This window comes from Coptis chinensis, chromosome 4, assembly GCF_015680905.1.
Source record: "Coptis chinensis isolate HL-2020 chromosome 4, ASM1568090v1, whole genome shotgun sequence".
Lineage (NCBI taxonomy): Eukaryota > Viridiplantae > Streptophyta > Magnoliopsida > Ranunculales > Ranunculaceae > Coptis > Coptis chinensis.
Genome location: NC_141459.1, coordinates 3,652,788 through 3,724,876, shown reverse-complemented (window position 1 = coordinate 3,724,876; position 72,089 = coordinate 3,652,788). Strand labels below are relative to the sequence as shown.

General features: G+C 38.2%; 1 protein-coding gene, 2 long non-coding RNA genes and 1 other non-coding gene across 4 annotated transcripts; 3 read left to right on the top strand and 1 right to left on the bottom strand.

The window, feature by feature from the left end:
- Positions 1 to 25,965: 25,965 nt before the first annotated feature.
- On the top strand, positions 25,966 to 28,677 carry LOC147501276 (uncharacterized). The gene is made up of 3 exons (XR_015220019.1): positions 25,966 to 26,141; positions 28,308 to 28,349; positions 28,496 to 28,677. It is a non-coding gene; the product is annotated as an uncharacterized LOC147501276 (long non-coding RNA).
- A 26,907-nt stretch (positions 28,678 to 55,584) lies between these two features.
- LOC147501275 (succinate dehydrogenase [ubiquinone] flavoprotein subunit, mitochondrial) lies at positions 55,585 to 60,992 on the top strand. Its single transcript, XM_086606312.1, has 16 exons — positions 55,585 to 55,756; positions 55,842 to 56,003; positions 56,076 to 56,163; positions 56,940 to 57,086; positions 57,181 to 57,321; positions 57,619 to 57,704; positions 57,786 to 57,878; positions 57,983 to 58,046; positions 58,299 to 58,442; positions 58,640 to 58,827; positions 58,918 to 59,092; positions 59,182 to 59,352; positions 59,613 to 59,682; positions 59,775 to 59,895; positions 59,987 to 60,024; positions 60,592 to 60,992. Exons 1-16 carry the CDS (start codon positions 55,673 to 55,675, stop codon positions 60,692 to 60,694), a joined length of 1,875 nt encoding a protein of 624 aa, XP_086462438.1. The 5' UTR covers positions 55,585 to 55,672; the 3' UTR covers positions 60,695 to 60,992.
- A 1,204-nt stretch (positions 60,993 to 62,196) lies between these two features.
- TRNAE-UUC (transfer RNA glutamic acid (anticodon UUC)) lies at positions 62,197 to 62,270 on the bottom strand. Its single transcript has one exon. It is a non-coding gene; the product is annotated as a tRNA-Glu (tRNA).
- Positions 62,271 to 62,452: 182 nt separating this feature from the next.
- Positions 62,453 to 64,055, top strand: LOC147501273 (uncharacterized). Its single transcript, XR_015219795.1, has 2 exons — positions 62,453 to 62,685; positions 63,758 to 64,055. It is a non-coding gene; the product is annotated as an uncharacterized LOC147501273 (long non-coding RNA).
- The last annotated feature ends 8,034 nt before the right edge of the window (positions 64,056 to 72,089 follow it).

The following is a 72,089-nucleotide window of genomic DNA, read 5'->3' as shown; positions in this document are numbered from 1 at the left end:
AAGGTTATTAGTCATGAAACAGGAGATATGTTACTTAGACATGATTTTGGCCCCACACCAAAGTAAAGACGTAACAATTCTAGACATCTCTTTTTCTTGCTATCCACCACTTGATCTTAGTGAACTTAACGGATCATTACCCGTGGCCTCACGACAAAGAAAATGCCATGAAAAATAAAAGATATATCTGCTTAAGTGCTTGAAAAAAGGCGTATGGTACTTTTTCCCACTAGTCATATTCTTATAAACAAAGATAGCAATTCCAAATCCCATAAGAGACACACCAACAATTCTTCCATATTCATGTCTTTCATGTAACAAAGGCTTCAGAGTATGCAATCGACCACAAAAACTCAACCTCATCAAAAATAGAAACGACAAACACAAAATCAGCATTCATCATTGTAGCAGCAACACAAATCGATCCACATTCTTCCTACTTAACAAGAACCACACAATTAAAACTCCACCTACACTTTTATAGATTAATATCCTATATCCTATATACCACATTCTTTTTTTTTATCTTAGGTATCTGTCATTAGTATTAACTTTAAAATAAAGCATGTGGGGGTCCTCAAAATGATAGTATACATTCATAGAGTATGATTTACTCTATCCATAATACATAATCACATGTGATTAAATAAATTTAAAAAAAAACTAATATGGTAGCTAGTAACCAAATTGGTCAAGAATAAGTTAAGCATAGTTGTTACCAACACTTACAAAGCATAGCTTAACAAAATTCTATATTAGTTGAATATGCTAAAGAATTACCTAAATATGCATGGAATAGCAATTATCTTCCGATCAAGGCGAAGATTCAAAAGTATATACCTTTCGAAACGTCCACTTTCATAAACATGGAGTTTGCTTTGCATGGTAGCTTCCAAACGAAGTTGCTCCTGTGTTATCATAATATATCTCCATCAGTCAATTGATAATATTAAAAAATCTAAATGGACAAAAGCTTTCACTCACCAACAGTTTGTAGTAATCTTTCCAGTTCTCCTCATTCAACCCAAAGTTGAAAAGGTTAGATAAATCAAGACCTTTGGGATCGGACAGAATACATAAACTAAAATTTCTATCTTTGGTAGTGTAATCAATAAAATAGTTTCTCATCCATATGTAGTTCTCAATGTGACTAGCATCACTATTAACCCTTTCCTGCAAGTAAACCCAGTTCCAATGCACCAACAAACATTTCAGGATTGACTCACTATACTCACTGGTCTGCATGGATTTGAAGCTGTAAAATAAAGTTCTAAAGCAGCTACACAAAAGTATTAATTGAACGGAAAAGGAAATACTTACTTTAGCGTACAATGCAAAAAAGATAACAGCTCCAACTTTGAACTTTGAATGATGATTGCCACAAAAAAATCCCATATAAGCAATTAATAAGACACTAGTAAATCCACCAGTATTTGCATCTAGTTCATACATTACATTAGATATGATTGCACATACCAAAAGTGAGATACAAACTAGGATGACAGTAGACGAATGTGATTCAACCCAACTACTAACTGCATAAACTCCAACACCAAAAAGTCACTAGTATTTGCATCTAGTTCAGACATTACATTAGATATGATTGCACATACCAAAAGTGAGATACAAACTAGGATGACAGTAGACGAATGTGATTCAACCCAACTACTAACTGCATAAACTCCAACACCAAAAAGTCATGTATGATGACGATGATTGTGCACATACACAAAGCTTAACAGTCCTAACAGTTCTCTTAGTATGTCCCCCGAAAATATGCCAATAGAATTCCAACTAGGTGTACGAACAAACCCCCATCAGCCTTAGTATGTCTCTTAGTATTAGTTACATAGACTATTTCACAAAAATAAAAATAAAAACCCCTCAGCATTCAAACCTCCATGGCTCCACCCAACCAAACAAATTTCAATTCAAACAAGGAACGTAAAGAATTGTGTTAATTAAAGTACATGCAATGGACTTTCAGAATACATTCGGTTAATACTTCACAAATAGCTTACTACAAGTCAGGTGGCTAGAAGGTAATAATCAAGACCGGCAATATATACACCATTATTCTCACTTCAATAGGTCAATAGCACTATCAGCAAATCTTGTAATAACTAATAAGTAAAGAGGCATGCATCCCCCCCAAATCATGTATAACATCATACTAAACTAAACTAACATTCAAAATGTGTTGCAACCAAATATTTGTACCAATCTAGCCATTGATTGCAACAATAATACACACAAAAATAACATACTTCAAAGATAGAAAATTTTTTATATCACAAACAACACGGAACACCAGAAAAGCTTGGAACCTAGTACAATTGTCAACAAATTAATACCCGAGCACAGATCCATAATTACTTTCCCAAGTGTTCAATACATAAGCAACAAAATTGGATCATTCATTTCATCTGAAAATACAAAAAACAAAAAAATTATACCATCACCGAGAGTGCTGGTTCCTACAACCAGTAGTCCATTATGTTCACTTGCAAATCCCATTATGTTTTGAGATCTCAAATTTGCGCCTAACAATTATAAACTAAAGTTAGGAAACCATAATATACCAATTACAAAGTACAAGAAAATAAGAACTGGAAGAAAACAATTCATTTGGAAAAAGGAAAAGAAAGTTGGTTACTTAGCACATTATGTAACCAACACTAGCCTCGACACGTACAAACACAAAAACACAAGCTAAAAATAGACATAGAAACTAGGGTCAACATGACTGTACACAAAGGCAACTAAATTTGAACTCAAACAAAATACACATCCCTATCTACTTGACTAGCAACAGTTAAATGTGGAATGGAACAAAAGACCCACGGATATTAATGCTTGGTAGATTAAGAACATTGTCAACATTGTATTCCCCTCCCACCCCCAATCACCCACAAAATCAACTTTGAAGTTTCTGTCCATGCCCATATGATAGTGGCCAACCAGTTCTAAGACCTTAGGTAAAACTCCATTGGATTTAACTAGTGGGGAGGTTGTTGTCAAGGTGCAATGAACATTATATTCGATGTCACTTTACCAACAACAATTAAGTTCTATAAATTACAGCAAAAGAACAAGGGAAAAAAAAGACCACAATAAAACAATTCACGACAAAATCTTTTTAAACAAGCTTTTCGAGAAACCAAAGAGGGCTTCCCGGTCTTTTTAGCATTAATAGTACCTTAAATGTCTACGCTAAATTGGTTCATATAACTGTCACTCATTTTATTCATATAATCAAACAGCGAAAAAAGTGAATCAATTGTTAAAACTTATAAACATGAAAGGGTTTTCAATTAAGTAATTGATTGATTATGATGTACCAACACAATTTCAGGGATTCCATGCCAACCCTAAACCCGACATAACTAACCCAACAAGAAACTCATTTTCTCAACACGCCTCTCAAACCCATAGTTGGCAAACCCTAACCCCAAATCCGACATCAAAATGATTTCTTGAAAAACCAAGCGAGAGAATTGTAAAAGGAAAATGAGAAACCCATACCTTGGAGTCTCGAGGGTAAGCAGACGCAGCCCACCTCCACACAAGTGATGGAGGAGAGAGGAAGAGAATAAACGGAAATTATTTGGTGGAGCGGATTTGTGTTGAGTACTTCCGTTGACGTATTAAGGGGTCGGTCCTTTTTTCAGTAAGACTAGGGTTTGTGGAGTGGAGGAAGAAGGCGAGTTCCCACTTTAAAAAAATGAAAAAAAAAATGTTTGGAGAAAAGTGTGCGATGGCTAAAGAGGGATTTTTTCGGTATCTAATAAGCAACACGATGGGCTTTTCTCAATTGGGACTAAGAAGCTTGAAGACGACCAAATCCTATCTCAAGACCCCTTCCTTTTTTGACAATTCTGGTGTAGTGAGTTTGAAGGAAGCTTACGAAGCGTGTTTTTTATTTATTTTTTTTTTTCTGGTTTCTGTATTATGAGAGTTTGAAGGAAGCGAGAGACCGAGGGAGGTGAGAGTGAACGTGGGTGTGTTGTGTTTCGATTTAGTTGTTTTTTAGTGGAGTTGTGGGCGTGCTGGACCAAAAACTAGTTGGGTCAAATAATGGGTCAAATGGTCACTTAATGGTCGGATAGTATGTAACTATTTTAGTGAAATAGTCACAAATAGTTCTCCACACATATACACCTTCTTTGGAAAAAACCATTTGTGACCGTTTTGAAAATGCACGTCACCAAAACTTTTAAAAAACAGTCACAAAACTCTTTTTCGTCATTTGTATTTGTTTTCAATGTAACATTCATAAATAACATTTTAAAACAGTCACAAAAGCCTTTTTTTGTACTAGTGAAAACTACCATTGAACTGTACACATAAACAATTATTATATAGTCAACGGTAACAGAAACATTATTTTGAAATTGATTGTGGAAAACGAAAAGCACAATGTTTAACCTTAACTCATACCTCCTGTAGAGCCCTCTCCTTTTCCCTCCACATTGTTTTGTAACTCAACTCAACATGCTTAGAATTCTTAACCACCTAAATAAGGTGGTTCACCTTCAGCGTCCTGTCGTCCCTAAGAATATCAATTACAACCTCCACAGCAAAACCACTCGAAGCCTCCCGATTGAATTCCCCAACACACCTACCACATTTGTGGACTTTCAGAACACTCCTCACAGTCCAATCATATGAACATTTATTAGTGCTGCAGTACACATGAAAATGACAAATTTATCTTGAACTTGTATCAAACCATTTACATCCGTATTGGACCCTCTGCCAGTCATTCTTCGCCTTCAAAAGTTTGAAATTAGAAATTATTGCATAATTCTTCATGTGAATAACAAAAAAATTGCGATGGGGAAACACCATACCCACAGTTAGTAGTGCGTAGTCATAGGGTTTAAATTCTGTGTTAGGTGCATGTTGGCGGTGATCGATATGCTCTGAGTCTTTATCAAATCGTTCCGCCCCATCCCCCCTTTCCGATGCCTCTTCGTTCCCCTCCCCACTTCGGATATTCTACCGGTACTCCCCACACCAATACTTTGATCTCCAACCTCCCTTACGTTCACAACTTCATCTATCCTCCCAATACTTTGTTCTGGAATCTGCATTACATTGCCAACTTCTGCTATCCTCCCAATACTCTATTCTGGAACCTGCCTTATGTTGCCAACTTATGCTATATTTCCAATAATACTTTCTTCTCCAATCTCACTTCCATTCTCAACTTCTGCTATGGCACAACTCCCTGCACGTATATGTTGTTCTCCCACCTGAGTTACAATGCCAACTTCTACCTTTCCACTGACTGTTAATTCCAGTCTCCCACATATTTCTCTTTTATCTTTTGTTTGTAAGTTATGACCACTATAAACAAAGGATGATCCTTCAAATGTAGCAGATGTCTCAGGCATGCAAAATGAACTCGAAACAAAGTTTCCAGGTATTGTAACAGCAGTTGAATTGCTCCCAATTACAGTACCACCTATAACAGTGTTAGTCTTATTTGCCTAATGTATTCCATCACCATCAATCCCGGCCTCAGTACAGTCCACATCAAATCCATCACTCTGGGTTTTGTCCACATTTGTACCATTTTTGGAATCACCACCACCGCAAATTCCAAACAAGGGATCTGTGTCTTCACGCATGCTATCACTGTCGTGCACCTCATCCCAATTAGTATCCTTCCAATTGTTCGCACTATTTATGTAATCACAGGGCTCATTCCGGCCCTCGGTACAATCACCATTACCATCAGTCCAGTCCTCAGTGCAATCACCATGACTTCCCTCCACACTTGTTTCTTTTAAGGAAACACTACTACTATTGGTCATGTCCTCACTGCAATCACCACCAGTTCCCTCCATACTTGTATCTTCTTCGTTAACATTCTTAATCATTGACTCCCTATTATGAATTTCACTCTTGTTGCGAATAACCTAATCATGTAACTCCTGTGAATATCCTTCCACTGCCACTCCAGTCAGCCACCCCAGTCCCCTCCATCCTCCCTAAACATAACTCCGCTTTGTTCCATTAGTATCATCAGTTCTCCAAAACTTGGTATACATAATTCACTTCTCCTAACTTGTACTTCATCTTTCTCAGGTATATACACATCATCCTCCCCTTCCCCCTGACTGTGAATTTCCATAGGAACAATTTCACTTCCCAACCCAGTAACAATTACTTTCTCAGTTGATATTTTAGGAATAACAAGACTGAAGATACTGGGTTCTGCCTCCACGTCAGCTACGCCAGCTGTCCTAAATTCTAATTCATGTTTCTCAGGTATATACACATTATCCTCCTCCCGCCTCCTTTGTGAATTTCCATGGGAATAGTTTGAGTTCCCATCCTAGTAACTACTACTTTCTCAGTACCTATGTTGGGAATAACAAGACTGAAGATACTCGGTTCTGCCTCGACCCGGATGGTGCCTGGGCTACAACCAACCACTTCTACATCATTAGTATCAGGCACAAGCTTGATATCGCCATTGGAGGTGTGATGCACATCTGAAGCTTCTTCAGCACCTTTATGAATAGTTATTTGGCTCAGCACATACTAATATATTAGTTAAACAATAACAGGTCTGCCACAATGTGAACATACCAGTGCCTACATCCTCATCATCTTCAGCCACATAATAAAGTTCACCCAATTCGATTTCAGGGACCACAGAGGGAAATAAATTGTCCCCTCCCATAAAATCTGATCCTTCATTACTACCTGAAAAACACACATTGTACGGTTGTTTCTGCCCACTACAAAACTATGTTCTTAATGCAATATGGTACAACCAAACTTACTGACAATAAATACTTCATCTACATCACGCTCGGGTACAAAAAATAGATCGCATTCGTCGGTTATGTTTTCTACTCCGGATGGTACAGGGTTAGCTGCAACATAATAATTCGTTACATAAAAACAACAAAAACTTCAAATTATCTTTGCACACATAGCTTCTTCCAAAATTTACTTCTGAATCATTGCAACAATGTGTTTGTATCCACCTTTCCTTCTTTACATGTTAATTTATGAGACAAATCGACAATGTATAGAAGCATTGCGACGAAGTAATTTCAATTTGATCAGGTTGCCAAATCGACAATGTACGAACAGATGCCGACAAAGTAATTGCAATTTGATCTGGCTGATAAATCGACTGTCTAAAACTCAATTTGAAGCGATATACATAGATCAATTGTGTTCATATTCACGATGAACATATCAATTTACGTCCTATCAATTTATCATATAAAAAATTCTTAAAGATTTTCAGCTACTTACCACTAGCACCTACATCATCCGACAGCAAAACACAGGATGCACCAACGTCTCCTTTACTCCCACTCAATGGTCCAACACTGCAAAAACAAATTCAAATTGGTTTCACTAACTGCCTAATTTCCGTTTTATTTATTCAATAAAAACATCCCTACTAACATTCTCAAAAAGATTACCTTGCAAAGGGCTAAAAAAGGGTGCACAAATTTCTTTGAACAAACAACTTACCACCGGGGGTGTCGTTCCCAATATCTACTCTGTCTTTTTCAATAAACTCCCCTATAACCACTTCAGTGGGCTGCCAAAACACTTTTTAAATTAATTCACCGCAAATAAAGACAAACTAAAATGGAATAAGGGGGAGGGGCGAGCTCAATACCATCTCTCATTTTATTCATGTACACAAGGGAAGCACATGAATGTACGACATCATCATCCTCATCCATCAAATCACTTCTTTCTATTCTAGAAATTAGAATCCGTAAATCTCCCATCTTTTTACACCTCATCGACTCAATAAATCCCTTGTAGTCATCCACATCTTCAACAGTGCATGGATGACCGTAAACCAAACAACAGAACTTCAGTGGTTTAATTTTGCTTATTTTCTCAAGAAGTATAATGAAATCGTCCAATGGACAGTTAACATAACAACTTCGAAGCTTCGTTACCCCCACCGGAGTACCTACCACCACCACCAGTATCATATGCTTCGAATTTTCCATCATAACTGCATAAGAATTGAAAACTTTCCTTCGTCGCCATTTCGACCTATCCTATGAAAAAAATTCCGTTTCAACTAATAGGATAAAGAACCTCGACCTGAGACATAAAATGAAATTAAATAATGAAATAACGTTGAAATAAAGACTCAGACTGTACTAATCTACATAACTGTAATTGGACGCCAACAATAACAACTTAATTGAGTACTGAACTTAATAATTCACCTATAGAATCACTCAAACTTTGACCTACAATTCACTGAAACTTTTAGACGACAAATTAAATGCATGGACGAATAGCTAAAAGTTAAATGCAATAACGGCTTTGTATAACCTACCTAGTACACAGAAGATTTTCAGTAATGGCTGTTCAGAAATTGAAGAAGAAGCTTCCCTTCTTCAATGAACTCTCTAACTTATTTTTCCTCTGAGGACTAGTGTGTGGTAAGAGAGTACAATTTTCGGAAAACGTGTATTTATTTTTTTTTCAATATTTTTCAATTGTTTGCTTCCGTTTAGGAGAGAGAGAGAAACTTTACATGCATTAAATGCATGGAAATGATGCAACCCGGTGAAGGGTATGTTTTGTAAATAAAATGTTTTTCGAGGTTACTTATTTAAGGAGTATTATTTGTAAATTTGAAAACCACTTGGTCAACGAGGCCAAAACCACGGTCAATGACGTCCGGTATTTGAATAAATGGTCTGGTGGTTATGGCAATAATAAATAGTCAACGTCCAGTTATTTAAAAGACCCAAAGAACAATGAACGTGACAAGCCCGGATACTAGAAAAATATTTGGGCCTTACAGGCTTGTTATGGTCTTGTGGACTTCTTCCACAAATCAAACTCTAACTAATTATCAAGCCGAAGGAGTTCTGTTATGTGTATCCAGCCGATGTGAGACTGCAATGTTTACACTCTATAGCTAACTATATGCTCGGGGATCGGGCCTCAGCCCATAGTTCCACAAAGGCGCATCAACATTTGTTGGCTAGATTAGTGTTGTGGAGAATAAATGGACCAATATCTAAGGTGGTTGGATCATGGATGTGGCAATATTGTTGTAGGGGAGTTTTCGAGTATCCCCTGATCTTCCTCTGTGCCTTGTGATCCAGAAACTTTGACTGAGTAGAGAAGGGATGAGATGATTGTGAGTTCAGGGTTGAACCGCCTAGTGGTTGCCTACGTATCTCCTATTTTATTTAGGAGAATCAAACCCTATTTTGCATAGTTCCTAAGAGTAAATCCCTATGGTTTATATAGGAAGAGCTACGAGAGTCTTAGGGTTAGGACTATTCTCACCGCTTGTGAGTTCCCTTCCATCTTTGGACTCTGCCTTTCTATTAGGATTCCTCTTCTTATGGAAGTCTGAATCTAGACCATATCTTATGAGAGGTAAGTTTCCTTGTTGATCATAATGTCCCATCGTGTATGAAAAGATTATATCTAAAAGGTAACTTCTAAGATATGTCATCACGATTCCTTCCTTATCATGAGAGATCGCCATCTTCAGTTTTTTTCTGTTCAGGAACCGTCTATATCAGTTCCTAATGACTTGGAGAACTGTCATACTTAGAGGTATGGTCACCACGCGTGCCTAGCACATGTCTACTAAATACTTGTGCTAAGCACGAGATCACTTATTCACAAAACTGATCTGATGGTCCTTGTCTCATTCTGGACATCTATAGTCTTAGGTTATTTCCCATACACATGTCATATGTTCAATGACGAGAAATCCCCCTACAGATGCCCCCTTTCGTGCCATCTTGCACGTGGGCGCTTAAAGCAACACTGCTTTTGGTGCGAGAATCTTTTTCCAAAACTATTACTGGAACTGCTGATGTATCCAACTAATTAAGGCTCTGAAAAGACAGCTCGAACAGACATGCCGTTTCCCGAAAAAGGTAATGATGGCAGTTCCATCCCGAAAAGACGCGATGCTTGGGCTAATCGTAATTATCCATCTCATCTGTATATAAAAAGATATGGTGAGAGAACTCTCATTATCTCTTCTGCTACTTTTTTCTACATACTGAACCTTTTGATCTCCCGTTAGGGTTTAACCAAAACTTGAAACTTTCTCTCTTTTCCGATCATGAATCCCAACTGGTCACTTATAAACTTCGGAGATCTTTCCTCCCTGGAATTGATTCGAGAGAAATTTCACATCCCTGAGAATATCGGCCTGGAGTGGAGGAGGTTATCTGATGAGTTGGCCTATAAGAAAGTGGCGCTCATCACCATTGGTCAGCTTAGGGCCGGACTCACTCTTCCTCTTCACCCATTGCTAAGAGAGTGTCTGATTCACTTCAATCTTGCTCTTGGTCAGGCAGCACCCCTGTTTTACATAACTATCATGTATTCTGCCCTTCTTGCCAAGAGACATGGATTTGCTTTGAATCGTTGGGTGTTTGGTTACTTTTATGAGGTCCGACGTATTCGAGACCAATCATACTATTATCTCATGACCAGAGATAAGAACTCTCCGATCGTCTTTTTTGAGGGGAAGCAGAGTGACGAAGGCTGGGCTGATCACCACCTTCGTGTGTTGGGTGATGCGTGGGACATTTATCCTTCTTATGCTAATGGTGAGCCAATGGGAATTCTGTTCCCCAGAAAAACACACCCATGCTCCAACCAAGAAGTTTTCTTACTCATAAATTTTATAATTTGATATAAGAGTCTTTCGCCTGAATTTCCAACCATCATAAGCTGAAGAGACCTGATCCTGCTTCTGCTTCTAATGTTGCCCCATCTGGTAAGAAAATAAAGTTTTGCCCTCTCTCTGTTAGTGAAGAAACACTTTTTAAGGTTCCTGTGACTATTCCCCGTTCTAGTTTTGATAAAGTAGTTGTACCCCTACCAGTTCCAGATCCTCCCACAGGTTCTGAACAAACTGGTGACAATGTCCCTGTGGCTGTTGGCCCTTCCCTCCCTGACAATCGCGAGGGGAAGGGAATTGCTAAAACAACTGCTGTAACTGTCGCTCTCCCTCCTCCTCAATTTAGTGATAGGAGGGAGGCGAGTGATGACATTCCCTTCTCGCCAAGATCTCCAGATTCCCTTGAAAGGGAGATGATTATGGAGATGAGGCATTGGGGACAAACTGATGAACTACCTGTTACCAACAAACACTCTATTAATGATGTTGATATCACACTCAGAGTTCTGGAAGCTGCGTGACTTTCTGTTGATAAGGCAGCAGCCAACATGGCTGGGAGCCTGGACCTGTCCTATCACTGATATGCTGTTCACCTTGCCAAGGTAAGACTTTCTTCTTTGTTCAATGTTCGGTTTCTCTCATTGTGTTACTTACACATCCTATATTCTTTTCCAGTTAGTGAATAACTCTTTGGCCATGAAAGAACCCATCTTTGCGGCCTCTGCCGATACATCCACTGATGTCATGGCTACTGGTGAGATGATTTGGGCAAAAGAGGCTACTGAGAAGAGAACTGAAGAGCTACAGATCCAAGTTGACTAGCTCTTGGCGAAAGAGAAGAAATCTGATATTTACTTCAAGAATATGAGTGATACTATCTCCAACTTTCGAAGCTCTCTAGAGAAAGCCCAAAAAGGAGCTACTGACTTTGCCACTTGGAAAGTGAAGTTCTTGGAATTACGTGCCCACTTTACCATCCTGCAAGCAAAATATGACTAGGTCCAAGGGGAACTTCACCGTAGGAACACCGAGATGAGGACCTTTGGCCAAGCCATTTCCCATGCAAATGAGGTCATGTTAAGCTATGAAAGGGCTCTAAAAGAGAAACGTCTGCGCTCTGATAAGAAGGTTGGTGACCTCTGAGTTATATTCTCAAGTGGTGAAGGAGATGAAGAAGAGGTTAGCTGAAAATGCCATTCGCTTTGCTCTGAGAGTGCTTGATGTTTCTGAAGAGTCATTCGACGCAGCCAAACAAGTTAAGTTTGAGGAGGCGATTGAGGCTACTGGATATGTCTCACAGTTGGATGATCAAGGGCGAGTGACCAACCCTTTCATCTTGTTTCCTGATCTAGACACCAGTATCTCAGCTATCCAGGAAAAACTTATGCCTGATGCCTCCTCATCTTCTGAAGAAGACACCGATGATGACATGCCTCCCGTTCAACTTCCTTTTTTGCCAGTTCCAGCTTCAGGTCAGTGTTTTGTTCAGCCTTCATCCATTCCAGCTTATCCAACCACACAGTCTGTTCTTGAAAGTGAAACAAAAGTTCTTGACGATGGTGCAGTAGCAAGCACTGATGCTGATCCAAAGTTTGATTCTACCCCTGCTTCATAAGCCTCTCAGTTGATGATTGATGATTCACATAAACAATTATTCAATGGGTCTGTAATATTGAGCTATGTAGCTCACATACTTTTTTACATACTGAGCTCTGTAGCTCTTCTAGTTTATGCATGCATATTATTTACTTACTGAACTATGCAAGCTCTTCTAGTTTATGCATACATTTATAACATTTTATGTTTATATGACATATGTTACTATGCATACTCTAGCCCTGATGCCCCCAAAGTTTATTTAGAATAACAATAGGTGACCCTCGTAGGCTAAATAGATAACGACGCATAATTAGAATCTAATCAGGATGTCATGGAAGCCATTCAAGTTAACTGTAAGTAAGAGTTCGACTGCAATAAAGACAAATGTCTTTGCGAAAGTAACTTGGTGCTATGAGCACGACACTGTGTTATAACGATAGGTCCTATTTATTTAAAAAATGAATAGATTATCGTCCGAACAGCAATGGGGGAGTCCTCCTCGGCGCCCATCATGCCGATATATTTCCAGGCTAATGATTGTGTGCTAGGATCTAGATCCAACCTAGATCTTCCCAGCAACCCTTATGTTTGATGTATTGAGAGCTCTAGGAATTGGTATACAGTTCAGGCCCTGAAGAACATTATCTCTTGTTCCAAGTCAAATTGGCATACAGTTTACTGAACAGTTAGTGTGGTCTGATTCCCTAAAGGCTTAACCCATCGAGGATAATTGCAGTTTGAAAGAACTGGCGTACAGTTCTAGCTGCGGGGGGATGTGAAAGGAACTAGCATACAGTTCAACTTTCCCATACTCAGTATCACAGGTTCGAAAGCAAATTGGCATGCAATATTCTTGAACAAATAGTAAGAAGATAATTTCCTAAAGGCTTAGTCCAGTGTGGATCATAAATTAAAAACTGATGCAAGGAAGAAATTTGATGGCAATTTGGAGAACTTTTTTGATGAAATGGAGGGGAGTAAACAATGCATAAAGAAGCATTAATAACAATTTACTGATAGTACTTGCGAAGGTGTTGTGCGTTTCATGGTTTGACAAGAACGTCTCCTTCAACAGTGCGTATGTAGTAAAAACCAATTCGACCAACCTTGTCGATGATGTATGGTCCTTCCCAGTTGAGCTCAAGCTTGCCGTTGGGCTCTGGGATCTCGCGCAGAACCAGATCACCATATTTGAAAGACCGAATCCATACTTTCTTGTCGTATGATCTTTTCAGGATTTGCTGATTAGCAGATAAGCGCAGTGCGACATTTTCTCTCTTTTCATATAAGAGATCCATTTCTCTGCATAATAATTTATCATTGTCTAGGGTGTGCACAACGTCAGATTTCTAAGTGGGAGCTACAAGTTCAGGAGGTATGACAGCTTCAATTTCGTGGGTCAGTGAAAATGGGGACTCACCAGTTGACCGTCTGGGTGTAGTTCAGTATGCCCATAAGACCTTAGGTAGTTCCTCAACCCATAAACCTTTGGCGTCATCTAGTTTACATTTCATGTTATCCAAAATAACCCTATTAGAGGCTTCAGCCTGGCCATTGCCTTGTGGATATCTTGGAGTTGAAAACAGATGGGTAATGTGAAACTCCTCACAGAGTTCAGCGACCAATCCCCCAGCGAACTGTTGCCCATTATCTGAGATGATAATTTTGGGTATGCCAAACTTGCAGACAATGTTGTTCCAAATGAACTTTCTGTCATCCTGTTCTTGAATGAAGACCAGGGGCACTGCTTCTATCCACTTGGTGAAGTAATCCGTTGCGACTAGAAAGAATTTGACATTGCCGAGAGCCGGTGGTAGAGGTCCTACAATATCAATTCCCCACTGTGTAAATGGCCATGGCTGGCCAATAGGTGTAGTTCCGTTGCTGGAACATGGATAAGCAGAGCATATCGTTGATATTTTTCACATTTGTGGGCAAAAACCTATGCATCCTTTTGCATGTAAAGCCAAAAGTATCCTTGTGTTAGGATCTTCAGAGCTAGTGTTCTGCCCCCAGCGTGGTTGCCACAAATTCCTTCTTGAACCTCTCGTATAACCTGTTCAGCGAGGTCTGGGGAAAGATATCTGAGATGAGGTCCCATAAAGGACTTCTTGTACAGATCATCTTCAATGAGGGTGAATCTTTGTATCTTTACAAGTAGGCGCCTTGCTACATTATTATCCTCAGGGAGTGTCCCATCTTTGAGGTAGGATTTGTATGGATCCATCCAATTTGGAGTGACGGCTGGAATAACACAAACTGTTGTAACTGTAAGTGCTTGGATGCTGGGTTTCTCTTGGAACTCTATCGGGATAGAATGAGACTCGCTATTGCCCAACATCGAGGCAACATATGCCAAAGCATCTGCGTGTCAATTTTCTGATCGAGGTAGCTGATAGAATTAAATGTTCTCAAACTTGCCTTGTAAACCCCTTACTAGTTCCAAGTATTTGGCCATTCGCTCGTCTCTGGCCTCATATCCTCTACCAACTTGGAACACAACCAGTTGTGAGTCACTAAACACTGTGAGGTGTGTCAGGTCCAGGTCGAGAGCCATTGTGAGGCCAGCAAGTGTCGCCTCCTATTCTGCCTCGTTGTTGGAGGCATTCCAGCCCAACCGGATGGATTTCTCCAGTCGCATGTTGTTAGGAGTAACTAATACAACTCCTACTCTTGCACCTCTGTCATTTGAAGACCCATCCACAAACAGTCGCCATCTGGAGCTCGACTCCCATGGATCTGGATGGGTGTTTGGAGGTTCAGGTAGGATGCCTTCATCTGAACTGGGGGTTGTTGAGTCGTACCCAGTGTAGGTCATTGGGAAATCTCCCAAGAATTCTGCTAGTGCTTGACCTTTCTCTGAGATTTGTGGAACATATATAATATCATATTTTGATAGTTGCACGGACCACTTAGCTAACCTCCCTAATCTGTTCAGCCTTTCCAAAATTGATTGTAACTGGTATTCGGTGATTACTTTAATAGTGTAGGACTGGAAGTACGGTCGTAACTTCTCTGCTGCAAAAACAAGAGCTAAAGCAACTCTTTCGAGTTTAGGATATCTTGTTTCTACTAGTAGGAGCGTTCGGCTAAAAAAATAGACAGGTTTTTCAACCTTTTTTTCATCCATGTGTATCAGTACATAACTAATACCGTAGTCAAATGAACAGAGATAAAGACCCAAAACTTCTATCTCAATTGGCTTAGAGAGGATTGGTGGTGCCCCCAGGTAAGTTTTGAGCTGATTGAATGCTTTTTGGCAGTTTTTCGTCTATGCAAAGGAGGTATTTTTTCTGAGTAACTAAAACAGAGGTTTACACTTATCTAAACTCTTGGAGATGAACTTGTTCGAAGCTGCTAATCTGCCTGTAACCTTTTGAACCTCTTTCATATTCTTGGGTGAAGGCATTTCTATGAGTGCCCGGATCTGATCTGGGTTTGCCTCTATTCCTCGCTTCGTAACCAGATATCCTAAAAACTTCCCTAACGATACGGTGAACGCACATTTTGCAAGGTTGAGTTTCATGCGATACTCTCGGAGAACCTCAAATGCACGCTTTAAGTGGGAGAGATGATATCCCCGTTTCATACTTTTGATCAGGAGATCGTCTACATGCACCTCCACAATGTTTCCCATTAGATTTTCAAATATTTTGTTCACCAAGGCTGGTACGTGGCACCTGCATTTTTCAGTCCGAATGGCATGACCTGATAACAGTACATGCCATCCTCGGTTGTGAAACTTGCATACTTGTGGTCTTCCTCATGCAATGGGATCTGGTTATAGCCAGATGACCCATCTGTGAAGGATAACAGTTCATGTCCAACCGTCGTATCTACTAATTTGTCAATCCGCGGTAGAGGGTAGCTATCTTTTGGACATGCACGGTTTAGATCCGTGAAGTTAATACATATTCTCCATGACCCATTCTTCCTACGTACTGGGACAATATTAGAGATCCAGGTAGGGAAATTGATCTCCCTGATAAAATTAGCTGCCTTTAGTTTTGTAACCTTGGCTTTTACCACTTTGGACCTGTCAGCACTTATCCTTCTTGGTTTCTGCTTGACTACTACTGCATCATTGCGGACATTGAGCCAGTGGCATGCCACGTGGGGGTCAATTCGTGGCATTTCTTTGAATGACCAAGCAAACACGTCTGTGTGTTCTTGGAGGAACTGTATTAGAGCCTGACGCTCTCCATAACTCAACAAGGTGCTGATGAAAGTGGTTTTTGGCGAGCTGCCTCCCACAATTTCCACTTCCTCTAACGGTTCCAAAATGAGAGGGGCAGATCTGGGAGAGGGGGATCCAACTGTAATTGCTATTTGGCAGGTTGCCCCACCTCCATTGGTTCAAAAAGGAGTGGGGACTGCTTCATTGCCATAGCGCAGCATACCTTGGCAGCCACCTAATCCTCTCTGATTGTCTCAATTTTTTCGTTGTGCGGGAATTTCAAACATTAGTGATAGGTGCTTGGGACAGCTCGGAGTTTATGTAGCCAGGTCCTGCCTAAGATCATGTGATAGGGTGTATTAGCTTTTACCACAACAAAGTTTATGATGAGAGTTACCGGACCAGTAGCTACAGGTAGTTGGATTTCCCCAACCGTAAGAGCTTTGTCCCCATTGAATCCATATAGGTTAGAGTTGGTGGCAACCATCTCTTTAATCAGGAATTTGTAGCTTCTTGAATCGCGTCAGAAGATATCACATCCGCCGAGCTGCCTCGATCAACCAACCAATATAATGATGCAAATCATAATCTCCAAAAGGAGTGTCTTAACAAGTGCATCTTCATGGGCATCGATGCTACAACAAATGGGCTGAAAAGGATAATCTGGATCTTTATAGTGGTACCGCTACCGGGACCTGCACCCAGAATCGTATAGTCGCTCACGATCCTCATTTGTTTGGCAATGTAGTCCATTTTGAATATCCATTTCCTTCCTTCTTAAAACCATCTCCTAATCCTCAAACACCTAATAAAGACCCTAGCTCAATTAGGAATAAAGTTAGTGTGATAGTAAGTGGCGATGTGTTTGATCGACAGAGCTTCCTTGTGTGTCATTCAGATTGTAAGGTAAAGTGTGCCCACTCAAGACTAGAGTATGGCAATAAACTTGAGTGGAAAAATCGAGTGTTGATCTTGACTATTATTGTGAGAACCTACTTAAGGACGCTTATTCCAAGTTTTAAACGGACCCTATTGCATTTCATAGTAGTACTCATCAGATATATGTTTATTATAGATGATTGATTATTATGCATATATTAGCTTAGGTTTTGACTTGGTTATTCTTGTTCATAGCTAGTGAGATGTATAGATAATTTGGAGCATGAATAAAGGAAACAATAGTTTTCTTTCTTAGTCATTGTAGTATAGATGAAGTTTGTGAGTACCTTCAATGGAAAACTCTCATGAGGCTATAACTTCGTCCACTAGGGAATTCCTAGTGGTTTAAGGTCTTGTTGCAGATATGGTCAATGCAATCCTTTTCAGTAAACGCGAGTAGATAAAACTCCATTCTTGGTCACTTATTCTAATTTCTCATCTTTGCTTGAGGACAAGCAAAATCTTTGTTTGGGGTGGTTTGATAAGAGCCCAAAACCGCAGTTTTAACCCTTTAACAATCGTATTTTTAGACCAATTATGTGAATAATAAGTAAGAGTTAATACCGACACGTGTTTTTTTATGCATTTAGGGCTTCAAAGTCCATTATCTTGTGAAATGTGCCACTTTATTTGGCAATTTGCTTTGCGGGATGGTAAAAGTGGGCGCGTAATTCCAAGAACTTCACTTTCAAGTGGCAAAAGTCAATAGCTCTTTTTTGGGCTTTCTCTGAGAGAGCTTGAGAAAGTTGGAGATAGTATCACTCATATTCTTGAAGTAAATATCAGATTTCTTCTCTTTAAGAGCTAGTCAACTTGGATCTGTAGCTCTTCAGTTCTCTTCTCAGCAGCCTCTTTTGCCCAAATCATCTCACCAGTAGCCATGACATCAGTGGATGTATCGGCAGAGGCCGCAAAGATGGGTTCTTTCATGGCCAAAGAGTTATTCACTAACTGGAAAAGAATATAGGATGTGTAAGTAACACAATGAGAGAAACCGAACATTGAACAAAGAAGAAAGTCTTAATTACCTTGGCAAGGGTGAGCGGATAGATCGATTGATAGGGCCAGTCGGGCTCGGCCATGTTTGGCTGCCTTATCAACAGAAAGTCACGCAGCTTCCAGAACTCTGAGCGTGATATCAACATCATTAATAGAGTGTTTGTTGGTAATAGGTAGTTCATCAGTTTGTCCCCAATGCCTCATCTCCATAAGCATCTCCCTTTCAAGGGAATCTGGAGATCTTGGCGAGAAGGGAATGACGTCACTCGCCTCCCTCCTATCACTAAATCGAGGAGGAGGGAGAGCGACAGTTACAGCAGTTGTTTTAGCAATTCCCTTCCCCTCGCGATTGTTAGGGAGGGAAGGGCCAACAGCCACAGGGACATTGTCACCAGTTTGTTCAGAACCTGTGGGAGGATCTGGAACTGGTAGGGGTACAACTACTTTATCAAAACTAGAACGGGGAATAGTCACAGGAACCTTAAAAAGTGTTTCTTCACTAACAGAGAGAGGGCAAAACTTTATTTTCTTACCAGATGGGGCAACATTAGAAGCAGAAGCAGGATCAGGTCTCTTCAGCTTATGATGGTTGGAAATTCAGGCGAAAGACTCTTATATCAAATTATAAAATTTATGAGTAAGAAAACTTACTGGTTGGAGCATGGGTGTGTTTTCTGGGAACAGGAATTCCCATTGGCTCACCATTAGCATAAGAAGGATAAATGTCCCACGCATCACCCAACACATGAAGGTGGTGATCAGCCCAGCCTTCATCACTCTGCTTCCCCTCAAAAAAGACGATCGGAGAGTTCTTATCTCTGGTCATGAGATAATAGTATGATTGGTCTCGAATACGTCGGACCTCATAAAAGTAACCAAACACCCAACGATTCAAAGCAAATCCATGTCTCTTGGCAAGAAGGGCAGAATACATGATAGTTATGTAAAACAAGTCTTTGCGACCAAGAGCAAGATTGAAGTGAATCGGACCTCTTAGCAATGGGTGAAGAGGAGAAGTGAGTCCGCCCTGTTTTGACCAATGGTGATGAGCCACTTTCTTATAGGCCAACTCATCGGATAACCTCCTCCCTCCGGGCCGATATTCGGGGATGTGAAATTTCTCTCGAATCAATTCGGGGAGGAAAGATCTCGAAGTTTATAAGTGACCAGTTGGGATTCATGATGGAAAAAGAGAAAGTTTCAAGTTTTGGTTAAACCCTAACGGGAGATCAAAAGGTTCAGTATGTAGAAAAAAGTAGCAGAAGAGATAATGAGAGTTCTCTCACCATATCTTTTTATATACAGATGAGATGGATAATTACGATTAGCCCAAGCATCGCGTCTTTTCGGGATGGAACTGCCATCATTACCTTTTTCGCGAAACGGCATGTCTGTTCGAGCTGTCTTTTCAGAGCCTTAATTAGTTGGATACATCGCCAGGTTCAGTAATAGTTTTGGAAAAAGATTCTCGCACCAAAAGCAGTGTTGCTTTAAGCGCCCACGTGCAAGATGGCACGAAAGGGGGCATCTGTAGGGGGATTTCTCGTCATTGAACATATGACATGTGTATGAGAAATAACCTAAGACTATAGATGTCCAGAATGAGACAAGGACCATCAGATCAGTTTTGTGAATAAGTGATCTCGTGCTTAGCACAAGTATTTAGTAGACATGTGCTAGGCACGTGGCTGACCGCCTCTAAGTATGACAGTTCTCCAAGTCATTAGGAACTGATATAGACGGTTCCTGAACAGAAAGAAACTGAAGATGGCGATCTCTCATGATAAGGAAGGAATCGTGATGACATATCTTAGAAGTTACCTTTTAGATATAATCTTTTCATACACGATGGGACATTATGATCAACAAGGAAACTTACCTCTCATAAGATATGGTCTAGATTCAGACTTCCATAAGAAGAGGAATCCTAATAGAAAGGCAGAGTCCAAAGATGGAAGGGAACTCACAAGCGGTGAGAATAGTCCTAACCCTAAGACTCTCGTAGCTCTTCCTATATAAACCATAGGGATTTACTCTTAGGAACTATGCAAAATAGGGTTTGATTCTCCTAAATAAAAGAGGAGATACGTAGGCAACCGCTAGGCGGTTCAACCCTGAACTCACAATCATCTCATCCCTTCTCTACTCAGTCAAAGTTTCTGGATCACAAGGCACAGAGGAAGATCAGGGGATACTCGAAAACTCCCCTACAACAATATTGCCACATCCATGATCCAACCACCTTAGATATTGGTCCATTTATTCCACAACACTAATCTAGCCAACAAATGTTGATGCCTTTGTGGAACTATGGGCTGAGGCCCGATCGAAAGCATATAGTTAGCTATAGAGTGTAAACATTGCAGTCTCACATTGGCTGGATACACATAACAGAACTCCTTCGGCTTGATAATTAGTTAGAGTTTGATTTGTGGAAGAAGTCCACAAGACCATAACAAGCCTGTAAGGCCCAAATATTTTTCTAGTATCCGGGCTTGTCACGTTCATTGTTCTTTGGGTCTTTTAAATAACTGGACGTTGACTATTTATTATTGCCATAACCACCAGACCATTTATTCAAATACCGGACGTCATTGACCGTGGTTTTGGCCTCGTTGACCAAGTGGTTTTCAAATTTACAAATAATACTCCTTAAATAAGTAACCTCAGAAAACATTTTATTTACAAAACATACCCTTCACCAGTTGCATCATTTCCATGCATTTAATGCATGTAAAGTTTCTCTCTCTCTCCTAAACGGAAGCAAACAATCGAAAAATATTGAAAAAAAAATAAATACACATTTTCCGAAAATTGTACTCTCTTACCACACACTACTCCTCAGAGGAAAAATAAGTTAGAGAGTTCATTGAAGAAGGGAAGCTTCTTCTTCAATTTCTGAACATCCATTAGTGAAAATCTTCTGTGTACTAGGTAGGTTATACAAAGCCGTTATTGCATTTAACTTTTAGCTATTCGTCCATGCATTTAATTTGTTGTCTAAAAGTTTCAGTGAATTGTAGGTCAAAGTTTGAGTGATTCTATAGGTGAATTATTAAGTTCAGTACTCAATTAAGTTGTTATTGTTGGCGTCCAATTACAGTTATGTAGATTAATACAGTCTGAGTCTTTATTTCAACGTTATTTCATTATTTAATTTCATTTTATGTCTCAGGTCGAGGTTCTTTATCCTATTAGTTGAAACGGAATTTTTTTCATAGGATAGGTCGAAATGGCGACGAAGGAAAGTTTTCAATTCTTATGCAGTTATGATGGAAAATTCGAAGCATATGATACTGGTGGTGGTGGTAGGTACTCCGGTGGGGTAACGAAGCTTCGAAGTTGTTATGTGAACTGTCCATTGGACGATTTCATTATACTTCTTGAGAAAATAAGCAAAATTAAACCACTGAAGTTCTGTTGTTTGGTTTACGGTCATCCATGCACTGTTGAAGATGTGGATGACTACAAGGAAATGATTGAGTCGATGAGGTGTAAAAAGATGGGAGATTTACGGATTCTAATTTCTAGAATAGAAAGAAGTGATTTGATGGATGAGGATGATGATGTCGTACATTCATGTGCTTCCCTTGTGTACATGAATAAAATGAGAGATGGTATTGAGCTCGCCCCTCCCCCTTATTCCGTTTTAGTTTGTCTTTATTTGCGGTGAATTAATTTAAAAAGTGTTTTGGCAGCCCACTGAAGTGGTTATAGGGGAGTTTATTGAAAAAGACAGAGTAGATATTGGGAACGACACCCCCGGTGGTAAGTTGTTTGTTCAAAGAAATTTGTGCACCCTTTTTTAGCCCTTTGCAAGGTAATCTTTTTGAGAATGTTAGTAGGGATGTTTTTATTGAATAAATAAAACGGAAATTAGGCAGTTAGTGAAACCAATTTGAATTTGTTTTTGCAGTGTTGGACCATTGAGTGGGAGTAAAGGAGACGTTGGTGCATCCGTGTTTTCTTTGTCCGGATGATGTAGGTGCTAGTGGTAAGTAGCTGAAAATCTTTAAGAATTTTTTATATGATAAATTGATAGGACGTAAATTGATATGTTCATCGTGAATATGAACACAATTGATCTATGTATATCGCTTCAAATTAAGTTTTAGACAGTTGATTTATCAGCCAGATCAAATTGCAATTACTTTGTCGGCATCTGTTCGTACATTGTCGATTTGGCAACCTGATCAAATTGAAATTACTTCGTCGCAATGCTTCTATACATTGTCGATTTGTCTAAATAAATTAACATGTAAAGAAGGAAAGGTGGATACAAACACATTGTTGCAATGATTCGAAGTAAATTTTGGAAGAAGCTATGTGTGCAAAGATAATTTGAAGTTTTTGTTGTTTTATGTAGCAATTATTATGTTGCATCTAACCTGTACCATCGGAGTAGAAAACATAACCGAATTTTAATGCGATCTATTTTTTGTACCCGAGCGTGATGTAGATGAAGTATTTATTGTCAGTAAGTTTGGTTGTACCATATTGCATTAAGAACATAGTTTTGTAGTGGGCAGAAACAACCGTACAATGTGTGTTTTTCAGGTAGTAATGAAGGATCAGATTTTATGGGAGGGGACAATTTATTTCCCTCTGTGGTCCCTGAAATCGAATTGGGTGAACTTTATTATGTGGCTGAAGATGATAAGGATGTAGGCACTTGTATGTTCACATTGTGGCAGACCTGTTATTGTTTAACTAATATATTAGTATGTGCTGAGCCAAATAACTATTCATAAAGGTGCTGAAGAAGCTTCAGATGTGCATCACACCTCCAATGGCGATATCAAGCTTGTGCCTGATACTAATGATGTAGAAGTGGTTGGTTGTAGCCCAGGCACCATCCGGGTCGAGGCAGAACCGAGTATCTTCAGTCTTGTTATTCCCAACATAGGTACTGAGAAAGTAGTAGTTACTAGGATGGGAACTCAAACTATTCCCATGGAAACTCACAGTGAGGCAGAAGGGGAGGATAATGTGTATATACCTGAGAAACATGAATTAGAATTTAGGACAGCTGGCGTAGCTGACGTGGAGGCAGAACCCAGTATCTTCAGTCTTGTTATTCCTAAAATATCAACTGAGAAAGTAATTGTTACTGGGTTGGGAAGTGAAATTGTTCCTATGGAAATTCACAGTCAGGGGGAAGGGGAGGATGATGTGTATATACCTGAGAAAGATGAAGTACAAGTTAGGAGAAGTGAATTATGTATACCAAGTTTTGGAGAACTGATGATACTAATGGAACAAAGCGGAGTTATGTTTAGGGAGGATGGAGGGGACTGGGTGACTGAAGTGGCAGTGGAAGGATATTCACAGGAGTTACATGATTAGGTTATTCGCAACAAGAGTGAAATTCATAATAGGGAGTCAATGATTAAGAATGTTAACGAAGAAGATACAAGTATGGAGGGAACTGGTGATGATTGCAGTGAGGACATGACCAATAGTAGTAGCGTTTCCTTAAAAGAAACAAGTGTGGAGGGAAGTCATGGTGATTGCACTGAAGACTGGACTGATGGTAATGGTGATTGTACCGAGGGCCGGAATGAGCCCTGTGATTACATAAATAGTGCGAACAATTGGAAGGATACTAATTGGGATGAGGTGCACGACAGTGATAGCATGCGTGAAGACACAGATCCCTTGTTTGGAATTTGCGGTGGTGGTGATTCCAAAAATGGTACAAATGTGGACAAAACCCAGAGTGATGGATTTGATGTGGACTGTACTGAGGCCGGGATTGATGGTGATGGAATACATTAGGCAAATAAGACTAACACCGTTATAGGTGGTACTGTAATTGGGAGCAATTCAACTGCTGTTACAATACCTGGAAACTTTGTTTCGAGTTCATTTTGCATGCCTGAGACATCTGCTACATTTGAAGGATCATCCTTTGTTTATAGTGGTCATAACTTACAAACAAAAGATAAAAAGAAATATGGGAGACCTGGAATTAACGGGTCCGGTGGAAAGGTAGAAGTTGGCATTGTAACTCAGGTGGGAGAACAACATATACGTGCAGGGAGTTGTGCCATAGCAGAAGTTGAGAATGGAAGTGAGATTGGAGAAGAAAGTATTATTGGAAATATAGCATAAGTTGGCAACATAAGGCAGGTTCCAGAATAGAGTATTGGGAGGATAGCAGAAGTTGGCAATGTAATGCAGATTCCAGAACAAAGTATTGGGAGGATAGATGAAGTTGTGAACGTAAGGGAGGTTGGAGATCAAAGTATTGGTGTGGGGAGTACCGGTAGAATATCCGAAGTGGGGAGGGGAACGAAGAGGCATCGGAAAGGGGGGATGGGGCGAAACGATTTGATAAAGACTCAGAGCATATCGATCACCGCCAACATGCACCTAACACAGAATTTAAACCCTATGACTACGCACTACTAACTGTGGGTATGGTGTTTCCCCATCGCAATTTGTTTGTTATTCACATGAAGAATTATGCAATAATTTCTAATTTCAAACTTTTGAAGGCGAAGAATGACTGGCAGAGGGTCCAATACGGATGTAAATGGTTTGATACAAGTTCAAGATAAATTTGTCATTTTCATGTGTCTTTGCAAGCACTAATAAATGTTCATATGATTGACTGTGAGGAGTGTTCGAAAGTCCACAAATGTGGTAGGTGTGTTGGGAATTCAATCGGGAGGCTTCGAAAGTGGTTTTTTCTTTGTGGAGGTTGTAATTGATATTCTTAGGGACGACAGATTGAAGGTGAACCACCTTATTTAGGTGGTTAAGAATTCTAAGCATGTTGAGTTGAGTTACAAAACAATGTGGAGGGAAAAGGAGAGGGCTCTACAGGAGGTATGAGTTAAGGTTAAACATTGTGCTTTTCGTTTTCCACAATCAATTTCAAAATAATGTTTCTGTTACCGTTGACTATATAATAATTGTTTATGTGTACAGTTCAATGGTAGTTTTCACTAGTACAAAAAAAGGCTTTTGTGACTGTTTTAAAATATTATTTATGAATGTTCTGTTCGAAACAGTCACAAATGACAGAAAAGAGTTTTTGTGACTGTTTTAAAAAGTTTTTGGTGACGTGCATTTTCAAAACGGTCACAAATGGTTTTTTCCAAAGAAGGTGTATATGTGTGGAGAACTATTTGTGACTATTTCACTAAAATAGTTACATACTATCCGACCATTAAGTGACCATTTGACCCATTATTTGACCCAACTAGTTTTTGGTCCAGCACGCCCACAACTCCACTAAAAAACAACTAAATCGAAACACGAAACACGACACACCCACATTCACTCTCACCTCCCTCGGTCTCTCGCTTCCTTCAAACTCTCATAATACAGAAACCAGAAAAAAAAAATAAAAAACACACTTCGTAAGCTTCCTTCAAACTCACTACACCAGAATTGTCAAAAAAGGAAGGAGTCTTGAGATAGGATTTGGTCGTCTTCAAGCTTCTTAGTCCCAATTGAGAAAAGCCCATCGTGTTGCTTATTAGATACCGAAAAAATCCCTCTTTAGCCATCGCACACTTTTCTCCAAACATTTTTTTTTTCATTTTTTTAAAGTGGGAACTCACCTTCTTCCTCCACTCCACAAACCCTAGTCTTACTGAAAAAAGGACCGACCCCTTAATACGTCAACGGAAGTACTCAACACAAATCCGCTCCACCAGTCCTAATTTCCGTTTATTCTCTTCCTCTCTCCTCCATCACTTGTGTGAGTGGGCTGCGTCTGCTTACCCTCGAGACTCCAAGGTATGGGTTTCTCATTTTTCCTTTTACAATTCTCTGCTTGGTTTTTCAGTAATCATTTTGATGTCGGATTTGGGGGTTAGGGTTTGCCAACTATGGGTTTGAGAGACGTGTTGAGAAAATGAGTTTCTTGTTGGGTTAGTTATGTCGGGTTTAGGGTTGGCATGGAATCCCTGAAATTGTGTTGGTACATCATAATCAATCAATTACTTAATTGAAAACCCTTTCATGTTTATAAGTTTTAACAATTGATTCACTGTTTATCAGTGTTTGATTATATGAATAAAATGAGTGACAGTTATATGAACCAATTTAGCGTAGACATTTAAGGTACTATTAATGCTAAAAAGACCCGGGAAGCCCTCTTTCGGTTTCTCAGTAAAAGCTTGTTTAAAAAGATTTTGTCGTAATTGTTTTATTGTGGTCTTTTTTTTCCCTTGTTCTTTTGCTGTAATTTATAGAACTTAATTGTTGTTGGTAAAGTGACATCGAATATAATGTTCATTGCACCTTGACAACAACCTCCCCACTAGTTAAATCCAATGGAGTTTTACCTAAGGTCTTGGAACTGGTTGGCCACTATCATATGGGCATGGACAAAAACTTCAAAGTTGATTTTGTGGGTGATTGGGGGTGGGAGGGGAATACAATGTTGACAATGTTCTTAATCTACCAAGCATTAATATCCAGGGTCTTTTGTTCCATTCCACATTTAACTGTTGCTAGTCAAGTAGATAGGGATGTGTATTTTGTTTGAGTTCAAATTTAGTTGCCTTTGTGTACAGTCATGTTGACCCTAGTTTCTATGTCTATTTTTAGCTTGTGTTTTTGTGTTTGTACGTGTCGAGGCTAGTGTTGGTTACATAATGTGCTAAGTAACCAACTTTCTTTTCCTTTTTCCAAATGAATTGTTTTCTTCCAGTTCTTATTTTCTTGTACTTTGTAATTGGTATTTTTTTTTTATGGTTTCCTAACTTTAGTTTATAATTGTTAGGCGCAAATTTGAGATCTCAAAACATAATGGGATTTGCAAGTGAACATAATGGACTACTGGTTGTAGGAACCAGCACTCTCGGTGATGGTATAATTTTTTTGTTTTTTGTATTTTCAGATGAAATGAATGATCCAATTTTGTTGCTTATGTATTGAACACTTGGGAAAGTAATTATGGATCTGTGCTCGGGTATTAATTTGTTGACAATTGTACTAGGTTCCAAGCTTTTCTAGTGTTCCGTGTTGTTTGTGATATAAAAAATTTTCTATCTTTGAAGTATGTTATTTTTGTGTGTATTATTGTTGCAATCAATGGCTAGATTGGTACAAATATTTGGTTGCAACACATTTTGAATGTTAGTTTAGTTTAGTATGATGTTATACATGATTGGGGGGGAGCTGATGCATGCCTTTTTACTTATTAGTTATTACAAGATTTGCTGATAGTGCTATTGACCTATTGAAGTGAGAATAATGGTGTATATATTGCCGGTCTTGATTATTACCTTCTAGCCACCTGACTTGTAGTAAGCTATTTGTGAAGTATTAACCGAATGTATTCTGAAAGTCCATTGCATGTACTTTAATTAACACAATTCTTTACGTTCCTTGTTTGAATTGAAATTTGTTTGGTTGGGTGGAGCCATGGAGGTTTGAATCTTTGAGGGTTTTTTTTTGTGAAATAGTCTATGTAACTAATACTAAGAGACATACTAAGGCTGATGAGGGTTTGTTCGTACACCTAGTTGGAATTCTATTGGCATATTTTAGGGGACATACTAAGAGAAGGGGACATTAAGCTTTTGTGTATGTGCACAATCATCGATCATCATACATGACTTTTTGGTGTTGGAGTTTATGCAGTTAGTAGTTGGGTTGAATCACATTCGATCTCTTGTCATCCTAGTTTGTATCTCACTTTTTGGTATGTGCAATCATATCTAATGTAATGTCTGAACTAGATGCAAATACTAGTGACTTTTTGGTGTTGGAGTTTATGCAGTTAGTAGTTGGGTTGAATCACATTCGTCTACTGTCATCCTAGTTTGTATCTCACTTTTGGTATGTGCAATCATATCTAATGTAATGTATGAACTAGATGCAAATACTGGTGGATTTACTAGTGTCTTATTAATTGCTTATATGGGATTTTTTTGTGGCAATCATCATTCAAAGTTCAAAGTTGGAGCTGTTATCTTTTTTGCATTGTACGCTAAAGTAAGTATTTCCTTTTCCGTTCAATTAATACTTTTGTGTAGCTGCTTTAGAACTTTATTTCTGACTTCAAATCCATGCGGACCGGTGAGCATAGTGAGTCAATCCTGAAATGTTTGTTGGTGCATTGGAACTGGGTTTACTTGCAGGAAAGGGTTAATAGTGATGCTAGTCACATTGAGAACTACATATGGATGAGAAACTATTTTATTGATTACACTACCAGCATAGAAATTTTAGTTTGCGTATTCCTGTCCAGCATCCCAGTGCTGATTTATCTAACCTTTTCAACTTTGGGTTGAATGAGGAGAACTGGAAAGATTACTACAAACTGTTGGTGAGTGAAAGCTTTTGTCCATTTAGATTTTTTAATATTATCAATTGACTGATGGAGATATATTATGATAACACAGGAGCAACTTCGTTTGGAAGCTACCATGCAAAGCAAACTCCATGTTTATGAAAGTGGACGTTTCGAGCAGGTATACTTCTTTGAATCTTCGCGCAGTCGGAAGATAATTGCTATTCCATGCATATTTAGGTAATTCTTTAGCATATTCAACTAATATAGAATTTTGTTAAGCTATGCTTTGTAAGTGTTGGTAACAACTATGCTTAACTTATTCTTGACCAATTTGGTTACTAGCTACCATATTAGTTTTTTTTTAAATTTATTTAATCACATGTGATTATGTATTATGGATAGAGTAAATCATACTCTATGAATGTATACTATCATTTTGAGGACCCCCACATGCTTTATTTTAAAGTTAATACTAATGACAGATACCTAAGATAAAAAAAAGAATGTGGTATATAGGATATAGGATATTAATCTATAAAAGTGTAGGTGGAGTTTTAATTGTGTGGTTCTTGTTAAGTAGGAAGAATGTGGATCAATTTGTGTTGCTGCTACAATGATGAATGCTGATTTTGTGTTTGTCGTTTCTATTTTTGATGAGGTTGAGTTTTTGTGGTCGATTGCATACTTTGAAGCCTTTGTTACATGAAAGACATGAATATGGAAGAATTGTTGGTGTGTCTCTTATGGGATTTGGAATTGCTCTCTTTGTTTATAAGAATATGACTAGTGGGAAAAGTACCATACGTCTTTTTCAAGCACTTAAGCAGATATCTTTTATTTTTCATGGCATTTTCTTTGTCGTAGGCCACAGGTAATGATCCCATTAAGTTCACTAAGACTGCGTGGTGGATAGCAAGAAAAAGAGATGTCTAGAATTGTTACGTCTTACTTTGGTGTGGGGCCAAAATCATGTCTAAGTAACATATCTCCTGTTTCATGACTAATAACCTTTTTGGGTGTTGTAAAGTCAAAACAAGAAAAGTTAAGTTCCTGCAATTCATCTGGCGCATATAACCTTTCATAGTACTGCACACATGCATTCCCAATCATTTCCACTTCTGCTATAGTGCTTCCGTTCCCATCTATTAAACATGTGATCTTGTTTACTCCCCTCCTTGCTTGAACTGATTTGAAGAAATACTCTGTGTTATTATCTCCAAGACTTATTACACGATCCTTGGAGGCTTACGTCTCTGCATCTCCTCATCCGATTTATTTTGCTTCAACATAATGCTTTATACTTGTTCTCTCTTCATTGATCAACAAAGCATTCATAGGATCTTTCTGCCTCTTCTACATCATAATCATTGATCACCACCATAGCTTCTACCTCTTCTACATCATAATCATTAGTAGGAGGGCATGGTCTGCCTTCCTTGGGTGTTTGTTTGCCAAATGTTTCCTGTGAAACCCTAGCCTCCGATTGCGTTTTTTCTATATTTTTTTCTAATTTGGTGTGGAAAGACAGTTTTGCTCCTAATAAGCAATTCGCCCCTTAATTCAATTTCATATTTTTGCAGGACCATAGGCAACCAGATGGTAAACAATGTGGTATTCATGCAATGCGCTTTATGCGAGACATAATGAGCGATCATTCTCCTTTGCCATTGAAAGTAAATAAAATGATTCTCACATTTTAACTTAAATTATGCTTGATATCTTTAGCAATTATGTTTTTTAACTTTTTTTTTTATTCTCTATTTTGCAAAATATTAAACTCGTTGTTTCTTATATTCTAGCTAAAAAATCTTAGCCATAAAAAGGTTTTCATCGACAAGGAGATAAATGAAGTTTAAATGGGTTTTGTTATGTTCATTCAAGAATGTATTATGAACTATCCTCAAGATGAAGATAAACTGTAAGGCTGAAGACATATATGTGGGTGATCGACTTTGACGAGATTAGATTATTTTTTCATTTGTATTTGGATTAGGCTACTTATATTGATATGAATTAGATTGGAAATATGTTAAAAATGAATCCATATTAGAATGCATCCATTAGGTAGAAATTATGACGTTGATGAGCGTTCCAAGTGTGAAAGACCGATCTAGAGTAAGAGATTGGTTTTGGGGCGCTGTAGCTACTTTATTTAATTGGCATTTGTCGAGATGGTTAAGTAGCCAGTGCCACGAATCAATATATCTTTTAGTAGTTGGGTTACGGCTGAGGTTTTTTATATATTAAATGGAAGTATATTATTTGAATTTCAGGTTATGACAGGTTTTAAATTTATGAAATGTTGTAAATCTGAGGAGGAAACTTTATCGAAATTGAACGCGATGTTCAAAGGGTGTTTTATATCTTAGTTCTAGTTGGACTCATGTGAGTCGAATCCGCTCACGTCTTGGTTTATTAGACGGTTGAATATTTGGATCGAGCTCTTTTATCTAAATATTCAATTGTCGAAAAAATTCGAGGCATTCTGAGATATATTAACAGTTGCAATTCTGCTTATTCACATAGGTATTTATGATCTTGAGTTAACTATTTTGCATTCAACTATCATACCTACTAATGATTTACTTTAAATCCTTAAGAAATATCATATATATAATTTGTGCATGCCTAGATTACTTGGTTACCTTGTATATCGGTGCATTTATTGGCTATTTTATATCAAGTTATATTGAGTGTCACCACCTCTTTTCAATTGCAGGATTCAAGTGGGCTAGTATGTTAAAAGATGTGAGATAGGATTTTGTGGTTCCTTTGGAAGAATGAATGCTACCAGTTGGGAAAACGCTGTGGATTTGTCCAATTTGTTCATATGTGAGTGATCGACTTTGACAAGATTAGGTTATTTTTTCATTTGGATTTGAATTAGGCTGATTATATTTATATGAATTAGATGGGAAATGTGTTATTTATTTCATTACGTTTTACGATTAAGTATAAATATATATTGGTTATCCAAGGGATTGGAATGTTTCAATGAAATTAGCAATATATATGAGTGTTACTTGAAATTTAATGGATCATATTTAGGTATGTAGTTTATTGCAGGTCCCTAATTTTGTGAGTATATATATATATATATATTCACGTTTCTTTTTTTAATAAAAAAAAATATACATATTACGGTTTTACCCAAACCGTCATGACTAATGGTACTTTTTATAACCGTTCAAAAAGATGAATGCATAATAGTTTATTTAAAACCGTCACAAATTATATGATTTGTTGTGACGGTTTTTGAGCAGTTGTTACCGTTTCTTTATGGTTTTATGACTGTTAAAAAGGATGAATGCATAACCGTTTATTTAAAACCGTCACAAATGATATGATTTGTTTTGACGGTTTTTTAACAGTTGTTACTATTTTTTATGGTAGAGAGAGACTAGTCTGGAACAAATATTTCTGACGGTTTTGGAAAAAAAATAAATGAATCCCACTCCGTCATGGTTTTGGGGGAAAAAAAAAACCAGTGACAAAAGACTTTTTGTCACTGTTTTTAACAGTGATATAAAGCTTTTTTTCTTGTAGTGTTTGGTCAGTCTTATCAGCTACTTAGCACTTACTGTAAAGAGTTGAAGAAAGTTTATCCTGGCTGTTACACAGAGATTCATCGAGTGGCACATATAGATCGATTCAAGTGTTTTTTTCCGGACGTACGGGATTACCATTAGAGCTACAGAAATACTTGTCGGCCACACATAAAAGTTGATGGAACCCATTTGAAAGGCAGATTATCGGCTGCCTTTATTAAACCATCTCGTTGTTGGTGGTGGCGGGCATGTTTTCCCTATTGCCTTTGCCCTAGTTAGTGCAGAGAACAATGATACTTGGGAATGGTTTTTCGGATGCTTGGGTAGGAGTGTTGTTGGGTTCGACATTCCCTTTGTCATCATCTCGGATAGGCACCAAAGTCTCCAGTGTAAAATTCCGTTGGTGTTTCCAAAAGCGAAACATGTGTACTGCATGAACCACATTTGTAAGAACCTTGAGAAATGCACATATTATGTTTCAAAGAAGATAAAAGCAGTTGCAACAACAGTGGTAAAGTGGCATCACTGTGCGGTGATAACGGAACTGATGTCCGTGTGCAAACTTGCATTTGATATGCTAAGTAAGATACCTCTAGAAAAGTGGGATTCTTGTGCTAGTGAAGTGAAGCGGTATGGCATTATATATGCAAACCACGTTGAAAGTTGGAATGCAATGATTGTGGATGACCGTTCATGTCCCGTGGCTGTTCTTGTTGATGAAATAAGAACGAATTTGGGAGTTCATTTATGCAAATTCCGTACTATTGCAGATGCGTGGTCTTTGAAATTTGAAAGCTTAACACCACTTGCTACTTCTCTTTTGTGTGATAACATTAGCAGGTCAATGGCTTTTTCAGTAAATTGGTATTCAAACAATACATTTGACATTCTCTCCACCAAAAGCAGAAAGTTCGTTGTTGATCTTGTGGAAAGGGAGTGTTCTTGTGGGTGGTTCCAACAGATGGGTATCTCGTGTGCGCATGTATGCAAAGCCATCAGTGTCAATCACCATAGCGGGAAAGGTGGGATATATCACACTTTTGTTGATTAGTACTTCACAACAGACATGTGGAAGCGAACATACGCTAAGGTGTGGAAAGGAATTCCTAGCAGGGAGCAATGGGACGACATTGAATGTGACGATGAGCTCATTTTACCACCTGAAGGCAAACGTCAAGTAGGTCGTCCCCCGACTGTGAGGATGAAGTTTTGGCCATCACGGAAGGGGCCAAAGTAGGAAAGACATTGCACCTTGTGCGGAGAGAAAGGGCACAACAAAAGTACTTGCAAGAATTTTGTTGATGACAAGGGTGCCACTGTACGTCCTTCCAATGTTCCTGCAATGAACAAAAATTTTCCTATGTGATGTTGTAGTTGTCTTATTTCGCCGTTTGTAATGTTGTTTAGTTTTGGTGTAATTAGTATCGTGTTTTGGGTGGTAACAGAAGAAGTTTTTAGAATGCAACAGAAGCTTATGTAGGGAGATGTAAGGGTTACAGTGGGTAGTATTTACACCATGATCGTTTTTATCCACTACGTACTTCATCCGTTCATTCTCATATTGGATTACTACATTGCGGGTAGGGGTGTAATACAGGGCGGGGTGGGTCAACCGCGGGTCAAATAGTGATGGGGCGGGGCGGGGCGGGGTTAGGGGATACAAATCCAGTGGTCCCCGACGGGGCGGGGCGGGGCGGGTTGAAGTGTCATGTCTTAGTACCATCACCCGGCCCGTTGGGTCAGCTTACGGGGCGGGTTTTGGGCGGGTCATCTGGGTCGGGTGAAAATTATCATTTTAACCCAATTTCACTAAAAAAAAAACTTTCTAATTCTGCAAGTAATATATTTCCAATTCACAGCATAGAGAAAAAATGGAATCAATCAATAAAAAATAAACAAAAATAAAAAAAACTTGAATTTGAATCCTGATGCAAGGAAGAAATTCGATGGCAATTTGGAGAACTTTTTTGATGAAATGGAGGGGAGTAAACAATGCATAAAGAAGCATTAATAACAATTTACTAATAGTACTTGCGAAGGTGTTGTGCGTTTCATGGTTTGACAAGAACGTCTCCTTCAACAGTGCGTATGTAGTAAAAACCAATTCGACCAACCTTGTCGATGATGTATGGTCCTTCCCAGTTGAGCTCAAGCTTGCCGTTGGGCTCTGGGATCTCGCGCAGAACCAGATCACCATATTTGAAAGACCGAATCCATACTTTCTTGTCGTATGATCTTTTCAGGATTTGCTGATTAGCAGATAAGCGCAGTGCGACATTTTCTCTCTTTTCATATAAGAGATCCATTTCTCTACATAATAATTTCTCATTGTCTAGGGTGTGCACAACGTCAGATTTCTAAGTGGGAGCTACAAGTTCAGGAGGTATGACAGCTTCAATTTCGTGGGTTAGTGAAAATGGGGACTCACCAGTTGACCGTCTGGGTGTAGTTCAGTATGCCCATAAGACCTTAGGTAGTTCCTCAACCCATAAACCTTTGGCATCATCTAGTTTACATTTCATGTTATCTAAAATAACCCTATTAGAGGCTTTAGCCTGGCCATTGCCTTGTGGATATCTTGGAGTTGAAAACAGATGGGTAATGTGAAACTCCTCACAGAGTTCAGCGACCAATCCCCCAGCGAACTGTTGCCCATTATCTGAGATGATAATTTTGGGTATGCCAAACTTGCAGACAATGTTGTTCCAAATGAACTTTCTGTCATCCTGTTCTTGAATGAAGACCAGGGGCACTGCTTCTATCCACTTGGTGAAGTAATCCGTTGCGACTAGAAAGAATCTGACATTGCCGAGAGCCGGTGGTAGAGGTCCTACAATATCAATTCCCCACTGTGTAAATGGCCATGGCTGGCCAATAGGTGTAGTTCCGTTGCTGGAACATGGATAAGCAGAGCATATCGTTGATATTTTTCACATTTGTGGGCAAAAACCTATGCATCCTTTTGCATGTAAGGCCAAAAGTATCCTTGTGTTAGGATCTTCAGAGCTAGTGTTCTGCCCCCAGCGTGGTTGCCACAAATTCCTTCTTGAACCTCTCGTATTATAACTTTGTTCGGAGGTGCGGGGAAAGACATCTGAGATGAGGTCCCATAAAGGACTTCTTGTACAGATCATCTTCAATGAGGGTGAATCTTTGTATCTTTACAAGTAGGCGCCTTGCTACATTATTATCCTCAGGGAGTGTCCCATCTTTGAGGTAGGATTTGTATGGATCCATCCAATTTGGAGTGACGGCTGGAATAACACAAACTGTTGTAACTGTGAGTGCTTGGATGCTGGGTTTCTCTTGGAACTCTATCGGGATAGAATGAGACTCGCTATTGCCCAACATCGAGGCAACATATGCCAAAGCATCTGCGTGTCAATTTTTTGATCGAGGCAGCTGATAGAATTAAATGTTCTCAAACTTGCCTTGTAGACCCCTTACTAGTTCTAAGTATTTGGCCATTCGCTCGTCTCTGGCCTCATATCCTCTACCAACTTGGAACACAACCAGTTGTGAGTCACTAAACACTGTGAGGTGTGTCAGGTCCAGGTCGAGAGCCATTGTGAGGCCAGCAAGTGTCGCCTCCTATTCTGCCTCGTTGTTGGAGGCATTCCAACCCAACCGGATGGATTTCTCCAGTCGCATGTTGTCAGGAGTAACTAATACAACTCCTACTCTTGCACCTCTGTCATTTGAAGACCCATCCACAAACAGTCGCCATCTGGAGCTCGACTCCCATAGATCTGGATGGGTGTTTGGAGGTTCAGGTAGGATGCCTTCATCTGGCTGGGGGTTGTTGAGTCATTACCGGTGTAGGTCATTGGGAAATCTCCCAAGAATTACGCTAGTGCTTGACCTTTCTCTCGAGATTCGTGGAACATATATAATATCATATTTTGATAGTTACGCGGACCACTTAGCTAACCTCCCTAATCTGTTCGACCTTTCCAAAATTGATTATGGCGGTATTCGGTGATTACTTTAATAGTGTAGGAATTTGGAAATGCGGTTGTAACTTCTCTGCTGCAAAAACAAGAGCTAAAGCAACTCTTTCGAGTTTAGGATATCTTGTTTCTACTGGTAGGAGCGTTCGGCTAAAAAAATAGACAGGTTTTTCAACCTTTTTTTCATCCATGTGTATCAGTACATAACTAATACCGTAGTCAAATGAACGGAGATAAAGACCCAAAACTTCTATCTCAATTGGCTTAGAGAGGATTGGTGGTCCCCCCAGGTAAGTTTTGAGCTGATTGAATGCTTTTTGGCAGTTTTTCGTCTATGCAAAGGAGGTATTTTTTCTAAGTAACTAAAACAGAGGTTTACACTTATCTAAACTCTTGGAGATGAACTTGTTCGAAGCTGCTAATATGCCTGTAACCTTTTGAACCTCTTTCATATTCTTGGGTGAAGGCATTTCTATGAGTGCCCGGATCTGATCTGGGTTTGCCTCTATTCCTCGCTTCGTAACCAGATATCCTAAAAACTTCCCTAACGATACGGTGAACGCACATTTTGCAAGGTTGAGTTTCATGCGATACTCTCGGAGAACCTCAAATGCACGCTTTAAGTGGGAGAGATGATATCCCCGTTTCATACTTTTGATCAGGAGATCGTCTACATGCACCTCCACAATGTCTCCCATTAGATTTTCAAATATTTTGTTCACCAAGGTCGGTGATGGCACTGCATTTTTTCAGTCCGAATGGCATGACCTGATAACAGTACATGCCATCCTCGGTTGTGAAACTTGCATACTTGTGGTCTTCCTCATGCAATGGGATCTGGTTATAGCCAGATGACCCATCTGTGAAGGATAACAGTTCATGTCCAACCGTCGTATCTACTAATTTGTCAATCTGCGGTAGAGGGTAGCTATCTTTTGGACATGCACGGTTTAGATCCGTGAAGTTAATACATATTCTCCATGACCCATTCTTCCTACGTACTGGGACAATATTAGAGATCCAGGTAGGGAAATTGATCTCCCTGATAAAATTAGCTGCCTTTAGTTTTGCAACCTTGGCTTTTACCACTTTGGACTTGTCAGCACTTATCCTTCTTGGTTTCTGCTTGACTACTACTGCATCATTGCGGACATTGAGCCAGTGGCATGCCACGTGGGGGTCAATTCGTGGAATTTCTTTGAATGACCAAGCAAACACATCTGTGTGTTCTTGGAGGAACTGTATTAGAGCCTGACGCTCTTCATAACTCAACAAGGTGCTGATGAAAGTGGTTTTTGGCGAGCTGCCTCCCACAATTTCCACTTCCTCTAACGGTTCCAGTGAGGGGGGGGCAGATCTGGGAGAGGGGGATCCAACTGTAATTGCTATTTGGCAGGTTGCCCCACCTCCATTGGTTCAAAAAGGAGTGGGGACTGCTTCATTGCCATAGCGCAGCATACCTTGTCAGCCACCTAATCCTCTCTGATTGTCTCAATTTTTTTGTTGTGCGGGAATTTCAAACATTAGTGATAGGTGCTTGGGACAGCTCGGAGTTTATGTAGCCAGGTCCTACCCAAGATCATGTGATAGGGTGTATTAGCTTTTACCACAACAAAGTTTATGATGAGAGTTATCGGACCAGTAGCTACAGGTAGTTGGATTTCCCTAACCGTAAGAGCTTTGTCCCCATTGAATCCATATAGGTTAGAGTTGGTGGCAACCATCTCAGAATCAGGAATTTGTAGCTTCTTGAATGCGTCGTAGTATATCACATCTGCTGAGCTGCCTGGATCAACCAATATACGATGCAAATCATAATCTCCAAAAGGGAGTGTCAGAACAAGTGCATCTTCATGTGGGCATTGGATGCTACAACAGTCGGCCTCAGTGAAAAGGATAATCGGATCTTTATAGGGTACCGCGTTGACCTGTGCACCCGTAGTCAGTTAGCTGTTCACGATCCTCATTTGCTTGGCAATGTACATTTGATGACGCGCCCTTTTCAGTGACCTGACCACTTCGTTTGGTTGCCTTTTCGGAAATCATATTCAGCTGGAGGCGACCATTGAGCGGTCCAGTTTCTGGGGGATCCTAAACTAACGTACTGATCTCTTCAGGCTGTACTGCGTTATCCTGTTCGTGTGCTACAAACTACTTTAAATACCCACTTTCAATCAAATCATGTAGTTCATTTTTCAGGGTCCTACAGGCTCTGGTGCTGTGACTTTTACTCTTATAGAACTTTCAGTAGGTCCTTTGGTCTCTGGTACCCAAGGAACCTGGCTTAAGCGGAGCTGGCCATTTGAGGTAGCTCTGATTCTTGATGGAGTCCAGAACCTCATCTGGCATTTTGTTCAAAGGGGCGAAGTTTCTATCCATTGAGGGGGGAGCTTCTTCATCTCCTTCCACTCGTGGCTTATTCTGTGGTTTTCCATCTGCGCCACTAGTTACATTCTGGTACTAACCTCCAGCACCCGTCCCTTTGATGGAGATTTAGCCTTTTGGCAGCCACGATTACGGTCTCTTTTCAACTTTTGAGGGGAAGAGCTCCCTTCTCGAGGGGTCACAGGAACTGTCCGACTAGCCTTTTTTGCTTCCTGACGTTTGTTCAGGACATCCTCCTCCCACCCCGCATGAGTCTCAACCCTATTTAGGAGTTCCTCTAAATCACAGGGTGGTTTCCTAGAGAGGAATCCGAATAAGGCATTATTTTCATCTAACCCTTGTTTGAAAGCTATTATGGTAGTCTGTTCATCGCAAGACTCTATCTGGATTGAAATTTCCATGAATTGTTGCATGTAGGACCACAATGCTTCTCCGTCCTTTTTCTTGATGTTGAATAATGTGTCAATCCGCTTTGGTTGGTGCTTGTTGCATGAGTACCTATCTATGAAGGTCCTAAACATTTTTCGAGGACGATCGATTAATTTCGAGGTAACTTTGTGGTACCATTGGAGCGTAGACCCAGACATGAAAGTTTTGAACTCTTGACACATGACATGGTCATACCTTTCATAATGTCCCATAGTTGCTCGATATCTGAATACGTGATCCACTGGATCTGACTTGCCATTGAAGACACTAAACTTCAGTTACCGTTAGCCACGGGGGTAAGGCTTTCTCATTATTCGAGATGCGAAAGGAGATCTGCTATTATGGCGGATTGAACAAGGGAGTCTTGAATTTTTCTCCCTTTGCCTGTCATTCGATGAATCTGACGTATCAGGTCATTCTTCTTAGCTTCCCATGCAGCTTCTTTGGTGGAATGCTTCTTGGTCTGAGCTCTTTCCACGTAATAAGGTTGACGTCACAATCACGGGTCGGTGGACACCGGGTCCGGATCTTTGATCGAGTCCTCATCTAAGTTGCTGTATTACAACTCAGATGTCTCGCGTCGAGTTGGGCCCCTACGCCTTGGGTTCTTTACATGACCACCTTCTGGAAGGTTGTCATCATCAAGATCGATGAGTGGCTCCTTCCCTGTGTCAGATTGATACAAATGCCTTAGCAGCTGTACTTCTCATTCAAGATTGCTTCTTTGCTATTCCAGAGCCTATACTGCCTGGCTTGCTTGAACAGACTCGGGGTTGGTGAGGACATCATTCTCACCATCTTGACGCTCCTCTTGAGCGTTATTCTTGGGGCATACACCGGAGTGGCTGGTGCATTGGTGCTGGTCATAGGTCTTTAGAGGGGGTTATTCGCGTCATGGTGACCGACATTCTCCCCCCCCCTCCCTTCAGGTATCTCATGCATTTCTTCTCTCACAACGACGCTGCGTGTGGTAGCGCCACCCTTCGTTTTCTTTGCTCCTGCCATCACAATGGTAAGAGTTTTTAAACTAAATCAGTCGTTTGAACGAATGTTTACCTGCTTTCGTCCCCACAGATGGCACCATAAGATGTAGGGGAGTTTTCGAGAATCCCCTGATCTTCCTCAGTGCCTTGTGATCCAGAAGCTTTGACTAAGTAGAGAAGGGATGAGATGATTGTGAGTTCAGGGTTGAACCACCTTGCGGCTGCCTACATATCTCTTTTATTTAGGAGAATCAAACCCTATTTTACGTAGTTCCTAAGAGCGAATCCCTATGGTTTATATAGGAAGAGCTACGATAGTCCTAGGGTTAGGACTGTTCTCACCACTTGTGAGTTCTTTTCCATCTTTGGACTCTATCTTCCTATTAGGATTCCTCTTCTTATGGAAGTCTGAATCTATACCATATCTTATGAGAGGTAAGTTTCCTTGTTGATCATAATGTCCCATCGTGTATGAGAAGATTATATCTAAAAGGTAACTCCTAAGATATGTCCTCACGATTCCTTCCTTATCATCAGAGATCGCCATCTTCAATTTCCTTCTGTTCAGGAACTATCTATATCAGTTCCTAACGACTTGGAGAACTATCATACTTAGAGGCGGTCAGCCACGTGCTTATCACATGTCTACTAAACACTCGTGCTAAGCACGAGATCACTTATTCACAGAACTGATCCAATGGTCCTCGTATCATTCTGGATATCTATAGTCTTATGTTATTTCCCATACACGTGTCATCTATTCAATGACAGGAAATCCCCCTACAATTGCAATGCAAGTAATTCAATGGTTAGGTTGGGCCCTGAAAAATTGTGTCTAAAATGCATGACAAGTTATAGAGGAATATCTTTAAGTGCGATTTTTGTTGATATATGGTGTCTTCTAGACGTAAGAAAAGATTGTGGATTTATGGAAACTATTTGAATTGAAATGATAGTGTAGCTAGACCAATTTGAACAAATATTTAATTGGCATAAGCTGCAACAAAAAAAGAAACTTGAGTTCACCTCAATACCTCATTGAGGAACATGCAGTTGTTCTGGCGAAGAGTGCTATATCGTATACCAAATGAGTGTTGTTGTTTGTACAACACAAGCCCATAAATGTAAGATCAGATTTTGGGCTATAGCTCATATGCGGCCCATTAGAGCAAGTCTAATGGGATGCTATATGGGCTGTTAAAGGGTCATATAGCACCCCAACCACCATAATGTCATTCCAATAGGGCTGCTAAAAGGCTCCTAAATTTGGAAGGTGTCATAAATCCAGATAAATTTGTGATCTTATTTAGCAGCTGCCATAATAAGTTTCGGGAGACGAACGACATAGTTTCTGTCGTCTGTTGGTTATTTATGTACAGACTCTGCCATCTGTTGGTTATTTATGTATAGACGGTAGAAACTATGTCGTCTATCTCCCATTTTAATTAATTGAATAGACAGACGGCAGAGTTTCTACCGTCCGTTATCCAAACTTAACAGCTACTAAAAAGTGTGATTGGAATTGTTTTTTGATTTTAGGCTGCCAAATATGGCTGGGCATGCTAAAAGGCCTATGTGATACCTTTTAGCAGCTCTCCATTGGACTTGCTCTTATATGCATTTACTAATTCTTGTGGTGCTATAAGCTATTTCTTTTGGATTATGTTGCACGGACGCGGATGCGGACACTGATGCAGGTGACTTGGTTATATCTCAAAAAGGTACGATGTGGACGCGAAAATTAATTAATATTTATAATTTTATTTTATATAAATTGAACATTAAAAACTATATTAAATGTATCAACATTCATAAATTCAAAACTATTAAAGATAAATAGCCACAAAATTAAGTTTAATATTTCCTAATCAAACTTTAAAAACATGTCATAAGTCTTAGAGCATCTCTAGGTGGTAGTATCACCTCCCAAATTCTTCAAATTTGCTTCCAAAACTCGGAATTTTGCGGAAATCCAACTCTAGGTGGAAGCAAATTCGGTTGCATCACCTGTCCAACCGCATTCTTGTTCACAAATTTGGGATTTCGGATGCGGATGCGGAGCGACAGTGGTAATGTCACGTACCATTGCAAATGTCGCCCCAAATTTTTATTTTGACTTTGACCAGCACACCGCGCCAGTGGTACGGTCGCGCGCCATTGCCAATGTCGCGTGCTCCAACGGGAAAAAAAGGGGCAAAATACGGCCAGAATTCTACATCCATATATCTACACTCACTTCCTTCTTCATTTTACATACACTCAACTCAAACATTCTTATCAAACAACTCAACCATTTCACACACAACACTCTCAATGTCACAACCAAAACAAGGCAGGGGTCCAAGTTAGACAAATAAAGAAAATATTGCTCTTACTAGAGTGTGGATTGAGATTGGAGAAGATCCTATAGTAGGGAATGATCAATCGGGACAAATTTATTGGGAACGAATTATGGCTAGAATGAATGAAATTCAAGGTTTTAACCACAACCGTAAGTGGGAGGGAGTCTCACAATGTTGGGCCATTCTTTTACCGTTATTCAACAAATATCATGTTATATTAAGAAAACTTGAAGAACAACCTCCAAGCGGGTGGGGACGTGAAGACATTGTAAGATTCGCTTATACTTTGTTTATATACTACTTGATATTGATTTTGTTTTTGTTTTTTTTAATAAACGTAGCTTATAGATGCGGCAGCAACTTATGCAGCTACTACTGGGAAACCTTGGATATGACAAGATTGTTATAATCTAATCAAACATACGCCAAAGTGGCAAAGAACTCAGTTACGCAACGAAACGCTTGCTCTAAAACCAAAAAAGAAAGCAAGATCCGGAGATCTTGAAGGCTTCGATTCTTCACCCTCAACCCTTTCAACGCCTCACTCTAACCCTTCACCTTCACTGTACTCGGAATACGATCCTAGCAGTATTGAAAGTTTTTTGGAGAGGTTGATTAGTAGGAAGTAGAGCAAAGAAATTGAGAAGAACAAGAAAATTGCTTCTACTGTCGAGGGTAATGTTGCATCCACTACTAAAAATATGGATGAATTTCTTCAGGCTTTTAAAAAAAGCCGAAGACATAGAGAAGAGATTCTAGATGGGCAATTTCAAACTATGGTGAAATTGAAGCAAGAGAAGACACAAAAAAAGTTATTTTTGAAGCAAGAAAAACTTCGTGTTAGATAGGAGGAAAATGAGACTAGGTTGTTGGCAATGTCACTCGACAAACTCAATCCTCATTTGCAAAGGGTTTTAGAGCTAAAACAAGAAGCAATTGTAGCTAAGTATGAAAAAGGGGCTAGATCAAGTAGTACAAATGAAGCTTCCGAGGACGAAGGAGCCAATGATGAAGAAAATGATGACTAGCTTGATAACTAAAGTAAATCTAGTAGTATGTAATAAGGGTGATATATAATAGTTGTATTTTATTTATTTATTTTTATTTTATGTTTTTGCAATCATGTATTAGTTGTCGTTCTATTATTAAAAATTGCAATTCATTTGCTAAATCAAATTGATCAAAGGAAGTAAATTAGAATTTATCAAAATGATCAAATGAACAATTCTAAATCACACAACATAATAATAATCATCATACAACAAACTTAATATTATAAATCATCAAGTCCTCACTTCTTACATACGCCTCCTCTGCCATGAACTCCTTCTTGACTGTCCTTGTGATAAACTCTCCGTTTGTCCATGTGATGAACTCACCCTTGTGCAATCAATTTGAGCATGTAACTCATCAACCTGTCATTGCAAATCGTCATAATCCATATGAGCCTAGAAAAGAAATGTCTCTCTCTTAACACTATAGGCGAATACCGAGGAGCACATGCCATCATTTACACGAATGCTTGTCTCATATCTCATCGTAGCTCATCTTGAAATAATTATTCATTAATAATTTATGACATTTTCATAATAAACAAAAATAATAAACCAAAACCAATAAAAAATAATTACTAGAGGTAGATGTCTAAGGTCAGGCTCTAACTGTACGACGCGAGTGTCATCAATAGAAGAAATGGGATGGTAAATCATCTGGCCACTCGGATCACTCAAACTGAAAACCCAAGGCCACTTTGACTGAGGGGGATCTAGCGCTGGAACAAATGTGTGTACAGGTCCATGCTGAAAAGTTGGTTGTGATAGCTGGCCAATCTGATATTCACGTTTGACACCCATTCTGTTAACTGTATGAATGTTGCCTGTATGACCCACATTTGGGAGCAAATAACCAATAGATACCTTAAACCAATAACGGTAATAATGCTCATAAGTTTGCAATGTAACTAGGTCAGAAGCTACTAGCCAACTCCAATCCACGTTTCTTTCGATGACTTGCTGTAAGGTCATGTCCTTAGCCTCTGAAACATGGGTAGGCGGATCAAGGGGGATACCAAAGCATGGTGTGAGATGTCTGTAACATCTATCCCCTAAATACCACTCCATATCACTCCTACAAGTGAATACTATCCTCCTATGAGAAATGAACAATGCGTATCTATAGTCATTTACATCGACGTGCACAGATGTCCGCCAAGGCCTCCAAACAATAGAAGCCTGTGTGCTAAACTCGATCTGGGTTCGGATAGAAGTTATGTTATGACTAATCTCATTGGTCAGATAAGCTCGATGAGGTCCGTGCCAAGCCCTGAGCCTAGGCCTCTCATCGGTGTACTCTGTGATGATAGGATTTGCAGCATAGAAATACTCATAAAACCATACCTCTAAGAGAATGACAAACCTTCCCATCTGGGGCTACTGACAACACCAGTCTGCCGAGAAGCCCTATTTAAACAATGCAACAAATTACAGTATATGGCTCCACCAAAATCAATACCACCCAACTCATGCAAGTGCTCAAAGTTGGCTAGATACCCTAAGTTAATCGTGGAATGGCCAGAAAGAAGAAACAAGACGCCCATCAAATACATACATAAAGCTCTTACATACTCATCAACATGTGCTTGACCATCATCAAAATCAAGTGACAAATAATTTATTAAAAACTGCAACCCATCATCATTAGTCAACGGTGTAATGTATGCAGCCTTGATACCATAAATCCTAACACCAGCACTGTCATATGACTCTTCGGTCAGACAAGGGAAGAAACTCATCATTTGGGCACAACTATAGAATTCAGTGCTACATCTCAACGGCTGACCTAATCCTATACTCAAACCAGATATCATACAAAAATCTAGTGAAGTGAAGCCCAACTCTCCCTGAGGGAAGTGAAAAGTATGTGTACTATATATCCCACCATCTCTCAACTAAACCATTGATAACTCCCTGAATGTCAGTCTTATTGTAAGGTATGTCAACTAGATGACCGGAGGGAGTCGCTAGAATTGCATCTCTAACATGGTCAAGTGTACCGACATTTTTAATATCATTCCACCACGTCTTAAGTGCACGGGGAATGCACCGAACCCGATACATAACACATCTCTGATGTACGCAAAATGAAACTAAAAGTAAAAAATAAATAAATAAAAATGTACATATTTAACTACTGTTTTCATGCTTATCATGAAACCTACTAGACACCGGTCTAAAATGGCTGAAATCCATAGCCTCAGCAGGAAATCCAAAATCGACTTGCTGATACTGAAGTAGCAATGGATCGTCCAACTTAGCTCCCTGATTTCCAGCTCCAGAAGTGCTTGGTTCATCATCTATATCACCTATGGGATTGCTCCAAACCAGTCTACTATTACCACTGTTTTGATCTTCCTCATTGTCACCACTCCATCTTGTTTGGTTATTATAGACGTATTCGTCGTCATAATATATTTTTTGTTAGAACTAGAGAAACTATGTTGAAAACAAATATGTGAAATGACAAAAGTCTGAGTGTCGCACGACATTTAAACAAGCATAACACGCGACATTGGTAATGTCGCGTGACAGTACTAATGGAGCACGACAATAGTACTGGTGCGCGACATTACCAATGGTGCGTGGTAGGGTTTACAATCACATTTGCGGTCGATATTTGCGACCACTTAGAGTTGGTCAACATTTGCATCAAGTTTCTCCAAATTTCATCTTCAAATTTGAAGGAAATACTACCACCACCTAGAGATGCTCTTAACAAAACAAAAAATGAAAAAATTGAGTTTTTTAATATTATTTGATTTATTTTTTTTTGGGTCAAAATCTGTGTCCTAACCATGTTGACCGTGTCCTGACTGCGTCTTGACCCACGTCCGGTTTAGTTAACCGTGTTCGATGCGTGTCCATGCCGTGTCCGTGTCCACGTCCAATGCAGACACATCCTGTTGATAGGTATGTCCGCGCTTTAGAGCTTTTGGATAAGTGGATATAAGGGCTATAAGTTAAGTTCTTTAATGCCACTAATATTTGTACTGCCGTTTAAGGTTGTGTTTGATAGCCCTATTTGCCATGGCAAATGCAAAAAACTAATATTTGCCGCTGTTTGTTACATTTTTTATCCGGTGACAAATTTTTTTAAGATTTGCCACACCCTTTGATTTGCCACCATTTTCATGACAAACTTCACATTGGGGGGAGCTGAGTAAATTTTGCCACGCCAAAATAACACATGAATTTGCCACCGAAATAAACAAATTTGCCGCACCAAGAGAAAAAAACCTGATAACATCTCTCCAACCCAACTTCTTCAAAAGAAAACCAATGAGGTGCGATTTTCTCAAGAAAAAATCACTTCCTCTCCTTAACAGGTTCGTCCTCTCTCTTCCTCTCTTTAATCCCTCCTCTTATCTTTCTCTATTCGGTTTAGGTTTACGACCATGTGAGGAGAAAACAACAACCATCAGTAATGTTCCTTTTTTTCCCCAAAGCGTAAGTAGGGGTTAGGTAGTGGCCCACCACTCCTACCAATAATATATACTATAAACAAACAAAATCTTATAATGTTTTTACTAGCAGCATCCTCATCTACATTGATTAGTGCTCTAACGGGGGAACAAAATGAAATGAAAAATTACATCCCACTTGACTAAGAGAAGCCAGATAATCTGCTTCTCTGTGTTGAGCTTAGTGTGTTGAATTGTGTTTTCATTAGGTATGTGCTTATAAAGATGGAGAGGTGGTTATAGATACTGTTGTTGGTATGCTTGGAAAAGATGACCCTCGCCCTGTCCAGCTTGACAACTTATTTCCAATTTTTTCGGTAACAAAAGGAGTCACTGCAGGGATGTTACATTGGCTAGTTGATAATGAGTATGGTACAAATAACTATTGATATACATAAGATCATCTTGACAATATAGATTTCTTATTTTTTTTTATCCTGATTAATGTATTTTCCACTTTTCGCCCTGGGTTGAATTGTTCTGAACAAGATTAGTGGTTCAATTGGTTTAATAGATGATAAATATGTGCACACTGGACAACATGGACTTTTATGTAGGAACATGGTGCTTGAATCTTAATTCTTACATGCACTACAAAAAAAGATGTGATGTACATAATAAAAAGACTACGGTAATAGGAGATGATGACATTTGTTTGCTACACTACCCTCTGTGTCTCTCTGTGTTGCAGTTACAATTTGTTTTATTTTCAAAATATTCCTTTAAATGCTTGCTTGAGCTGAATCTATTTTCCTAGATACAAAGTGATTAGGGTTGCATAGCGTCCACATCTTGTTTAAGGGCTTGCATTTGTTGTTTAGTTTTCTTTCTTTTATTAAAGTTTGCAGTGTTTAAGATTATTGTAGCGTATCACCATAATTATATTAGCGCATGTTGTTTGTCAGGAAGCTAAATCTTGAAGAAAACATTGCAAATATTTGGCCTGGATTTGGAATAAATGGAAAAGACTTGATAAAGGTACATTTATATATGAATCAAATGTTTAAATCTATCAACTATGCACCAATCATATAATATTCATATATCGTTCGAAAGTAATTTCTTTATAACTACTTTGATTTTTAGGTCCATCATGTGCTAAACCATACGTCTGGTTTGCATAATGCAATGATGTCCAACACTATCATGGATCCTCCATTGATGTTTGACTGGAATGCATGTTTAAACCGTATTCAAATGTCCACACCTGAAAGTGAACCTGGCCACAAGCAGTTGTACTCATCGTTTGGTTATTTATGTGGTGGTATTATTGAGGTATCCCTTACTTTATTTCCCTTCCAACACAATAGCCATCTTAATTTTTTATGCAGTGATGTATCATTATCATTACTATTAATACATAATTTCAATATATCATTTTCTCTACAAGAATTAGTAAATTGTTAAGAAAATGTATTATGTTGAACTTTTTGCATATGTCGTAATTACTGAAAACCACGACTATCCACATCAAATTCACCTTCAGGAAAAGAAAAAACTTCAAACCCAGTTGAGATTCATGTCAAAAGGGGATGAGGTCCTTTCCACATGTTTGGTACTTTGATTGCTTGTCATCAAGAAGGCGGTACATCCATCACTACGGTTGTGCCTTTAAAAATAACTTTAACACGATGTTCTGCCTCTAGTATGTAATGTTACCAACCCATGTTAAACGTTATGTGAGACAGGTTCTAAAAATGGTTTGAAGAGAGAGTAGGTCGATGCCATATCTTTATTGTCTATCTCCATCCCCTGTGCATATTATTTTTACTTTAGCTTTTACTCGGGCTTTCGCATGCTTTGCATTTGAACCCTATCTTATTACAAATAACTGTAAAAAGTGTTGAATTGTCTCAACTCTTGACCCTGTATATAATCACTAAATAAATCCAAAATAGAGCACTAGCTACTATTTGAATTATGTTCCTATCAAATAGCTCTTATTTCCTTTGTATTTGATTGTCAAAGAATAATATTTTAATACATCATAGCCTTATAGGTTGTGTTTGGTTTATGGAATTATGTTTCCATGGAAAACTAGAGAAAAAGAGAGAAGAAAGACCATACTGCTTTTATTATTTGCTTTTGGCTTTTACCATATACAAACCGATGCCCTGTTTTTGTGAGGTAGGAAAATGAATTCCCTTAATTCAAGAAAAGAACTTGCTTTCCCTAAATTTCATATGCTTAAAGAACACACTTTCTATTTTTTTTCATACAGCTTACTTTTTGTTTTTTGATATAACAATAGAACTATTTCCTTCCTTCTTCCAATCATGAATTACTTTCATGTATAAGACTATCCAAAGTTTGCATTGCCTTGCCTTCCTTCTGACTTGGACATGCCTATTATTGGAACTATTGCAGCACACTGGAGTGTAGATGAACCTTCTCAAATTTTGCCCAAGTGGTGGGATGGGAATGGGATCCCTAACTCAGCTAACAAATATAATGAGGTATTATGAGTACTACATGCCCTTACTTTCTTTTGTAAACTACTCATTCCAAAGTTGCTAATAGTATCTACCAAAACTGGTTTTCTTATATAGGATCATAAGGTAAGTTGGCATGCAACCCCTTTTGAAGAAAGGTTAGAGAAGGCGTTGTCAATCCAGGGTAAATGTCATTCTGGCTAATTACTTTTGTGCTAGATTTCTAGTTACCTTCACAATCCAATGTCCACAGTAACTTAGATGTTGCTTTCTTGTTAATAATCTATTATCGAGACTTTTAGGTATAGGATGGAAGGAGATACTGCTGCAACTGCGAGCCCATCGAGTTTGTTGAGACTTGTAGGAGGATTAGCTGCGACCTGCGCTCCCATTGAGTTTGTTGAGAATGAGGAAACTGATACTGCGATGTGTCTCGATTGCATGTGTCAAAACATCCTGAATCAGTGGTTTCCTATTGATGTATGGCACTTATTTCAAACATTTTCACGAGGCATGTAGAAGATTGCAGCAAAAATGGGCTCCTATATCTCTTGTTTCTCATTCCCGAATTTCAAAACTAGTTAACTAGTGATTCTTTTGTACAAAATGTTTTTGCTACATAGAATTTAGTGACTTTGGCAATATTTGCATGTGTTGGCACACGAAGTTGACATAATCTTTTGTTAAAAGGCTTGATATCTTCTACATATCGTCATCATCCCAATTGATTGACCTGTTTTTGAAGCCATAAGCAAGCTGTTGAAACCTGCTGCGACCCAACCTACTTATCATCGATAGACCTGAAATAAGTATGAACAACTTCAGCTTAGAGAACTTCATCTCATTTTAAGTTCAAGGTGCATAAAATTATAACCAAAAAAGTAACAATAAAGACACGGTCATAATGGATTGCATATTTTGAAGGGAGTGGGGAGAAGTACACACACCTTCAACCATTTTGTACAAAGCTGACCACCATCTATCTCAAGGCAAAGATGTTTTGCTTCAAGACGCAAAAATTCCTCTAGACTCTCAATTAATAATTTCTCGAACTGGAAAACTTCTTCCCGTGCATCCTTGTAACCATAGCATCCTCAGCATTTACAACACATGAGATTTGAATTTGGTGAAGTAAGGAGAGTGGCTATAATTTTTCAAATCTTAAATATTTTAAAAGCACAAAAAATTAAAATAAAATGAAATATTTGCCGTGACAAATTTGGACAATCAAACAGCAGCAAATGATTGCAAATCAGGACAAATGATATTTACCATAGTATCATCAAATAGTCGCAAATTTAAATTTGCCACAAATTTTTTGTAATTGTCACATAGCAAATTTGCCAGTGGCAAATGGTAACAAAATTTGCATTTGCCACAACTCTTATCAAACATAGCCTAAGAGCGTCATCAACACATTTCTAAATTCTGTTGTGACACCTCAGCATTTTCAATCGATCGAAATTTCTAAAACAAGTCAAGCACCAGCGCGTTTTGGACAAAATTTGGTTTTTTATTTCGGATGGGAATAGTTGTCCCATTCCAAATTTAATTTGTTTTAAACGGCAAAAGTTGTCCCGTCCCTGTTGAAACATTTTTTTTTAAACGCGCGCATTCTCAAACTTCCAGTACCATTTCCCATAGGAACAACGAGATAAACTTAAGCCCCATCATTTCAATCACCAAATCAATATTCGTTTTTCAACCAAATTTCTTTATGTTTTTTGCAATAGATCAACGTCGTCGAGCTGGACGTAAGAAGAATATTCTGCGTGGATCGGGGAGTTCAAATCCTCGAGAAAACGAAAGTGAACTCGTACCGGAAAATGATTTCAATTTTCCATGGAGATTGAGTATTGTTGATCATCCGACGTTGGCTCCCGATCCAAACAAGCATGTTTCGTGTTTATATAATACTGACGGAGTAAGTATGAGTTTATGAACGTTGTTCAATTGATTTTTATTTAAAATCATGTTTAGAATTTATCGTATACTAACTATTTGATTAAATGCCTCAACGTGTAGAAAATAAGTTCGACAAAATGGAGATGCGCAATGCCGAGCATTAAAGACTTCTGGAGTCACCTAGTGGAAAGAGGGGACGAAATGGAGCACGTAAGAGCTTGAATTTTGGGAACACCTTTTGGTCCACTGATATCGTGTACGAGCATTCGGACCGATCGTCCACTGATATTTGCATTGGCGGAACGATAGTGGCACACCACGCACACTTTTCACCTACCATGTGGTAAGATTGGTATCACACCACTTTACTTTACAATACTAATGGGTTTAAGTGTGGGTGAGAAGAAGCCAGTTTTGTTTGATTCAAGTATCAAAGATGATTTTGAAAGGTTGAAGACTTTACTGCCTTCGTTGTTTGATTTTGAAGGCAGACTTGTTCCAAGGAATATGGATGGCAGATACATTTTGAACCTGCCCATCAGAAAAATATTCATGCACCGATTATATTATGAATATTGTTTAGAACATGAAGTTGATGCCTTATACTTGGACCCAAACTCTGCGGAGGAGGATGAGTTTATCAGGATTTTTTTGTTATATTTTTTTGGGTCAAGTGGGTTTTACAACAGGAAAATCTGGGATTTGGGTTGGTTGGTTAGCCTCTTTGGTAGACCTTGATAATTTGGATGATTTTGACTGGGGAGGTGCTTTCATGTCACGTCTATATACAGGGCTTGATTTGTTTGTACAAACAAATGAAATGGGGAAGCAATGCAACATAATTACTTGGATAATATAGGTAATTCAATAGGATTTAACTTTTAAGATATAAGATTTTATTTTGTTAGTTAAATATTATATAATTTAAATTAGATACACTTTCATTTGATTATTTCAATACTGGTGGTATGAGTATTTGGCTTGCTTAAACCCTATACTGAATTGAGAAAGGATTGAGATAAGGACTTATGGCCTCGCCCACAGGGATGGGCTGCATTCGTTCATGCTAGATTAAGGGATGAGGTCCATAATGATCTTCAAGCTGCTAGGATCCAAATAGAAACGAAAAGTGTGAGATATATTGTTTGAAGTCCGTGGCAAGGTTCTCAATTTGAGAATATGCATATCTATCAGCATAATACTCTAATGTCATTAAAAAGATTCATATTGCAAGCCCCTGATATACGTGCTTGGTTCCTTGGAGATAGGGTGACTATGGAAACCATTGGATACAGATATATTCCTGCTCTCCCACCCACATATATGCGTGCTATGGATGTATCAGAGAATTTGATTGAACGGTATTGCGTTGAGAGTGCATGGCCGAGTTTTACTAATTATGTTGATTTGAACTCCACTCTTGATTATGACACTTATTGGCGGAAAGTTTCTAGGGGAAGCCTATCTGCGGGTTCACTTTATAGAGGTGCAAACATGGATGTCGCAACTAGTCAGAGTTTTAGACGAGACGTCGAATTCCCAAAACCTACAAGTTCCACAAGAACATCTGGAGTCTATCATGGTTATACACCCCCACCTAGTGATCCATACGACCCATGGTCATACCGCGTTGTTAGTTCTCAAGGAATAGAGAGCACATTTCACTTAGAGCGTTCGGTGCTTGTACCTGACTTACAACAATTTAATGAGGTATATTTATATTTCATTATGTTAATTTAAAACACATTATGTATATTTAACTTAGATACAATATTGACACAATGCAAGAAGCAGTGCGTGCTCGATTATCAGATGAAATGCAAATCAACCAGGGGCTTCGAGCTAGTTTAATTGAGCACACTCAACAGTATTATGGCTATTTAGACGAAGAACGAACGCAAAGAGCAAACGCTGAGCATAGGATGGCTGAGATGACAAACGAATTGGCAGCCTTGGTAATTTTATTATATGTTTGACATTTTAAAATATTTTTTTTATATATCAAATTTTAGATTTTAATTGCATTGTGTTGATGTTTTAGAGAATAGTTATAGATATCATGCATCAAAAGCAGTGTCTAATAAAGAGGGCTTAAAAGGGAGTGGGGAGGCGGTCGAGGGTGCTTTCTATAGTGCTATATTACACTATTTTGTAATAAGTTAGTGATGTCATTGTTGTTGTTGTTGGTTGTTGTTGTTTTTTAGGGTTTGAACAGGTTTTTGAGAATCTTAATAGGTTTAGGTATATGAATTATGTTGATTAAACAAAGGAGGCTATGTCCAATTTTTTTATGCATTAAATTAATTATTATATTGCGTTAATTTAAAGTCAAGATATTTGGGGGCTAGTGAATCTATTCATTGCATTAATTATTACATTGTTTTAATTATTACAGCAAGTTTAGAATCTATACATGTTTTTTGTTATGTAGACAAAGAAATTCTCATGTGAACAATCAAGCCCATGTGAATGTGACTAATAAGCCCATGGGCCTCCAAGCCAAACTTGCATTGCATAATAAAGAAAAAATACACTAAAACAAAGGGATCAATTTATACGTTATACATTGGCATTATTCCCAATGGATCAATTTATATCTGTTGGTATTATTCCCAAGGGGGGATCAATTTATGTCCATTGACATTATTCCCAAGGGGGTCAATTTATATCCATTGGTGTTTATTTCCAACGGATATATTTCTATCCGTTGGGCCTTTGCCTATATATTCAAAGTCATTTTCATTCATCACTTCAACTAGCTTTTCATTTTCATTCTCTAATCTTTCTCAACTTCAATTTCTATCTCAACTTCAACTACCAATATGGGGGGATTAAATATTGTCCACATTTCTAATACCACTCAAGGAAGCAGTAGATTTTTGCCCTAGGTGTGGCTTGTGCGATCAATGTAATCCTTCAATGTGTGGTGGAGAAACAAGTCGTACCTCTTAGAATTTAAGTGTAGGATATGTAATATTTGTACGTTGTTTAATTCATTAGTGTATTGTCTTTAATGGTTTTGTGTTTTTAATTCCTTAGAATTTTATAAGATGTTTTGTATTTTTATTTCAAATTAAGTTGTAATGTTTTATAATATTTTTAAACAAACACATTTTTTCAATAAAATATACTTTCATTAAAACAAAATACAATTTTATTTAAAGAAAAACATATACGTAAACAATAAAAATATATTACAACATAAAACTTAAATAAATTAGTACGCTAAAACATAATCTAATACCACTAAAGTACATGTCCAAGAATATCCAAACAACGTTCATGAACAAATTCAACTCCTTTAATTTCTAGAAACATACGTTTCACCGTAGTTTTTCACTCTTCATCGCTATTGAAAGCACCAACAATCCTAAGTGCACACTGCAAGGTAAGATATTTCTTACAATTTTTACAAATCCTCTCAAATCGTTCTAATAAGACTTTATTGGTTCTACCTCCACGATTGTCGTTATGTCTGAATATTTCACAAGTTGTATCCCAAATAACTCGCCTAGGTCATAATTTGACAACGCAATATTACGCTCCATTCCTTCAAGTGCAACCATATGTGCTCGACACAATAATTTATCTTCAGCAGAGATAAATTCCAAATTACGTCTTGGACGAGGATGACGCTCCATATTTTGTGAATTGGTGAGAGAAAAATTAGTGAATTGGTAATCCATTTAATGAAATAAGAAAGATGACAGAAAGATGAGTGAATTGGTGAAAATTAAGTGGGGTAGTGAAACAGTATATATATAGGCCACAAGGCCAACGGATCTAAATATATCCGTTCAGGCCTAACTGTACAAAATCGAGCCATTTGAATTTTTTATTAAAAAAAAAGGAAAAAATGTTGGACTGCAAAACTTGTCCAATCCCATCCTATTTTTGGACGGCTTGTCCGTGCGAGTCATTTCTATATTTCTCATTATTTTTGTTTCGAATTTGACAATTGTTAAAATAAAATTGGTGTTTTGGGGTGCGCAGTGGGAGTCAAAATTGCCAAATTCATTTCCAACCGTCCCAAGATTTGGCAAAATTGACAACAAATAATCAACCCACGTGGTGTAAGTATAAACCACTAAACAAATCAATTAATGGAACATGGAAAACTTCTAGAAGAACACACAATTAAAATGGACCTGCAATAAAACCTATATTCTTAGTGATGATCTCCCAAACAAAACAAAATTAGTTCGCTAATCCTCATTTTTCTCTTCTAATCATAGTACTAATATTCCTTATTAATTAATTAATTATTAATTCATAGTTTTTCTTCAAGTGGACAAGGTAATGCCACGTAGCAACCTGATGACCTGGATATATATCACCAATAAAAACGTGGTGGCATTTCAGTCAATCTATGCCACAGCAGTTTTGGACCCAAGTAGGTGATAATTATCACTACCCCCTCTCTATCACCTGCATTGCAAATGCTCTAACAAGGACATTTCTGTACCACTCTCTCTTCATTATATTATTTCGCCGAAAAAAAAAAGGTTGGTGGCGATTGACAGTAGTTAGAAATGTGGCGAAGTGTATCTCGGAAAATTACATCATCCTTAAGAAAGAAACAACCTTTTGTTTCTAGATTCTTCTCTTCTGGATCGGTAAGTCTTTGAAATATATATATAATTTTCCGATTTTATTGATTTGATTTGATTGAAATATGTTACTGTTAATGTTTGTTTGTAGAATGGAGGAGGATATACAATAGTAGATCATACGTACGACGCGATTGTGGTAGGGGCAGGTGGTGCTGGGCTTAGAGCTGCTATTGGACTATCTGAGCATGGATTCAATACCGCTTGTATTACTAAACTTTTTCCAACTCGTTCTCATACCGTTGCAGCTCAGGTATATTATTCTTTCAACATTTGGATTGATTTTTTATTTATTTTTTAATCTTATGATTTGGATCGTATGTAGGGAGGTATAAATGCGGCATTAGGTAATATGACTGTGGATGACTGGAGGTGGCATATGTATGATACAGTGAAAGGAAGTGATTGGCTAGGTGATGTTCTTCATTTTATTTATTTGGATTGGAAAGTCTTTCTCTGTATGATACAATTATATTATTAAAATATGGTTTCATTGATCTTTTGGTTCAAACAAGATATTACACTGCTATTCTGGTCCGAGTCGATGCAGATGGGAGGATTTTGTTGTTTTTTCTTTTTCATTTTCTTATGTAACTTCACTTCTAAAAAATGGAAGAAATGCTTCTCTGAGATAACAGGGGCTAGAAATAGTGAGATTTGTGTTTCTTTTCCCTTTATAGTTTATGAATTGTAGCTCATTAAATACTCTTTATTTTGGAAGTTACACAACATCTAGTCATTTACTTTGGAGATTAGACATTTGTTGTTTTGACACTGATCTGGAGAAGCGTCTGGAAGACAACATTCAATCACTTCTTTGTACTGCGTGTGTAGTTTGTGCGATCTGGTGTTTACTGTGATTGTAAAGGAAATTTAACTTATAATTAGCCCAGAAAAATGAAACCAATGCATGTTTACTGGGTCTGTCCTGAGATTTCTTCAAACATATGTAATATAAGGGTTTCTGTATGTTTAGAACATTTTCTTTAGCTATTGTTGTTATAAATCCAACCCAAGGAAATAGATAATGGGTACATGTTGCTTTAAGTTTATGATGTAGCTCCCGCTACAGCCTTCTAGCAGTAGGGTCACTTGGAAAACGGTTCTTCTTGTTACCTATCTATCTGTGATTCGATTTTCTTTGAGAGCCCTAGTTTAAAGTTTATTCATTGGGGTTGAACTATTGCAGGTGATCAGGATGCTATTCAATACATGTGTAGAGAGGCGCCAAAAGCAGTGATAGAACTTGAAAATTATGGATTACCATTTTCTCGAACCGAGGAGGGGAAAATATATCAACGTGCATTTGGTGGCCAGAGCCTGGATTTTGGAAAAGGTAATCAGTTGCATGTTTCAGTAGAAGAGAAGAAATTTTCTGGTATGTGATCATTGTCAGATCTAATTTTGCTAGTTGTATGCTGCTATTACAGGTGGACAGGCCTATCGTTGTGCCTGTGCTGCTGATCGTACTGGTCATGCCTTGCTGCACACATTGTATGGTCAGGCGATGAAACACAACACACAGTTCTTTGTAGAATACTTCGCCTTGGATCTAATCATGGACAGTAGTGGTAAATGCTTGATAGTTTCTTAGGTTCTCGCATATTAAATAATACCCGTTTCCATGATGCTATTTCAATCACAAGTTGTTTTCGCTATTGTCGTTATTGAAAATGGTGTAATGCAATCTAAGCTTTTGCAAGATAAAACTTTTGCATATTTGTGCGATATGCCAAATTGGCAAGTTTTAAATAGTAAAGTTTTGATGGGGTTGTTCTCTTTTCAGTGGCGTTGCTTGTCCAATAAAGTGGCACAATTGGAGTATATTCTTAAGACTTATGGACTATTTTTATTGTCAATATCTTCAGGTACATGTCAGGGAGTAATTGCGCTAAATATGGAGGATGGGACTTTACACCGGTTCCGTGCTGCTTCCACAATTTTGGCCACTGGGGTACTAATCCTATTTTATATTGCTTTCTCTCATTGACGTTGGTTCAATATTATATTTTACTTAAAATTTATACTCCATCAGGGTTATGGTAGAACATACTTCTCTGCAACCTCAGCTCATACATGCACTGGAGATGGCAATGCGATGGTCGCACGTGCTGGGTTGCCTCTTGAGGTTTGTGTCTTCCTTGAATTTTGAAATTTTTAATTCCGTTGGGTACTATAATTACGAAAGTTCTACTTTTCGCGACAAACGTATTTAACTCCTTTTCGTTGTAGGATCTTGAGTTTGTGCAGTTCCACCCCACGGGTATCTATGGCGTTGGTTGCCTCATAACAGAAGGTATATACTCTTTTTATATAGAATAAAGGTTAGAGCAAGTTTCACAATAGCTGCCCCTGATAATTGGGTTAAGTCGCATAAGCAGAATTGATGGTGATTTTTGGTTTTCATTGATTGTATGTTTGTTATCATCAGGAAAGCTTGAATTACTCTTCTTGAATATAAGCAAGGAATGACCATACCTTTTGAACCTATTCATTTATGTCATTTTTTCTGTTATATCTTCATTCTTGATTTTTATTGAACTTGCAGGATCTCGTGGTGAAGGGGGTATCCTTAGGAATAGCGAAGGTGAACGGTTCATGGAACGGTATGCCCCTACTGCAAAGGATCTTGCATCAAGAGATATTGTGTCACGATCCATGACCATGGAGATTCGAGAGGGGCGTGGTGTAGGTATGCAGTTGTCTTAGTTTGATGATCTTATTATCTTCAATTGTAACAGTAGTAACACACCCAAATAAGGAATAGAAAAAGAAAAAAAAATGTAGTTATTTTTGGTAATTATTTTGAGTTGCATCAAGTACAAGTAATTCCTTCCAGTTGCTATTCTTTCTTCTACTTTCTTGTAATGTGGTTTTGATTGTCTACAGGACCACTGAAAGACCATATCTATCTCCACCTGAATCACTTACCGCCAGAGGTACTAAAGGAAAGACTTCCTGGAATTTCTGAAACGGCTGCCATTTTTGCGGGTGTTGATGTTACCAAGGAACCTATTCCTGTGCTACCTACTGTTCACTACAATATGGGAGGTATCCCTACAAATTACCATGGCGAGGTAAGAATGATATGTGATGAATGAAGTTGACATGAGGCTTAAGTTCAAATATATATTCATTTCAAGCAATTGGTGCACGCTACTCTCTAGGTTGTTCAAATCAAAGGGGATGACCCAGATTCGCTGGTTCCTGGGCTAATGGCTGCTGGTGAAGCTGCTTGTGCGTCAGTACATGGTTCTAATCGACTTGGCGCAAATTCTTTGCTCGACATTGTCGTTTTCGGTCGAGCTTGTGCAAACAGGGTTGCAGAAATTTCTAGGCCAGGCAAGTGGTTTACATGTTACAAGATTGCTGCTGTCACATTTCTTTTGAACTCTGAATTAATTTAGTGTAATTTAATTGTCATCTTGTAGGCCAGAAGCAGAAACCTTTGGAAGCTGATGCCGGGGAGAAAACCATTGCGTGGCTGGATAAAATAAGGAGATCAAATGGTTCATTGCCTACATATAAGATCCGTTTGGATATGCAAAGGATTATGCAAAATAATGCTGCTGTTTTCCGTACGCGGGAAACTTTAGAAGAAGGTAAGTATTGTAGCTTCTCTAACTTACGATAAAATTGCTTTGGATTTTCTGTTGAACTGGAGCTAGTTTAGACTATCTTTCCACTAGCACCCTTTGTTCAACTTGTCTGTTCTCCCAGATATTGTGTCATTACAGAAGTCTTCAACTGTGCTTTCGTTAATATTATGTTGGAGGAGCAACAAGGATGCATTTGTCTGTCACTCAACTTTTGTTAACCATATTAATCTTCTTTGTGGCATCTTCCTTTTTTACTTCGTCAGGTTGCCAGTTAATTGACAAAGCATGGGAGAGCTTCCATGATGTAAAGTTGAAGGATAGGAGTCTGATATGGTGAGTATATATACATCCATCTTAATTGATGGTTACATTTTGCAAAATTAAAGATATCTGATGGATCAAAATTTTGACTATTATATTGTCAGGAATTCCGAGTTGATAGAGACAATTGAACTGGAGAATCTTTTGATAAATGCATGTATCACCATGCATTCGGCTGAGGCTAGGAAAGAGAGCAGAGGAGCGCATGCCCGTGAAGATTTTACGGTCAGTTCATGCTGTCTGCCAATTATTCCTCACCTATTTTTTATATTTGTTGTATGCAAGTAGAGTTAATATTATTTCTTTTTGGTTGCAGAAAAGGGATGATGAGAATTGGATGAAACATACTTTGGGGTAAGTTGGTTTTCCAATCACATTGATCAGTAGGTTTTCTTTACATTTCTGACTAGTAGGGGTTCCTGCATAGTTTAAAAGAGTTTGGATATAAATATCGAGATCTGAAGAGTTGTGAATTGAAAAGTTTTTATTTGAAGGGAGAAGGTTCACAAAATATACGTGCATGCATGCTTCACAGATTTTGCATTTCAGAGCTATTGTGATTGACAACCACGTGCATCTATGGGTTATCTTGGCCAGGCAAACTACAGTAGTGCTCACCGCTAGGTGGATGTTATTAAGGATACACATACGCCATTGCATGTGTATCCTTAAATAGATGTAACTCACCACATTGAAATGATCTAATAGCATGGTTTATCATGATGATTTTATAGTCAAATTTAAGGGTTTGACGGTCCCGAGTGTCAATTGAGTTTCATTTTTTCGTAATATGTTTATTGTATCGTCTTGGGTGGTTGACCCCTGTCTCGTGCTGTTGCTATATATACTGCTGAAAATGTATGCAGGATCAATTCTGTTCATTTCCTTGCCATTGGAACTGATATTTACTTGAAACTGCAGATATTGGGAGAATGGGAAGATTCGACTAGATTACAGACCTGTTCATATGAACACATTAGATGATGAAGTTGAGCCATTCCCTCCAAAAGCTCGTGTGTATTAAAAAACTCCTACCTCACACTGAGTATAAAATAGATTGTAATAAAGTGTTGCACAGCCAAGCTTCGAGGCAATGATTGTAGCCGTACATCAGAGTGATTATCTGATGTTATGATTTGTATCATTTAACACTTGTTAATATTTGTGCTTTTTAAGCCCCAGCAAAATCTCACCTAATAATTAGTCTGGTAACTCTGGGTACTCTTACACCCTGTATGTGTTTATGGAGACGAGTATTCATTTTGGTTTTATTTTTCTAATAGTAATCTTGTTAAGAAATTTATACAGGACATGCTTCTCAATTTGTGACGTTTCCTCATTATTGGATTCCAACTTTGTTTTCCTTTTAGTTGATCCTGGAAATAATTTTTTCTATAACAGTGCTTCTAATGCAAAGAAGATTACCTGCATGATCCTCAAAGGAATTAAGGTTCCTGAGTGGTGTTGTACAGGATTGTAATGTCGATTATTGTCCTATATTTGCTAGGACAACTGATAGGATTAAATCTACAACTGCCCGTAAGAAAGATAGAATTTCCTTGGGATTGAGGGCATGGAGTGTATTTTGCTCTGTGTGGATGGTGACTGATATGGTGTCTTCCACGCAATGCCACTCTTTTTTGTTCTAAGCCGAGAGAAGTTGGACTAAAACGTGGCAGTTGATCCAATGCAATGTACTACGTTGTTTTTCAGCTACATTGTTCCGTAGGGCTGCTACCTCGTTTAGATTAGATAATGTAGCCCTGGGTTTCTTGCTCTGTGCTTTGTCACTCTATTAACTAACAATTCATAATTTCCAAGTCGTTTAATTCCCTAGTTCCCAAATCCCCAATATATTTCTCATTGTAAGAGAACTTTTAAAATAAGGCTGCAGTTCATAGATCAGTTTTTACTTTTTCGAAGGAAAAAAACACAGGATCGTTGTAGTGACTTAGAGCCTCCTTTTCCCGCAGTCTAGGGTGGAATTCGAGCTTATTGAGCGAGCTTCATTATGCTCAAACTTGGGTTGTTTATTAAACGAGTTTTAAGCTAAGCTCAAGCTTGGTTCGTATATTATATGAAGTTATGAATGAGCCCAAGACGAACAAGTAGCGAGCTTTACCGCATGAGGGCAATATATGAGCATACCAAGTCGAATTGCAGCAAAATCGTTTATATAACGAGCTTTAAGCTCCGGCTCGTATATAGTAAATAAATAAATGAACCCGAGCTTATCAATTAGTGAGCAACTCAGCTCGAATTCCACCCAGGGCCATGGCCAGTGCACATTCTTGCTATGTATTCGAGAGAGGTCTAATTCCACGATGAATTAATTACTCACCGAAGCAAGCAAGGACTCTACCTAGCACTTTATGCAAGTAATCTGTCGTGGCAGCGTGCTCGACACTTCTCAAGGTGGTGCTATATCATTTCTGAATTATTTTGGTGCATTTATTAACTTAGTTTTCCCTATTATCAAAATCCAAAAGTAAATTAGGGAGTGAGAAAAGATGAAAACTAAAATCATTCCATTGCCGGGATTTGAACCCGGGTCGCCTGGGTGAAAGCCAGGTATCCTAACCGGGCTGGACTACAATGGATATATGAAAATGCTTTGCATACCTACAACAAGTATAGTGGAGCCTCTGACTTGAGGCATATAGAGCTTTTTTTTTTTTTTTTTCCGCTAATCTATATAGCTACCTTAATCCATGTTTATAGCAGTATAATTTAAGATATAATATTTTCACTCATCTACTATCACCTCTTTCTATATTAAAGAGTACATCTGAGGTGGACCGTCTCTCTTCTAGGTGGCGCAATCTTAAAGAGAAGAGCTTCCCATGTGGACTCCTTAGTGGGAAGAGATTTTCAAGGCAATTTTCCTAATCCCGACTAACTAAAATTTCCTAATCCTGATTGAATACTAACCAAAGATTCTTATCACTATAAAAAACTTCTAAATTGATCATGACAATTATTATCTTTCCGGTCTCTACCTCTTGGTCAAATCCAGTAAGTTTTGTTTTGTTTTTCCTGCTTCGGTTGATGTACTTTAATTTTGATTATTCTGTAACATCCAAATATGGCACTGTATCTCATCCTTCTGAAGTTTTGAAAAGTTGGTAATAGAGTTTAGTTTAGGTTTAATTGATAGAAGCGGTCATTGAGAGCATTTAGTTAATGCAAAGAGAGGTAAATTTTTAAAAACTATCAGTTTCTAAATTTATTTTGTTATATTGATTTCAAATCTTTCAATGTATGAAATCTAATGTCACATGCCTGCGATGAATTATTAATTTGTAAGCTATTATCTCATGGTAGCTGTAGAAAGTACTCAAAAGATGAATTTCTTCAACGCAAGGGTTCAGTAAGAGTTGAATAGCAAAATAGCATTCACTTCATTTTGCTGGTGTCTCGGAACTACAAGAATTATTAAAGACAAAATAGTTCCACTGAGACACCAAACAGTAAGGATAAAGCTTTGGATGTCAAATGCCTTTTATTTATGGCAGTAAGTATTTTCTATGGGTTATAAAGTGGAGCATGTCTTCAGTGCGCAGGTCGTATGGTGCGCAGGTAATATGGGCCTTTAGATCAGTACTTTTGCCATTAAATACACACGCACTCCTTGGTATGAGTGGCCGAGATATAATAGCGCACCATACATCTCGCGCACCATAGAGTTAGCCTATAAAGTGGGGTCTAAATTATGCTCTTGAAAACCTCCAATCGAGATTAGTTAACTCATATGCGAGTACTAGCATGAGGAATGCCATTGTATCAACAAAACTTATTCCACATATACTGGATCAAATATGGTATCTGCTATTAGTTTGAACTAGAAGAAATATTATATTGTCATGATATTGCCACCACATTTTGAAGCGTAATATCGCTCAAGTTCAGCACATATGTAAAGGATATATATAGGCATCAAGAGTTATGACTCAAGAAATTTTCTCGATTGTTTGATTATGGATAGTGTGATCGACTAAAGAAGATCCTTCCCTTATATGTATCTTGACCTTTTTGTAAGGGTTGAAATTGAAATTTACCGTACTTTGACAATGTCTATGTTGCTCAGTAGCTGATGCAAAGAGGAATTACTTAATATGCATCGAACGAAGCAACTATTTGGGAGAAGACAGCTGCAAGGATATTCACGAACCAAGGCATGCACAAGTATTCCTTGGGATGGAAGCTATTGAATGACTTGAAGGTAGGCATCCAAAGACATTTTATGGAGGCAGACAACACCAACACCATAGCCTTTCTACAGAAAGTTGTTATTGAAACTAAGTAGAAAACAAATAAAGTAATCAGATTGATGTTGATATGGAGTAATACCAAGAGATATATAATGGTTACTGTCCAATTTTGCATACACAAGTTACAGAGGTAGAAGATATGTAGTTCAAATATTAGGAGATCAAATTAATTGGCCGGCTAATTTTTTTTAATTATTTAGTGTTCCACCTTCTTTATCTTTTTTATTTCATTGGTGTGATTGAAGGGTCTTATATTAGCTTATTAATATTCCAGGGTGGTGTACTTGAGTGGCTGAGTGCATTCTATATCAGAGGCACTCAAGAAAAGTGGGGTAACTGGTGTGCCCACAACTAATTCTTATATGCATGTGTAGAATAGAAGAATTTGGAGCATTCCTACTAGGTTTAGTTAATGCTACGACATTAGTGTTCTCATATGAATACCAGATTGGGAACATAAATGATTAGCAATTTTGTAGCCAACAACTACAACGCTATAAAGAAGCAATTTGTGGAACAGATTGGGTCATTGTTAATGCATGCAGCTTAGTATAGAATCAAGAGTTTTATAAGCTGAGTAAATTTAAGACTCAGAACTGATTGAATTGGCGTGCTTTTGTTGATTTTTACCTAGACAACTCATGAGTTTAGGTTGTGCTGCCACATTCAAATAAACCGATGAGCCATTACAAATTAACTTTGTCGAGTAGTACTCGTGATCGCTCAAGATTACCACTCCACGAAAATAACAATTTTGAGAAGGACATTCATGCATACTGGAGTACGTATTGAATTTGGTACTACACATAATAATTTGGTTAACCCATAACATGTCAAAGATCAAGATCAAACACAGAAGAAGTTGCTAAGGGCAATTTAGGACTTGCAGTAGTAAGAGCATTTTAAAGCAGATACGGTTTAGATAACATTGGAAAATGATTGGTCAGGCTATCATCACTAATAATTGAGCTGAATGTCATCATATGGTGGGGAGTGTACATTAAAAATGCCATTTCTATAGGATGGTTGAACCTGTGTGTGGAAGCTGATATAATAGCATATAAAGGAAGAATGAGTGTTGCCTGCTTGGCGCACCTCAGTACTAAAACTGAAGGAATGCATATAATTAATAAATGTCCTAACGCTTAACGTTATAGACTTATAGCACAACAAGATAAATCATGAATTGATAATCACATGACATTCCCGGTCGAGTATCACATGACATTCCCGGTCGAGTCTTTGAAGGCGCTTTAACGTATGAGTGAAGCAAGAAGGAGATTTGAAGAAAGAATTATGGAATTGGCTACTAAGCAAATTCAAATTTAAATGACACTTCGACAACTTTGAAGATGCATTAGAGATACTAATGGATTATGGTCTTTTACTAAAACACATATGGAAGCAGCTACTCTAGGTGGGATGATAACTCTATGGAAACTCAACATTAAGTTTATTTTTATGAAGATATGAACTGTGCAAGATGATAGTGGAATCTATAAATGAGGCCGGCCAGCCATATGGCCGGGTCCAAAACCTTGTCTATATATTAAAGTAGAGACCTCTAAAAAAAGATTTTTCTCTCTCTTAAGTGACACTCTAATATGAGAGATAACATTTTATCTAAACCTTTTATGCCACGTGGAACCTCTTTGGAGTGTTCGAGTGTGAAATAACTTGTTTTTACCAAACCTGCTAAAAATAGGGGTAGGCCACGTAGAATCTTTTTGGAGAGTTTGAGTGTGAAATAACTTGCTTTTACCAAAACTTGCTAAAAAAATAGGTGTAGGCCCCAAAACTTGTTTAAAAATAGGTGTAGGCCACAGCAGAACCTCTTTGGACTAAACAATCTTTACTTACTATTCATATATTTACGCATAATGCTAACATCACAGCTAAGCTGCTCCAAGTCTCGAGTAAGGCAATAAGACAATGAAATGGTACTTTCAGAGAAGCTGACTTAACATACCATTCGTTTGCCAAACAACTTCTTCAGTTCGACTTTGGCCATGGCTGAAAACTCCACATCTTCGCCAGCCTTGAATTTCACAGCACAAGGAAAAAAAGAGATTTCAGAGAACGGAACCGTATTCACTTGGAGCTTTTTCTATCTCATTCTATAATTGATTATGTATATACAGACACCTCATTTGATTATATATTTTTGAGTATATACATAATTTTTTTTTTCTAAGTTAGCAATTTGAGTATATACTATAACAAGTAACTTTTAACTTTTTGACAAACCACAAGCGCCAGTAATCTATCCTAAATTGTGCAGTGCCAAGAGAACGATAACAATACTTGGTCTGTAGTACAGTAGCAGCATGTTAACATCATGTCACTATATGGAATTGATAAATTTACATGTTCTATTGGTGACTTTCTTTCTGGAATGATTAAAGCAAAGGCACTGCTTCAAGCTAGATTATGAACAACCATCTGTACAAAGTGGAGACTAAAATGGCTAAGTCCAATATTTCCAAGGTTCTCATCCTAATCTCAAGATGAGAGATAGAAATAGTTGTGTAAGAGGCACCGTATTCTTGCCCTTGACATTAGCTCTGAAAAGTTCCACACTTACAGCTTTCCTCTTTCTCTTGAGCTTCCTAACTACTACATACTTACTGAGAAATTCTTAACTCAGTAGAACCTATGCATTTAAACTAACACACAGTCAAGCCCCATAGAAAACCAATCACCCTCACGAGTGGGAGTCATAATCAAGTGACCTTATGGCATCAACAATTGAGATGGCTATTGATGGGGCTGAAGATCTACTCCATTTTTTAATCAACACTCCTCTCTACAAACGACTTAAGCTCCTGAGTTATATTAAATGTGACGTTAATACCATAGTGTTATTTACACTTTATTTCAGTTTTGTCAAAGATTTTACGGTTTTACCTTACGGGCGTTAAAATTTTTCTAAACATTTGAGTCCTTGATAACATCCTTCACAGGCAAGCCAATTATTCTTGCATTTAAAAAATATGGAACCTAATGATGACTTAAGGATGAAAATTTAAGGACAATGTTGAACGTATTCTCTCTTCCGAGAATACTAGAAATCGATCATACGCTTGTAAGTATAAATAAATTTGGAGACCAAACAAACGAAGAATTTAAAGCCTCATACAACGGTTTCAAAACAATGTCTTTAAAAATGATTTCTGAAACAAAAATCTTTAAAGTATGAGAATGTATTAGTTGTACCCAGTAGCTTAGATTGGACAAAGGAAGGTGTAGTAACCCCTGTCAAAACCCAAGGAAGTTATGGTAAGGGACAATTTCTTTGGTCAGTTATTTGTTATTTTTTTACGTTTAGAATTCTCATGTGCCTATGCAATTATAACACATGCAACCTTTGTGTTTCAACTATAATAATGTTTACATAAATCAATTTCAATTCCATTGCCTACATTCATTTCTTTTCTTCTTGAATGTAGGAAGTTGTTGGGCATTCTTTGTCGTGCAGTGGCAGCAATTGAAGGGCTAACCCAAATCACAACAGGTAATAAGTTAGTATCTCTATCTAAGTAAGAGCTTCTGGACTGTGACAATGAAGGTGAGAACTGGGTCTGCTTGGGTGGTTACATTCAGCACAATGGAGGTCTCGTATTTGATGTTGACTAAATGGTACATGTGAAATCAATGAAACAACCACGTACGCTACAAAGATTAATGGTTATGAAGATGTTCATACCAACGAAAACTCATTATTATTAAAAGTCGTAGCTAACCAACCTGTTTCCCTGTTTCTGTTACTGTTGTTGGCTATGGAACAAGTGACGATGGTACTAACTACTACGTATTGACTGGTGAAGAATTCATGGGGTACTGATTGGGGCGACCAAGGATACATTAAGATGAAGAGGGACGTTGATGCCAAAGAAGGTTTGTGTGGTCTTGCTATGATGGCCTCATATCCTATCTGATTGAAAAAGTTGAAACCAAGATACACCTGATGTAGCACCCTGAAGTGGTTGATATTGGGTACTTGGGATGGGATGTAATTGGCAATTACATCAATGTAAACGCATATATAGTAGGTAAGGCCAAACAACACAAAATGGCGTATTGATATGTTTTGAAAGTTGAGGAAGTTTGGCATATCAACACCATGATTACATTAAATTTGGACATTTTACATTCATTTATGCGACCTCACAAAGCCAATTGTGCATACTACGCAAAATCATGCACAAAGTTCTTCACATGGGAATGTTCGACTAGCTGGAAGGACTTATGCCTGACAATCGTAATTGTTAACCACTAATCTACACTGAACCTAAAGTTTCATAATTTGATGTAAACAACAGTAGGGAATGTGAAGATTTGCACTTGAGAATAAAGATGAGGCCGACAAAACAAACCTCAACTGTGTTTAGAGCCCATATTTTGCACAAATCTGGGCTCTTGAGGAAGCGATAAAATCTTCCTAGCCACATTAGTGGACAATTCTCCCAACGTGAAATGGGATTCTGCAAAACAAAAATACACAAATCTAAAGTAGCAAATAAGATTAATCAATTAGATCTATCAATTGGAAGTTTTCTTTCATGTATTTGCTAATGATTCATGGAGCCAATTTGATGACCTGAGTTGTCGAGTGGTTTCCCCAGACGGTCATGTTTGACACCTTATCATAAAAGACACCTGCTTTTAGAGCAAGCTGCACAATTTGATTTCATTATAAAATCATCCTTTTGAGTTATTAATTATCTGCATCATACGTACGTAAAATTAATATTTTACTTTACTTATTAATTATCTCGTTAACTTATTTATTAAAAGACATAGCCCAACCTTTAGTTCCTACTCCACGATTTGCACTACACACATTTGCCAAATCACATATATCCGTGTGCCTCACTCACACCGAGTACCACTACAAGACATATGTCCCAAGCGGGATATCGCCTCTAGAAAACATACTTTCATCTTGTAAACTCGTAACTTATGAGTCACAGCCATCTCTGGGCTTTCCATATACATAATCACAAAGCCTCCTTTGGGCATAACAAAATATCAGGTCATTCATGGCACATTCAATGAATACCTTGGGTCATTCCCGCCACATTCAAGGAATACCCATCATAATATTAACAGGTCATTCATGGCACATTCAATAAATACCTTAGGTCATTCCCGCCATATTCAAGAAATACCTATCATAACACTAACAGGTCATTCATGGCACATTCAATGAATATATTGGGTCATTCCCGCCACATTCAAAGAATACCCACCTACATTCCCGTACATTCAAGGAATACAACCCACCCGCAAGGCGAATGCCTTAGTTCCTCTCTAAGGCGGCTTTTCACATGACATCATTAGTCATAAACGTTTCTTTTCATTTTTTTTTCATCACAGAGGCGTAGAGAGATCTAAAGATGTGGGCGACGCATTAAATTTTCACCGGACATTTTTACACCGGATTTTAACACTCAAAAGTTATCATTTATTATAATATTTTCATTATATTATAAAATATACATCGTCTCAAGAAATAGAATCATTAATAAATATTCTAAACACAATAATCAATCAACTCACCTCATTATCCATTATATAAATCATAAATATCAAAAGGTTCAATCAAGAATAATGTATTAGTTAAATGTCTCGTGAATACATTTTAAACTACCACAATCACGTACACAATTAAGTACTAACATTATACACATATAGTTAATTATCAAAATAACTAATAACTAATATATAATATATAATATAGTGTAGTGTAGTGGCTGTACTTTTGCTCAAAGCTGCCTACGTATCCAAATCTTTCAAGATTGAAATCAAGCATTCGTAGTTCTTATCAGCCACATAGTCAATGCTATAGTTTTTCCTACATTCATCCAAATGATATGTAACTTAAATATTTAGAAACTAGGGTATGTAGACATACTTTTTCATGTAGAACTCGAAGTCCCAACATCAGCCCATCTAGAAGAAAACTTAAGTCAAAAACGGTAAAAATCCTAATTTTTAGCAAACTAGATTTCTGACGGACTATTTTCCGAATGACACAACTCTTTTCACGTGTATCCAAACGCATCGAGGATTTTTGTGTTGCAAATCTGACACACAGAAATTACTTTCTCATGTTTTACAAAAGTACTCAATCTCATTCTAAATGTGCCAAAACTAGGCTCGAACACAATGCGCAGAAACTGATTTCTGACGCACTGTTTTCTGCTAGTCAAACTTCCATACACCATAATTAATTCCACAGGCCTCGGAATGTGATGAGGCCAATTGGAATAGAAAGAAGACTTCCAAATATTACTTTTTCATGTTTTCATAAAAATCTAGTTCAAACTCTAACTAAATTAAAACTGGACTTGAACACAGTGCGCAGAAACTGATTTCGGATGCACGGTTTTCTGTCAACCAAACTTCCAGACATCATATCTACCACCACAGACCTCGGAATACGACGAGGCCAATTAGGTTGGAAAGCAGACACATAAAAATTATTTTGTCATGTTTTGGCAAGAGTTTTAATCTGATTCTAACTATGTGAGAACTCGATTCCAAACTAGGCACAGACCGGATTTCTGCAGTCAGAAAATTCTGACGTGCCAACTTCCGAAAGGTGTAACTTCTTCTACATAAACCGAAATGCTATGGGGCTTTTTGAGTTTGAAAGAGGCTAGATAACACTTACTTAACATCCTTTAAAGAAAACCAAAATCAATCTCTAAACACACTGAAATTCTTCTCCAAATCAAATAAAATGCTTGACTCGAACATGAACAAAACAACACCAATATTGGAACAAAGTGTACACCCATGTCAGTACTTATAAATATGATTAATAGAAGGAAGGGTTCTTGCTCAAGTTGGATCAGTATACAAAAATTAATAGATAAGTTCTAAACTAATATACAAGTGAGGCGCATGCCCATTAAAGTCTGACTTAGCCTTAGCCTTATGTAATTATTAAGTGATCAAAAATTCAAGGATGTGAGTACCTACTGTGTACTCGATCAAAAACCAAATATTCATGTCTTCTTATCTTAGAAATATTTGTGATCACAAGTTCCTACATCCTTAAATTAAGGGACCAAACCTTAGACAAAAGGAAATAAATTACTAGTATGACATAATCTGTAGGATTGATCTATATAAAGAGAATCCACCATCAATCTAGTATATTAACACACATGAATTTAAACAACATGAAGCTAATGTTGATATATCCATACTACTTGCTACCCATGAGTAGGGCTGGTCATCGAGCTACTCATGTCGAGTACTAGGGTGCTCAAGCTCGGCTCGTGTATCTCTCGAGTCGAGCGCGAGTCGAGCTCAAATTTTGTTCGAGCTTTATTTCATGCTCAAGCTCGACTCATCGAGTATTCGAGTAGCTCAATGAGTCTAGATTCCTATTCATCTAGACTACAAATTTGAATTCGATCATAGGCTCCAGAGTTTGATTTGACTTGTATTATGTATATGCTTGACTTCAACCACAAACTAGAGATAATTGAGTACAAATAGACTCTAAATTTTACCTCAAGACCAAAATAACTTGCTAAACTCATCTAAATAAAATGCTAAAATGCAACTATAATTCACTAATACCACAATAACCACTATCAAACAACTATTTCAAGGTGTGCACATTATAAATACAGTAAATATGTGTTGAGTAATTATTATCCAACACACTAACATAAATAATTATCTCAAATAAGCGTTAACATAACTATGTAAAGTGCGAACTGCGAGTAGCTTGCGAGCGTCTCGAGTTCAAGCTCGAGTTTTAAAATGTGCTCAAACTCGACTCATATTATTGAATGAGCGAGTTTGAGTCGAGCCTTTGTCGAGCCGAACTCGAGTTACTCACGAACAGCTCGACTCGATGACCAGCCCTACCCATGAGACCATACCAAACAATCCCTATAATATCTATTCTAACCATACCTTGTCAATCCATATGACAATGATTTCCACAAGAATAAACTCTTAGGTGCCAACACAGTATCACAACTTCACTAGTGCCATACTACCATCTGGTAGGTCAAGTCAAATTTAAGATAACATTGAATAGATTCATGGAACACAGAGAAAAATCACATGCAAAACAATCAAGCATTAGCCCTTAAAACTACTACTGTTAATTAAAACTTT

What these genes read in the sequence shown, in the direction of transcription:
- LOC147501275 (XM_086606312.1), top strand. Translation starts at nt 55,673, where the DNA reads ATGTGGCGAAGTGTATCTCGGAAAATTACATCATCCTTAAGAAAGAAA. An exon ending in TCGAGAGGGGCGTGGTGTAG is followed by an intron (nt 58,443 to 58,639) that starts GTATGCAGTTGT and finishes GATTGTCTACAG; the next exon opens with GACCACTGAAAGACCATATC. An exon ending in AAGGATAGGAGTCTGATATG is followed by an intron (nt 59,683 to 59,774) that starts GTGAGTATATAT and finishes TTATATTGTCAG; the next exon opens with GAATTCCGAGTTGATAGAGA.